This window comes from Trifolium pratense, linkage group LG2 (assembly GCF_020283565.1).
Source record: "Trifolium pratense cultivar HEN17-A07 linkage group LG2, ARS_RC_1.1, whole genome shotgun sequence".
NCBI lineage: Eukaryota > Viridiplantae > Streptophyta > Magnoliopsida > Fabales > Fabaceae > Trifolium > Trifolium pratense.
Genome location: NC_060060.1, coordinates 1,162,127 through 1,219,210, shown reverse-complemented (window position 1 = coordinate 1,219,210; position 57,084 = coordinate 1,162,127). Strand labels below are relative to the sequence as shown.

The window sequence follows — 57,084 nt, the reverse complement described above, 5'->3', positions numbered from 1 at the left end:
CATAATGTTCATTTAAAGTTTTTTTTTTTTTGTTTTTTTTTTACAGTATTTAAAAGTTTTTTTGAACAAGAGTATTTAAAAGTTATTTGTTGATGCATGTTATATCATAGTACCAGATTTTCACATGTTATGTTCCAACTAGGCATGACAATGGGGCGGGGTGGGGACGAGTTTTGCCCTCCCTAAACTCAAACCCATAAAGTTCGGGTTTCCCCAAACCCATCCCAAATTCGAGCGGGGATAAAAATGATAACCCCAAACCCATACCTAATGGAGATCGGGTATCCCCATCGGGTTTCAGGTATCCCCATTACGGGATTGGTTATTATACATAAGCTATCCTTATGCACCATGCATAAGTTACTTAGTGCACCCCCCAAATTACTTGTGCACCCCCCAAATTACTAGCACACCCCCAAATTTCTCATGCACCCCCCAAATTACTTGTGCACCCCCAAATTTCTCATGCACCCCCAAATTTCTCATGCACCCCCAAATTTCTCATGCACCCCCAAAATTTCTCGCACACCCCCAATATGACTTTTGCCCCCCAATTTTATTTTTTTGGTCCCCTCCACATTTCTAGCCTAAACCATTTTGTTGTGGGAATGGTTTCAGAGATATGCACTCCAAAACCATTAAGTGTATAAGATGGTTTTAGAGTACAACCCTATAATTAGAATACAAACAATAATTGTGATTTGAAACCATTTAACCAACATAATTGTTTCCAGAATTTTTAAAACCATATAAACACACATAAAACCATTTTACAATACAAATGGTTTCAGTGTATAACTATCTGAAACCATTTAACCAACATAATGGTTTCCAGAATTTTTAAAACCATAAAAACACACATAAAACCATTTTACAATACAAATGGTTTCAGTGTATAACTATCTGAAACCATTTAACCAGCATAATGGTTTCCAGAATTTTTGAAACCATAAAAACACACATAAAACCATTTTACAATACAAATGGTTTTAGTGTATAACTATCTGAAACCATTTAACTGGTTTTAAATAATGATTATAATTGTACCAAAAAAAAACAATTATGATTCTAATTATAGGTTGTACTTCAAAACCATCTTATGCACTTAATGGTTTTGGAGTGTATATTTTTGAAACCATTCCCACAGCAAAATGGTTTAGGCTTGAAATATGGGGGGTTAAAAAAAATTTGGGCGCACAAGTCATCTGGGGGTGCGTGAAAAATTTTGGGGGGTGCGCTAGAAATTTGGGGGTGCGCGAGAAATTGGGGGTGCATGAGAAATTTGGGGGGGTGCACGAGAAATTTGGGGGTGCGCGAGTAATTTGGGGGGTACGTGAGAAATTTGGGGGGTGTGAGATTAGGTGTGAGTGTGTGAGTTGAGATTGGCTAGGATTATTACATGTGGATGCTCAATCTAATGGATGTTATTGACTTATGTACCATGCATAAGGATTACACTTATGTATAATAACTTCTCCCCCCCATTACGCCTCTTTTCACATGAATTTAGATTATATTATAGTATTTTTTTATTAAAAAAAAGTTAAATGTCCAAAATTATTTTCTCTCAACAATATTTTTTTAAATAAAGAAAAAATAAATAGAGAAAATGGTTTGTTTAATACTCAAATTAAAATAAAAAATAAATATATGAACCTAATTTAAGAGATTGTTTAAACGTTTCTAATTTAAAAGAGGTGAAATCTAATTTTATTTTTTTTGATAATAGGGAGGGCCTAAGCCCCAAAAAGAAAAGATTACATAGAAATTATTCTAGGGGTGGTTATCCCCAACTCATCAGCTAACAATAACTCCTTAATCGGAATAGGACAAGAATCATAAAATATGGTTTCACGATCTAAATGACAACCAATATTCGCCATAGCGTCTAAACACTTGTTTGATTCTCTGTAAGCATGCTCAATTTTAATTTCCCAATCCAAATCCAACATTCGCCGAATGTGTTTCACCAAAGGTAATCCAACCGAGCTACTAAATCTTCCGGTCTTGATCGCCTGAACCACAACAACAGAATCAACATTAAGCTCGACCGCCGTAAAACCCAACCGCCGCGCATACCTCAATCCTTCAGCCACTCCCCACAACTCTGCAATAATAGCACTACAATTTCCCAATCCTCTAGCAAAAAACCTCCCAACCATTCTCTTTGGCTTCCCCGAATAATACCTCCACAACCTCCTCTATTTTGATCTTTACAAGCTCCATCAGTGTTAAGTTTAACATAACTACCACATGGAGGCTTCCAATGTATACAAGCATATCATTTTTAATTCTCATTAGCCTGTTTGTTTTGTTTGCTTGATAGTAATCATTCACTCTTCTAATTTTTAGTATAAGCGAGGCGGGTTTGGAGACGAGTTCGGGGTGGGTATCAATGTACCCATTACCCGCCCCAAATCCATATTATGAAATTGGGGAAAACCCGAACCCAAACTCAGTCAACTCGGGTATTCCCCGTCAAAGCGGGTATAGTTTGGGTGGGTACCCGTGGGTATGAGTTTTATTGCCATACTTAGTTCCAACCACAATAGTAGTACATACCGACGACATTTTAAAATAGTAAAATCATACTAAGATTCAATTCAATTATCATAATATTAACTTTTAAGATAAAATGAGTATACCCCTTATAATTTTTATAGAATCGTTACCATATTAAAAGGATCTATTTTTTTAATAAAAGTTAGGCGTTAATATATAAATGAAAAATATTAAAATAGGCTACAATATTGTCACACAAGATTAATTTATAGCTAAGCTGGTTGCAACTACAAAATAACCTACTAAAGATACCCAAGCAGAGTTAGGATTTGGAGAAAAATATATAAAAATAAAGGTGTAATTAGTTAAGTAAATAGATATACTAAAGCTAATAAAAATGGCAACATAAAAACATTATACTTTATTTTATATATATAATTTAGTGTATAATTTCTATGATATTTGACCACGCCATTATTAAATGTCTAGATCCCCCCTGACTTCATATATGATCATATATTTTCTTCTTCTCAATGATTTCTTTTTATAATTAAGATTTTATTAATACAATCTACGGTACAAAAGAACCGTAAAAAACAAAATTCACCTTCACACCTAAAAACAAATGGCCAAAACTCTAAAGAGAGCATTTGAAAAATTATCTCCTTACAAAATAACCAAAAGACCCTAAAGGAAAATCCCAAAAAACGAAATCACCACAAGCAACACCTGAAAACTCCGAATATATAGCAGCAAAAATATATTATTATTTTCTATAGAAGAGCCAACATAAAAATGTGTTGACCAACCGGAATTAGTTACACAACTGAAAATGCTCTTAAACCCACTTGGTTGGTGCATTGGTATTGACTTGGGACCTGAGAGTGTGCTCCTTTTGAGATCTGAGGTTCGATTCTCTCTGGCGCTAATTTGGGTGGGCTAATTTAGCTTCTTCAAAAAAAAAACTGAAAATGCTCTTAAATAAATGAAAATCAGTTTAGACTTTTGCAAACAAATCACAATGGATTACAATGTGTATCTTTTAGGATATATGGTTGAGGATGTCTATCACCGTGCATTGATCGGCCATTTGGCATCTTTAAACTGCCATGTGATATGAATGATCATACATTTTCTTCTTCAAAATGAATTGCTATGGTATAAAGTGAACTCTTAATTATCATTTTTAGTAAAAAATAAATTTTATAATAATAAAAAATATGAACAGATATAATTATTTATCAAATTTTACTAAAAATAGTAAGGTTTATTTTAAAGCAAGTTCAGGTCCATACCACCACAAGTAGTAACACTTTTGTACACAGGAAAGCTTTTGGTACACGACTATATCATATTATAGTTACTCCCTTCTGTTTTATTTAATAACTACATCAAATATTTCAATGAATTAATAAAGTAAAAATTTGTTTATATATATGAAACAAGAGGGAGTATATGAGGCCGCAATGGTACTTCTAACAACATTAATAGAGTAAAAATTAACATGGTGGGTGACACATTCATCCAATTCCATTAGCCGTAAAATGGGAATGGGACACATTGTCGGATCCTCTTTTGTCATTGGATGGTCTTGTGCAAATTCCAGTCATTGATTTAAATCTATTGTAGCAGTCAATAACATAGATTAATAGATGAACGGCTCAGATCAGTGCAGGACAAGAAACAGGAGAGGAATAACGTGAGAGAACCCAGATCCAATGAAAATTATGAGAAATGTAATTTCGTGCTTGTAATGGAACTTAAAATTCTATCCGGAGCGAGAAAAACTTAAGAATATACTTATTTATTTTTTTTAAAAAAAAATACATATTATCTACTACAGACATATAAGTAAAACAACAGTAGACATAATTTTGCCAAAATAATAATAGGGTCCATTTCCATGTGGTAGGAACATAAGAAACAATTTTTTTATTTTTTTTATTTGTCAAGGAACAAATTCTATTATCAATCTAGGAGCAATGAAACCATGCGTCCCAATTGCCCATACATTAATCTCTTCTTTCAAAGGTTTGGTCAGATGCAATTTACAAAGATAGATGCAACCAATGTTTGATCCTCTCTCATATAATGTTTGATTTGATCCTCTCATATATCTCACACAAGATTTCGCTCATTAATTATTGATATATCTCCCTCGCATGATGCTTAAATAATTGCATATCCTACGTTGATTTTGTGGATTTTATTTATTCCAAATTAACAATTATGCTTCTTATCGTTTCTTCCTAATTGACAAAAGGCAAGTGGCATGTTTTTTGAATTATGCATATCGAACATGGATCTACCTTATGATTTTATTCTTATTCTAGTTCATCAATGTTCTTTTTTTAAATATATTCTTTTGATATGATTTTTAAAAGGAATTTTGCAATGAATGTCGCATATCATAGATTCAATAACATATCAATGAAAAATAAATAACTGAATATTAACCATCTAAAGGATTAGTTCGATTCAGTCATGATGAATCTCGTTTCAATAAAGTGCATCAGAACTCAATAACATAACCTTACACTCAAGCAATTCCTCTACTCGTCTCTTCTCATCCGCCAATTTACCGTAGAGAAGAATAAAGAGGGAAAATGGTTATAATAGAGTGAGGAAGAAGAAGAAGAAGATGAAAACGATGTCGTATCGAAGACAAATGGTTAAAGGACTGTAAAACCGCGTGGTTTATCTGTTGGACTGTAAAACACCGCGGTTTTATTGTTTATTTTCAATAGGTTCATAAACAATGGCGAGAGCTCTCGTAATTTTCCAATTTTTGCAATCACCAGAAGCATCAACACTCAGCAAAAAGATAACATCATTCATAATAGAGTGAGGAAGAAGAAGATGAAAACGATGTCGTATCGAAGACAAATGGGACAAAAATGAACATGAAATTTTCTGAAAATAAACAGTAAAACCGCCATTTTCATCTTCTTTCTCTTTTCTCACTCGTTTCTCTCCACACCGAACCATGAACATTGAACCCAAAATCAAACCCGGTTCACCACCGTGGTCCATTCCCACGAACCCTAACAGGTGTACCCCGTTGAAGAAAACCCTCGTGTTAAAGGACTGTAAAACCGCGTGGTTTATCTGTTGGACTGTAAAACACCGTGGTTTTACTGTTTATTTTCAATAGGTTCATAAACAATGGCGAGAGCTCTCGTAATTTTCCAATTTTTGCAATCACCAGAAGCATCAACACTCAGCAAAAAGATAACATCATTCATAATAGAGTGAGGAAGAAGAAGATGAAAACGATGTCGTATCGAAGACAAATGGGACAAAAATGAACATTTTTATATTATTATACAATTAAAGATATTAATCGTCAAAATTATGTATTGGCATGCGTAAAATAGTTAACTGGGTCACACATTGTAAATCAGAAGGAGTACATCTCAATAAAACTGTGGGCTCTCTCTGATCAATAAATGACAATATGATCATTAGAGTTCTAACCATCTAAAGGATTAGTTCGATTCAGTCATGATGAATCTCGTTTCAATAAAGTGCATCGGAACTCAATAACATAACCTTTTGCGCTTTTAGATATCCTGATCCAGCGCACCTGTAGTTGGGATTTTGCACAATATTTATGCAGTTGTGTCATTGGTATATCCATTTGATTGAGATCGAACGATTCTGATTTAACCTTATCATTTTGATATAAAATAACAATCATATTTTTGTACTGTTCGATCTTGGTCGAATAACTTCTTATGTCAAAAGATGCGTGAATTACGGTAATCTTGGGAATCCAAATTCTTAAATGGTAGTCTTCTTTCTCTTTTCTCACTCGTTTCTCTCCACACCGAACCATGAACATTGAACCCAAAATCAAACCCGGTTCACCACCGTGGTCCATTCCCACGAACCCTAACAGGTGTACCCCGTTACCCAAAATCAATTATTCTTTGATGCATTGTCTACCATTCTTTCTTTTGTTACTTTCTCTTTTTCCAGAAGAGGCAATATTTTTTCTTTACATCCATTTGTCACAAAATCTTTCAAGGCATCTTTACATATTTTCCACTTAATTAGAGTAAAGGCTAGTTATAATCCCTCACTTCTCTTGCTAATTCAGAATTGGAAGGAGAAAGAAAGAAACGTGAAAGTAAGAAGAGGAGAGAGTGAACCAAGATCATCTTCAAGCCTTGCATGAGCCAAGATCCAACCTTAAGCTCAGATTTTCGTCCCCAATCTCGTACCAGCTTCATCATCTTCATCATCTAGGTGAGTCCCTAGTTAGAGACTTGGGAAAATATGGGATTTTTGCATGTTGGGGTTTAGGGTTTGAGAACAAATACTTCTATAATCCTTAATGGCAGATTGGTTCTTCTGGAATTAGTAACGGGAATGCATGCAGGTCACATTGCTCAGTGAGAAGGAAGAAGAAGATGAAAACGATGTCGTATCGAAGACAAATGGGACAAAAATGAACATGAAATTTTCTGAAAATAAACAGTAAAACCGCCATTTTCATCTTCTTTCTCTTTTCTCACTCGTTTCTCTCCACACCGAACCATGAACATTGAACCCAAAATCAAACCCGGTTCACCACCGTGGTCCATTCCCACGAACCCTAACAGGTGTACCCCGTTGAAGGGTTCAATGTTCATGGTTCGGTGTGGAGATGTTGATGCTTCTGTTTATTTTCAATAGGTTCATAAACAATGGCGATATCCTTTTCTCCACACCTGGGCACACGACTTCCTGCAATAGCATCATTTTCAAGGCAATATCCAACATAAGTTATGAATATAATAGTTTCATACTTTTACAAGTATGTATTAGAGCATATTTATCTCAATAAGTATATATCAACGCAAGAATATATGTTATAGAAGGATATGGATCAGAGTGTAAAAAGTATAATGATGCACGGGTACTCCATTTGAAGGAAAGTACCGGTACCGGGTACGTACCCGTATCAGTACCGGGTACGTATTCGTACCTTAATTTATGCCCATATCCATATTTTTTTTTTTCAAAAAATGTCGTATCCCGTACCAGTACCTGTATCGGGTACCGGTACCGTACCCGCACCTATCAACATATTTGTTATAGAAAAAGGAAAATAAAGTAGAAAGTAAATATTAGTTTGATGACGTTTTCTTGAACTCCCAGTGTTAGTATCTATGTTAGCACAATTTATAGTTAGTGTGGAAAGATGCATTAGTTGCTCCATGTTCCAGCAGCCTGTGGTTACTGATAAATCAAGTGCAATTTTGGTGCATGACTGCAAAAGGACAATGCATATCATTGGAATTTACACAAACATTTCAAGTTGATGGTTAGAAATCTGTCGTGTCTAACTTGCCTATTAATATGTTTCAATTAAATAGCAGTGACCATTTTTTTTGTATAATATTGACGGTAGGGGTGGACATCGGGCCGGGTGGGTCGGATTCGGGCGCAAAAATACCACCCGGCCCAATCCACGGGTGGAGAAGTGTAGTCCATACCGAACCATTTTTGAGATTCGGGTAAAACGGGTCTCGGGTTAGGCGGGTACACTTAAACGGTTCCAGACGGACAAATAGATCTAGAAAAAATCCAGTGATATCATTAAATAGAGCAAAGAAATATGAATATATAAAAAATAAAAAAACCAGAGAATTAGATTGTGAAGCAGGAGACCGAGAAATCAAACAGTTCTTGTGCAATAGAGACATATATAAACCAATCTAAAGCATGATTCAAGGCATGTGAAGTGAAAATATATCAGAGAGAGAAGAGAAACAAACAAGTAGTATATGATAGTTTCAAGGAAGAGAAACAAAAATGAGTAACAAGCAAGTACAGTATAAGTAAAAACGGATGGTTTGAAAGAAAGAGAAAACAAGGTTAAAAAGAAAGAAAAAAATTGGCATAGAAAAGATTGATTTGCCTTCTCAATGTTAGTAATAAATAATAGTTTAAATTTCTAATATTTGGTAGGTGAAAGTAAATGTGTCTGGCTTCAGTTTAATAAATTTATAGACATGGTTGAGGAGTTAATCTAGATAAACTCGATTTAAGTCTTGCCACCCAATAGAAGAAGAAAATTGTTAAGTACTTTCTCTCAAACACTAGTTAAAGAATTAAGGCAAAATTACGCTACAAGTCCTTTATCTTATTTTTTTGTAACACTTTGGTCCTTTATTTTTTTTTTGTAATATTTTGGTCCTTTATCTTTTATTTGTAACACTTTAGTCCTTTATTTTTTTATTTGTAACACTTTAGTCCCTTTTTTTGTAACAGTTTGGTCCTTTATCTTTTTTTATTTGTAACACTTTGATCCTTTATTTTTTATAAATAAATAAGATAAGGACCAAAGTGTTACAAAAACAAAGATAAATGACCAAATTGTTACAAAAAAAAAGATAAAGGACCAAAATGTTACAAAAAAATAAGATAAAGGACTTGTAGTGTAATTTTGCCAATAATTAATTATAAAGTAAAATGATCTTTTTTTTTATTTTTTTGACAAAAATAAAAGGATGTTCATTCATTCAAATAGATAGAGTACAAGTACAAATTTAACACCGCTAAAAACAAAAAGGATGAATCTGTGAACAAGCTCTAGTAATTTTCCAATTTTTGCAATCACCAGAAGCATCAACACTCAGCAAAAAGATAACATCATTCATAATAGTGAGGAAGAAGAAGATGAAAACGATGTCGTATCGAAGACAAATGGGACAAAAATGAACATGAAATTTTCTGAAAATAAACAGTAAAACCGCCATTTTCATCTTCTTTCTCTTTTCTCACTCGTTTCTCTCCACACCGAACCATGAACATTGAACCCAAAATCAAACCCGGTTCACCACCGTGGTCCATTCCCACGAACCCTAATAGGTGTACCCCGTTGAAGGGTTCAATGTTCATGGTTCGGTGTGGAGATGTTGATGCTTCTGTTTATTTTCAATAGGTTCATAAACAATGGCGAGAGCTCTCGTAATTTTCCAATTTTTGCAATCACCAGAAGCATCAACACTCAGCAAAAAGATAACATCATTCTCCAATTTTCCAACTCTTTCATTCAGACGGCGAAACTTTGTGTTTGACGTGTTAAAGGACTGTAAAACACCGCAAGGTCACCCACCGCCGCGCCACCCAACAGCCGTCACCTCTCAACATCTCTGCCTCACTCACTCGAACAGGAACGAGTTTCAGGTTACAAATTTAATGTCTAATTTACTATTGCTAATTTTCTAGGTTTTGGTAGTGTTTGTGAATTTTGATAGTGTGTTTGAAGTTTGAACCCTCTATTTTGATAGTGTTTTTGAGTGTTTTTAATCCCTCTATTATTTGTTAATTTGTTGTTAGCATACTCCTTTGACCCTCACTCACTCATTTCCTTCGTTCCTTCGTTTCTTTCTATACTTCAACCGCCGCTAGTTTTCGGCGCAATCACCGTCATATTCTTCATCGGTGCAATCACCATTACCAACTCTATCAAACGACCGTCATATACTTCATAGTTTCCTTCTCCTCTAAAAAATGCATGTTGTAAGGATCTAACTTTTTTCCATTTTCTCTATGTCGAATGTTCTGCAATCTGCATGTATTTTTTCTCTATGTCGAATGTTCTGCAATCTACAACTATCCCCACAAACTCAAAACCTTGTACAACTCGGCAGCACGCCGGATGCTGTCGGATGCTGCGTCTCCGCCGCATTACGATTTTTGTTTTGGTTTCGTTTTTTCACTTCAATTTTAGGCCTTTGTTCTGTTTAGTGATATAATTAACAAATGAATTATGCTCACATGCACATTGAGCTGCAGATGGATCCATATGTAATTTTTTGCCGGTGCAATATGGGGATAATGTTACGGTTACGTTCAAATTCGTCTAAAAACAAAAATAGAATGTACTACTGCTGTACAAAATCAAAGGTAAACAAGAGTTGGCCATTATATAACTTCATTAACCCTTAGATAGTTTTATATGGACTATGTGAAATTGCATATGAAATTTGACTGTCTGAAGTCATATGTGAACTTACTGAATCAGAAATTGGAAAATGGGAGCTGGGATTGGGGTTGCAACTTCTTTTTGTGGGAGGATGAACTCAGGCGTTGTTCGTGCGGTGATGGTATGTGTGCTCTTGTACGATACAATAAGGAGGACGTGGAAGTGTGCTCCCTGCAGGTATGTAAAATGCTGTTTTATTGCCCTTTTTTTTTCCTAAGGAATATATTTTAAATTACTACTGCTTATCTGGTACCATAGGGTTGTTCACTAGCTGGTAAGAGTCCTCGTACGTTTGCAAGAGGGGAAGGTTCTTCTAGAGAGTGCCAAAGGTGCAAAGTTTTATCAATCAAAATCAAGATTTTGGAAGCCAAGTTGGAGGTTGCTCGATCTCCGGAGAAGCATGCCAACACATCATCTGCCATTTTATTCGATGCTTTGGAAGAGGTGTCTGACGCGGTGGAGGGACTATCGCTGGACCATTAACCAAATATTTCTTAACGTGTTTGTTTCAAGGTATGAAATTACATTCCCTCGAATGATATTCCCATAGAATACCATATACAATGTTCTTCTGTTTTATACTACCATATGTATATAGAATCCGAGTACTTCCAATCTTTAAAGCTTTCTCATACTTTTTGAAAGATTTAGTGGTAAATGATAATATTTTTTCAATCTTGTAGGCCATTAAAGAGATTGAAACTTGAGGCCGTATTGGTGTGAATAGAATGAGGGAACTTGACACTTGACCATTCCTTGAAGCTATGCAGAAAAGAGATAATGAGGAGGAAGCTGAAATGGATCTCGGTTTTTTGTTTTAGCCTAGTGTGTTTTTTTTTTTTTTCTCTGTAAAAAATCTTTGTTTCTTTTTGGTCTAACCTTGACATCATCGTACAATCTTTAGTGTCTTGGATGTCATATTGGATATAATATAATTTGAAACTTAGTAGTACAGACCTCAAATTTTACGATTGTTTGATTTTAACTTATTAAGTTAAATAAGTATTACTTAAAGTACTTCAAATCAACAACGGTCTGTAAGCTCTCAACCTTGTTGAATAAATCAACAACGGTCTTTAAAATATATAATTTTATAATTTTTAAAAATAATACAAAGATAATTAAATATAATACACTAATACTCCTCGTATTTTCGTAGCATGATGATTACTATTTTCATAGTGCTATTATATTAATACAAAGTGTGTTTGTTCAATTTGTCCAGAGATGATCGACGTTGAATTTATGATAATAGTAATCATATGATTATTGAAAGTATTGCTTAAACTCAATTTTAAGCACATTCATATAAATTAATCAGAATCACATCGAAGTATAGAACCCTAATTTAATTGATCACACAACAAAAAAACCTTCTTCCATACAATGAGAGAGATTACGAGATGAAGAGGGCGATGGCGGGGAGAGAGAGACAGAGCTTACATCAGATGGTGGCGCGGCGCAGCAGCGGTGGGTTTCGAGTGAGAGGAGAGCAGCGACGAGAGAGATTACGAGAGAGAGATAAGGCAGTGAAGAGCAGCGACGAGAGAGATTACGAGAGAGAGAAGGCAGTTACTTTTCTTCCCGTTGGTTCAATGAAGCGACGAGAGAGATTATGAGATAGTAATTTACGGGTATAACTTCAACAAAAAATTCAAACTTTTGAAAACCTATATTGTTATAAAAAAAAAATATATGGGTATAACTTATCAATATTATTAACCGTCAGGCCGCTCTTTTCATAGCGGCCAAACCGGCATGTTCTAAATTTATGCATTTTTTATTATGTTAATTTATGTTAAAAATTATTCTAAATTTTTCATTTTTTTTATATATAGTTGGTTTTTGAAAAATAACAAAAAATAGTCACTTGTGATTATTTTTTTATTTATTTTTTGACACAGTTAAAATAAATAAATAACATGTTAATATCATTTTATGAGAAAAATCAAACACAACATCAAATCAACACAACTAACAATATAGTTAAAAAATTCAACATAATTATAAATCCAACATTAAACAAATCTCAAAATAAATCCAACATTAAACAGGTTGCATGAAGTTACGGCATTACTGCCAGTTACAAATTATCCTCGGAACCATGCTAGCAAATTCTACATCTTCATCCTCATCCTCATCATCCTTGAAACCAGCTAAAAAATAGGCAGAAATGTTAGATGGCAACAATGGATAGAACTGCCAAAAATATGAGCCTAATATAATCTATTGCGATAACAAGTCGGCTATAGCAATGGCAAAGAATCCGGTTCATCATTGATGAAAATTTCTAGAAGCTACTTCATATACATTGTAAAGATAGATATTTCTAGACTATTGTAATATCTAGTAATGTACATCATCTAATAATTATTAAAATAAACAAACCACCATGAAATCAACCACATTTTCTCCTATAAGGCTCTTAGTCCCTATTCCAATATTACCTTCATCACACAATTATTCTAGTTTTCTTTTAAACAAGCTTCTAATACTATCCTATAGCAACAATTCAAACACTAACATGAATTGACGCAAAAACAAGCAATTTAACTTCAAAACTTTGCTCAATTTAACTTCAAAACTTTGCTCATGCCCTTAACAAAACAATGTTTCTTTTTTAATTGCATCTTTACAATTTCAAAATAAATTAATTGCTACTAAACTGCAACCCTCAATTGGAATATCAATGCTCATTTTTATATTTTCATGGTTCATATTATAGTCCATAACAGAAAGCAATAAAAATTACCTTAATGTGAAGTTGTATGGCTGGGCCTTAAAATTACCTTAATGTGGAGTTGCATAAATCTCTATATTCATCAACAAAAAGCAAAAAACACAAACAAAACAAATTAAAAAAATACCCTTAAAAAATCATATTTAGAATTATAAGGGATGGAAATCGACATACGTTCCAATTGTTGGGCAAAATACGTCTTGTGTTCAACAGGACAATCTATCAACTTTTTCATTTCTTCTGAAGTAATACGCTCCATAATGGAATGGATGATATCAAAGTTCATCTCTTGTGAAACCAATATCTTCGAACATTCATCACGAATTTTGTTACGAGGCTGACAGGCATGACAGGCATTCGATGTAGTCGCAGCACTGGAAGGAGTAGTATAGTTCACACCGGGATACGGTGAGTTCGCACGGGGATACGGTTTGTATCGCCCACTAGAACCAGACGGGGTTCTTTTAGGACTTTTGTAGCTGGGTCTTTCCATCTCATCACCATGATCTAGCATAATTTGAGGGATAGTCAGCTTATGCTTTTTAAACAATTGTTTCAATGAGTCCAAGAATTCTGGTCCATATCCCTCCGGCTTTATTTTAACCTGATAGAGAATAAAACTTATGATAAATATCTCTATTCCATACATATGAGTTTTTTGAAATAAATAAAACATATGGAGTTTTTGGAACTACAATTGATCTTTTTATTACATTAGCTAAAACTTTTATTTTCGTATTCATTTCTATCAAACCTTACCTTCTCAAACTGTTTTTTTAAAAACATAAGTCTGCAGCTCATATCTGTAGCTTTAAAGTGATGTTGTTGCATATCGGGAGGAAACATTTGAGCGTTGAATAGATCCGCAACCATTTCCCACCCTTTGACTGTCTTCAAAGGTGGCTTATTTGCACCCGATGGCTTATTTGCACCCCATGTTGAGAAGGCTCCTTGTTGACCAGCAGCAAGTGTGACCATTTATCCTTGGTAGGATCCCATTCCGGTTGTTGCACATGCTTCCAATAGAAATGAATAAAGGATGAAGCATCAGCAACTAAGACTAAAGATATATATATATATATATATATATATATATATATATATATATATATATATATATATATATATATATATATATATAGTATTTGTTGAATACTAGTGATATAAAAATAAATATAAATAAATCAATAAAAAATAAGTAGAAAAAAAATTAGGACATATATTAACTCAAAATCTCAATATGGTCTCAAATACCTGATTCATTGCATGAAATTTGCGCTTCCTCTGAATGAAAAAACAGAAAGAAATCAATTGTTTACTAAAATCAACAATTTCTGATAAAACAAAAAAAAACGAAAAACAAATCCAAGATTTCAAAAATCCTAAACTGAGTAAATATTTCATAGCAGCTTCATTAGACAGTAGATAGGATAGTAGATAGGAGCATAAACTCAAACATTCTAGATAGATAGGAGCATAATCAAGTTATTTGGAAGGAAAGGAAAACAATAACAAGGAAAACAATAACAAGTTAATCATCTTAACCGAGCATTTCATAACATCTATCAAGTATCAATTGAATCAATCACTGCAATCAAAAAATCCCTAATATGAACCCTACTTTTCAATCAAACTTGCTCAAGTTCAAATCAAATCCCTAAAATTAACCCTAAAGCACAGCAGCACATCAGCAGAATTTTCACACTCGAAGCAAAATGCATGCAAACTGAAAAGGTTTGGTTTCACACTCGAAGAAGAATTGAAGCTGAGGATGTAGAAACCAAACATTTTTGCTAAAAATAAATTAAAAATAAAATACAGAGCACGGGATAGACACCTGATTGAAACCTTCTTGACGATCTCGTTCCTGTTCTGTAGACACTACCTTCCTCACTGTAGAAAATGAAGATGAGGATGAGGAGGAGGCTACTGACACCACAGTCTTCCTCTTCATATTTATTAGGGGCGGGTGAGAGATTAAACAAAAAAGTTGACAAGACAGATTTTTATTTGGGGACAAGAGAATAAATCTATTTCCAATGAAAGAATTAAAGAATATAGCAGAAAGGAAGGGGGTAGTTTGGTTTTCTGCATTTATTATGAAATGGAAACGAAGAAGAGCGCGTAAGGGCTGGTTCTGATCAAACGAAAAGTAACTAGGACTTCTCATACTTTTTTTTTGTTATTTTCTTAAATATTAGTATGATTTATCTACCAATTTAATACTAAAATTAATTTTCTTAATATATGTGTTTTGTCAAATTAATCTTATAAAAAAAATGAAGAGAATATTTAATGCAGATTTTGTTTCTTTGTTAAGAAATTAGAGTTCGTGATGATGATTAAGAAATTAAGAAATTAAGGCTTGTTTAGGATATGAAATAATGTAGTTTTAAAATAAAAATATTTACAAAGAAAATAGTAAAGGAAAATAAACATCCTTTGTTGGGATGTGGCAGTTGATACATGTTATTCTATGACAGTGGGATTCATGTCGCTCTTGCTTGTACTGTTTTGTCCAGAACTAACTCTTTTGCGAATCAAACTCATTCTGTAATAAGTTATATAATTATTTTTAAAAATATTTACATAGAAAATAGTATAGGGTAGAACCTTCCTCTCTCTTTACCTTCATCTTTCTAATCACAACTTCTGATGTACATTAGATGGTTCTTGTCTCAACTTCTGATGTACATAATTGTTCACAACAAATTAATGTAGGCTGACGAACAATGTTGTGCCTGTCTATTTGCTAGTTCATAAGTAGCATTTGTACATATATTTGTCCGCATTAGTATTCATCACATTTACATTTTCATGCTTTGTTTACTAAAACTCAACTTCATAAATGCAATGTTATTTATACCTACTAAATGTGTTTATTTATATATATATATATATATATATATATATATATATATATATATATATATATATATATATATATATATATATATATATATATATATATATATATATATATATATATATATTTATTGAAATGTTTTCTGTTCTATAGTAGGGATTAGTTAGTGATCTTTGATTAAAAGAAAGATGAGTTCAATGTTCAATACAAAATTTCTTTTCGTTGATTATTTAACATATGTCTCAAAAACACAATTAACATTACCCATATATAGATCCTCCCCGCGTACAAATTATTCTTTTACCATTTTTAATACTATTTACATACATCCAAATAATTTTGTAAAATTTTGTAGACTCGATACTAGTGAAAAAAATCATTTAAATTTCAATTAATAAAATGTATTGGAATTAATTAGCTCACTTTATTACAAAATTGAATTGATAGTAGAAAAGTTATCGAAATTACGTACTCACAATATTTATAACCATTAAGATTACTAAAATTAAATAATTTAATATTTTACCATTTTTAATACTATTTACATACATCCAAATAATTTTGTAAAATTTTGTAGACTCGGTACTAGTGAAAAAAATCATTTAAATTTCAATTAATAAAATGTATTGGAATTAATTAGCTCACTTTATTACAAAATTGAATTGATAGTAGAAAAGTTATCGAAATCACGTACTCACAATATTTATAACCATTAAGATTACTAAATTAAATAATTTAAGATAAGATTACTAAAATTAAATAATTTAAGATAAACTACTCTGTATCACACTATTTCATAATTGATATGTTTTTTTGTCTTTTTCTATTAAACCCTTCACTATTCCTAATCACTCCATCTGTTTGGGAAGTTCTAGAAATTCGAGCCTTTTTCCGCTTACTTTCAACGCAAACAAACGACCGTCGATCCATCCATCTCACAAACAATCTAAACCGTTCATTCGAATCCAAAAGCACGGGAAAATCCAAAACGTTGTATTAAAAAAGAAAAAGCACAGAAACGAAATCAACACGCACGCATTGAGAGAGAGAGAGAGAGAGAGAAAGAAATCATCAAGAAAAAAAAAAACACAGAGAGAGCATTCCAAAGAAATGACACCAAAACGAATCGAACACCATCATTTCGTATCCTATGTGGGCCGAAAGGCAGAAACTGTTGGAGGAGATATCCAATGATCCATATATTCAAAGATTGATAACCGAAGTATGAAAAAGAAAAGAGAAAAGAGAAAGAAAAGAAGAATAGAGAAGAGAAAAGAGAAAAATTAAATCAAATATCTATAACGATATTTTTTATTTCTAACGGTGAGAGACACGTCCTATAGGATAAATAAACAATTTCTTGGTTTTTTCTCATATTTTAATTACTCTTGTTAACTACATCATCGTATGAGTGTACTTTTTCGCTCTTTTCAATTTTTATGTATAAAATATAAGCATGCAAATTTTGACGGGTTTATTCATTTCTTCATCTACACATGATATTCTCGTGTCGAAGAAAATCATACTCTCTTGATCTACCCCCGTTGTGGTAGGAAGAGGTGAGGTCATCTAAAGGACAGTAAAACCATACGGTTTTAATTTCCTTAGGAAGAGGTGAGGTCATCTAAAGGACAGTAAAACCATACGGTTTTAATTTCCTTATGTGCCAAGTCTAAAAGATGATAATTTCGCGTGGTTCTTCATTCTTATATTTCTCATATCAGGCTCGAGTCACAAGTTCATCAAAAAGTGTAGAGAAAAGAATTCATCAGCATTAACACCAACATTGAAAGCACGTGAAATAAAAAAAAAATATGAAGTGTTTTGCTAGTTTGTGCATTTATAACAAAAGTTAAACATATCCAAACATTCAGTATGTTTCCACAGTAGCAACAAACCTGTTGCAAGTCATGTAACAATTTTGTAGCAGTAGGCATGTCATAAACTGACTTCATTATCCCATCACCAAGTAAAGCTGCCGCCTCTTTAACATTTGGAGTAACAATATCAGCCATGGAAAGCAGCTCCTCACTGCATTCGGAAACAAAGAAATAAACACAATCAATACTCTACAGTAAGAAACAAAGAAATAAACACAATCAATACTCTTCTTACTGTCTTATCCAACATGGATAGACAGTAAGAAGCTATTGGATGAGGTAATGGCTGATGAAGACATTCAGAAATTAGTTCGGGAAGTACAGCAGAATCCTGAAGCTAAATCTGGATATTGTGTTAAGAATGGAGTTTTGTTTTACCATGAGAGGTTGGTTATTTCCCCTAAATCACCATCCATTCCTTTATTGTTAGAAGAGTTTCACTGCACTCCTGTAGGAGGCCATTCTGGATTTCTTAGGACTTATAGAAGGCTGGCTGCGAATTTGTATTGGGTGGGAATGCAAAGAAGTGTGCGGGATTTTGTTCGGGCTTGTGACACATGTCAAAGGCAGAAATATTCTGCTACTACACCAGGGGGCTTGTTACAGCCGCTTCCTATTCCAAATGCCATTTGGGAAGATATCTCTTTAGACTTTATCACGGGCTTACCCAAGTCAAAAGGGGTTGATGCTATACTAGTGGTGGTTGATCGTTTATCGAAATATAGTCATTTTATACTGCTGAAACATCCCTATTCTGCTAAGTCCATTGCTGAATTGTTTGTGAAGGAAATAGTTAGACTACATGGCATTCCTAAGTCTATCATTAGTGATAGAGACCCGCTGTTTGTTAGCAATTTTTGGATGGAATTGTTTAAGTTGCAGGGTACTAAATTACAAATGAGTTCGGCTTACCATCCCGAAACGGATGGCCAAACGGAGGTGATCAACAGATGTTTGGAAAGCTATTTGCGATGTTTTGCTTCCGACCATCCTAAGACGTGGTCTACATGGATTTCGTGGGACGAATATTGGTATAACACCACGTACCATATTTCCATTGGGAAGACACCATTTGAGGTGGTCTATGGTAGACAAGCTCCGACTGTTGTGCAGTTTTCCTCAAATGAAACTAAGGTACCTGCTGTTGCTATGGAGTTAAGTGAAAGAGATGAAGCACTGAGACAACTTAAGCTACATATGCAGAAAGCTCAAGAACAGATGGCTTCTTATGCTAACAAGAAGAGGAGAGACTTGAGTTTTCAAGTTGATGAATGGGTTTTCTTAAAACTCAGACCTCACAGACAGCAGTCAGTGGTGAGAAGAATCAACCAGAAACTTGCTCCCCGTTTCTATGGACCTTTCAAAATTCTTGCCAAGGTTGGTGAGGTGGCTTATAAACTGCAATTGCCCGAGACATCTAAAATTCACCCCGTGTTTCATGTATCTTTGTTGAAGAAGGCAGTTGGTGATTATCACAGTCAAGGTGACTTGCCTAAGGATTTGGAGATTGATGAGGTTAATGATGTGTATCCTGAACAAGTAGTCGGAACTAGAATAGCTGCTAAGGAGGGATCGATGGTGCATCAGAGTTTGATTAAATGGCAGGGAAAATCATTGGATGATGTGACTTGGGAAGATGATGATTTTCTGCGTAGTCAATTTCCAGAATTTAGCCTTGGGGACAAGGCTGCTGTTATGGAGGGGAGTGTTGATAGGATTATGGATCAAGCTATTGTGGGCCTTGGAAATCAGCCCAAGCCTCGTGTGTGGAAAGTTTATACTAGGAAGAAAGGAATGGGAAATGGGAATGATGACGTGGACAAATGATTCTTGAAGAGGTGCATGTGAGTGAGTGCCTTAAAAGGTGGTGTCAGTACAAGGAATAATTGATTCTGATTTTGGTTAATTAGTGGGAACCACTCTGTTGGTGGTTTAGGGAGCATCCTATGCTTTTGGCTGTTAGTACCAGTACTAGCAGATTGTTTACAGTTTCCAGTACTATTTTCTATCTGTAATTGTTATCCACATCAATACAGTTACAGTATTATCATCATATTATATCTATTTCACTCTTTTATACTTATTATTCATATCAATTCCCATCAGACTAGAACTTCTACACCTAGCCCTATCACTTCTCATCCTAATCAACCTTTCATTAACCCTCTAAATGTGCATCCTATGCAAACCAGGACCAAGAATGGTATTACTCTTCCTAAACGAAATCCCACACTTCTTTCGAATAGAGAATAATATTTGAATCATGCTCTAAAGTAATAGGAAAATAGAAGACACGATAAAATACATAAACAATAATGGAGTGCGAAAAAAATAAAACCATGCAAATAAAAAGAAAACTAAACATACCTTTCTCTTCGTTTGTCTTTTAAGTTTTGCGCGCATAGCTTTCATGTGATCAGTTGAGTGCGTAAATTTATCGGGTTTCTTCCTCTCTCTTCTGTCTCTTGTAAGAGGTGCTGGAGGAGTCGCTATGCCGCGCCGACGCACCCTTCTGAAACCATCCCTCCCCGCATTTTCATCCCCAATGTCGTTAACAATTTCCACATTGTCATTCAACTCAACCTCATTCTGCTCGCTACAAAATCAATCACCAACGTCACACATGATCACATTGTTAAAATTTGGCAAAACAAAAACAACATTTTCTTAATTAAAAACGTAATTATATATTCATAATATAACATGCACCGCTGATTACTTATCATTATTCATAACTAAAACCATAACATTATTAAATATTTTACCTCCACTAGTGCTATACTCAATATTGGGTGATTGGTGATCAACCTCATTCTGCTCGAGTTGAATATTTTATCATTATTCAGAATATAATTAAATAAAGTACCTTAAAATAACATAATTTTTATTTATTTTTATATCTTAAAGAATCTAATTTTATAAAATCTAAAAACATATTTAATCTAAATAATAATAAATAATAACTCATACCAAAAATAAATAATTCTTGTAAAAAAAATATATTAATACCTTTGTTTTAATCAAAGAAATTACAGTCGGAGATGGTTGGACATTACAAACAATAGAGCCAACCAAGCATAACAAAGGTGTTTTGTTGCCTCATTCATAGATCTGTTTGGAGACAAAACAACACCACAAAATTAGAAGAAATCAGTGACTTGAAGAAATGGATTGGGATTTTAAAATTTTTAAAATATTAATAATAATATGATAATGTAAGAAGAAAGCACACAAAAAATGTAGAAGATAAAATTACCTTTTGTTGTTCTTTTTCTTGGAAGCTGAAGGAACCGAACAGAATCAGAGAATGTTAAATCGTTTGGAATACTCAGCCGCAGGCAGAGAGAAACCGAGGTATAGAAGAACGAAGTACTTAGAGAGTGATAAAAATTAGGGTTCCAACATTTTTATTAGTGGTGAGAAAGATTATTTTACTATTCCGAAACTGTCCTGGGATTTCTTGTAGTTTTCCTGATGTACCCTCGCTTTTATTTATTTATTTCAACGTAATTTTTATTTATTTATACATAATTATTAAAGAAACATTATGGAAAATAATTTCAATTTTATGACAATTATTAAATGTGAAAGTCAAAATTCTCGTGAACATAACCTAATTGACAGAAATATTGCATTATAGGATTGAAGTTCAAACTCGTGATTCACCATTTATTTACGGGTGAATTTCTAACTACTGAACTACTTAAAAAATGTGAAATTCAAAATTTTATAGAAATAAATATCTTCATTTGTTGTTCATGTGAGTTTAACTCAATTGGTAGAAACGTCGTATTTTATATGCATGAGTTGACTTCAAACTCTAGCTAGACATCTCACTTATCTACTTTAAAGGTGAAATTTCAAATCATTAATTAGGCTACTATGCTACTTAAAGGTGACAAGAAAATATCTTTATTTTTATTTTTTGAGAAAAAAAATATCTTTATTTATATTTGGTAACATCATACTCTAACGTTCAATACTTAAGAGAAAACACGAATTGTATCAATCTCTTTTCCTACGTTTTCATCATCAAAAAACATTAATTGTGCGATACTTTTCCGATACGCGTATCGGAGTATCCGACACGTATCGGTTATATTTTTTTTTTAAAAAATAATATTAATTTCCGACACTTTTCCGATACGTGTATCGAAGAGTATCAGACGAGTATCAGTATCGAATACGTATCGGACACGATACTTCGCCATCTTTGGAGGATCGGGGCTTCAGATGTCTGTACATATGGTTATAAATTAGTGATGTTTGAGTTGTTGAGTGCAATAATGAAAACTCTGAAATGAATAGTATCACAATAATCTTTTACGGTGCTTTTTTTACTGTATTTTGCAATGCAACACAACCATTGCAGTTCTAGACATTAATAATCGATGAGTGTTTTGATCTGTTCCAAATGCATTAAATTGGTAGGAGAGAGGAAATAAAAAATAAATATTGAAAAAATAAAGAGAGACAATATTGAAGGTTTCTGAAAAATGAAAACTTGTGCTGGGTAGGGGTCTTTAATGAAAGTAATTGGAAAAAATAATTTTAAATTATGAATTTTGGAGAAGAGATTGTTTACGTCCTTTTAAAAGAAGATTGTTTCTTGACCAAAATACTATAGGTATTCTTGGTTAGGCACAAACCTTAATACATGTTTGAATACACATTAGTGCTTCCTATAAGCACATCTATTGCCTTTCTACCATGGCAAATAAAAAGCTAAAAAGTTTAGCTTCATGTTTTTTTGACACCAAAGTTTAGCTTCATGAAACATGAAAAATGTGTCGGAAGGAAGGTTTAATAGGTGGAGAAAGTGTTTAAGTATTTGAGAGAGGATATGAAACTTGTTGGAAGAGAATGTTACTTATATTATTAAATGTTTGTAATTTTTGGCTTGATTTACAAATGACTAGCTCTCCCCTATTTATAGCTTTCAAGGGAGAGTTCTACATATTTCAAGAGACTCTTCTACATAATTCTATACTTCTCTCTACTACTACATATTATGACTTCTACTAGTTATTTCTACATATCTCTAGAACATTCTTTAGACTTACTATTTATTACTAAGTTTGGGCTTAAAATTCCTAAGGCCCAAAACTAACAAACCCAAAATCAATTTACATATTCAACAAAATGCAGGTATCGACGTCGAAACAAACACTCATTTGGACGAGCAAGAGGCAGTGAATTGATGTTCTCCTCCCATGAATTACTCTGAATTGTCCTGTCCACCAAAAGATATCTTCTAGTAGTGAATTTTTACTCGAAGATATTTTTCGATATTGTAAAATCTTACTGGAAGATATCTTTCAATAGTATATTTTTCAGTGTGAGCAATATAGGAGAGAACAGTTACCAAAATATGGTACCATTGACTACAAAACGGATCATTTTCATAATCAACAATCTGATGGGTGGCCAAAATTTTGTTCACCCTGTCCAACGGTCCATCTTTGGCTTCGTCATGATCTACTCGAGGACATACAACAGCTCTTCAAACAGGGTCAATTGAATCATACACATTTTGTATATCCTGTAATGAGTAACAATGTACAATTGGAAGTGAGCGGTTCTTCGACGCATAGAATTCTAAACCCCGTCTGCTTGGCCAACGACTATGTTGTTCGATATCACATCATCAAGGATGTGAGAGTAAACAGTAGGGTTAACAAATCGGGATATGTCGGATGGCACAACATCAGTTTCTTCCCTACTAATCTAACTTACAAGCGATTATAGCTCATTTTTTTCCCTCTATTTATCCTGCATAAATTTTTGGAATTAAATCAATATTAAGGCAATTTAAAAAGCTATGCGCGGAAGAATAAAAAAGAAAAGATGTGAGGAAATTAAAATTATAGACATATATTAGAACATTAATATGCTAAGGGAAGAAGAAAACACATAGAGGAAGAATGAAGATCCAAAAATTATATTTGTTTAAGAAAAAAAATATTTTACTCATATGGAATACACCATTTAATATATCTATAATTATTCAACAGCTTATGAAACTTCAGTTCAGATAATAAGAATTAAGGAACATTATCAAAATGAGGGTGAGCACAAGAGAAGCACCGTTTAGACATATTTGTCAGCCACGATATCACTCATCACATAAGAATCACCGTTTAAGAAACAAAAAACAACTTACATGCGCAATGAGCATATTCAGTACCATGGTTCTGTTCTTAATATGAGTGTGTTGAGTTGAGCTCATAAGTCCAAATATCTGCACAAACATGCAATGTAATTTATTCGTCAAAAAAAATGCAATGTAATTTAGAAATATGATAGTAGAATTAAGGCTGCAAATAGGGGGAAAACACATGAACTTGAAATAATTGCCAAGTCACCCACCCCACCCACAAAGACAGACAGAAAATGAGAGGTAATGAAAGGAAAATGCAAATTCACATGGAATGTAAAGCTTAAGCCTCAAGTAAATCTAAGGACCAGTTGATTTATCTAGAGGTTATTTGAGTGGTTATTGGGAAGGAGAGATCAAACTCTTGAAATCTTGGAGGAAACCATGTTCTTTGCCTTATTCCTTTGTAACTATTGTATTGTGTATTTGTGTTGCATTATGGCTGTGAACCACAGAATTACTATCAATAAAGTATTTGTATTTATGTTGCATTACGAACCCTCTTCGGATTAGGCGTGTCCCTGTGTTGGACACGCGTCGGTGTACTACACCGACACATGATTACATTGAATTATGTATTTTTTTCTCAAATTATTGTCAGTATTAACATGTAAGTGTCAGTTTCCGTGCTTCATAGCATAATAAAACTCCCAAGACAATGTTAGTCATGTCTTGCTCATTGGTAGTTTTATGTCCTGCTTATTAATCGAAAAATCACTTATTGTTTTTATGTCGAAAAATCACCCAAACAAAGTGAGATAAGTAATTTCAAAATTATTGTTTGGAATCATGTTTTTAAAAGGTGACACACATAGCAATATCTTGATCATTTTGTGTGTATGGAGGAACTGATCAAGTTGAGAAGCATGGACCAAATCAAAAGCAATATCTTCCATTTTATGAAAAAAAAAAAAAAAAAAAGAAGAAGAAAATTCAAGATATAACATACAAAGTGGCTCAATAATTTTTTTAGTAAACATCAAGGTGATCCATGCTCTTTTGATTTTTCCTTCTTTTTTGCTTAAAAAAGGTGACCCTTTATAATATAATATCTTATATGATTAGTGCTGTCTACGACATGGTTGGATAATATTATATAAATTATATATTAAATATTGAACAAAACAAATAAACAAACAAAACTTATGAATCTTTTCACAACCAAGTGACAAATGAACCATACTTTGTGTCCATGGATGCAAACCATAATTGTCTCATGGTTCTAAGTAGTAACAACGCATAAAGCATGAATGATTCACAAGCACTTCTATTATGTGGTGCCATTTGTTCAATTGAGATTCATTTATAAATATAGGGGGGGGGGGGGGGGGAATCTTATGTGGACGTGTGTCTTTTTCCCTAAAACTTTTTTTTTTTTATTTAAAAAAGTGCATGCAGAAAAGCATAGCATAAAATTATTAAATGAAAAAGGAACAAATATGTGGCAAACAAAAATCAAAATCCATGCCAAACAAATTTATACTATTTCTGAATTTTGTACTACTCAACTTTAATATAAAGTTTTATCTTTTTGTTCAAATTATACATATGAGATTTAGGATTTTTTGTTACAGAATTTTTTTTTTTTTTTGTGTTCAATATATAACTTTTTCTTTTACTGAATTATATTCAATAGTTAAAGATTAATTTTTAAATTACTTCTATTTGAAAAAAACACTAGTTATCAAAAACATTGTTCAGGGAAGCTATTCAAAATAGTTTATTGTTTTAAATATATTTTGGATTTTTTTTCTAAAATCCGTAACAATGGGAGTTTTACATTCACGATATTTTGGTTAGATTGACATTGCATAGTGTTGAGAGTTTTACATTCAACAATGATATATAAATCGATTTTATTAAGTTGATTTAGTTCTAACCAAAATTGTGAGCATACCAACATGGCGTGACACAAACACAGATACTTGATTCTTTTAACTATTTTTAGTTAAGAGTTCAACTCTTAACTAATGTGTGTGAAAAAATATATGTTAAGAGAAATCAATCCCTTAACTAATCTACATTATTTAGATGAATTAATCTCCGCATTTTCATAAATATACACCCAAAAAAGAATTAGAGAAATGAGTGTTTTAGTGAATACACATACTTAATGCAATCTAGCTCACGTTCAAAGTGGTCCTTTTTTACTTTTGAAATCCAAAAAGTTGGCACTTCATTTGCTTTAAGCCCAAAATCAGCACCTAAGAAAGAAAAAAGAGATTAAAGATATGATAATACATGAGGATTTATTTGGCTAAGCATTATGTGACACTCCTTCATTCTTTTTCAAAAAATATATATAAACTATTCTTTTACCAAAAATATATATATGAACACAATCTTTGTGTTGTCTAACCTTTTAAAGAATTTCAAATAATTTATGACTCCGATAAATTAGGTGAAATGGAGATTAGGAGTGACCCTTTTGATGTTGTTCTTCTACATCTATGATTATTAGGTGAAATTTTAGTTTTTAGTATCAACTTAACAATTTAATGGAACCTCCTCAGGATTTTTGGTCATCATTATGGAGCTTGTTATGCTTTCTACCATATTTCATCTGCCTTTTTATTCTAGGCAATATTAAAGGTAATTTTAGGCTTAATTCTTCTTTATTATTTGGAATTCTATATTGTATGTTTGTATTCATTTTTTGGTGCGTTTTTTCATGCTTTATCTTCATCCAGCAATGGTAGAGTATGTTCTACATGAGGAGTATGTTCATGGCTATAAATTGAGGTTGTGGCTGCATTTATACACTTAGAACTTTTATATTGCGATAAAATGTGGGCAAATGGGGTTACAATGTTACTGCAGAGACCTCTAAACCAATAAAAGCTTGAGCACGATTGAGATGAGTAATTGTCTAAGTCTCCAAAATTATGATGTTATTCCATCAAACTTTGATTTCTATTTAAAACGAGTTTTCAAGAAACTTGATTATGAAGGAATTATTAATGATTTTGTGGTACAAAATATAAAAACGGTGAATAATTAATTATAAGGGTACTATATTTTTTTTGGTCAAGGTAGTCTAGTGGTTAGAAATTTCACCTTTAAGGTGGATCAGTGAGTTGTGTGGGGCTACTGCATATATAATGTGATGCCCCTACCAACTGAACTAAGCTCACGGAAATACTATTTTTTTTTTGTTCACCCAAGACACCTAAGTTCTAAGGACCGGCCCGTATAAAACCATTATAATTCGGCGTGATTACAGTTGTAGACTGCAATTTATAACTATGAGTATGATTGTAAGCTTACATTTCTCAAACTTTTTATTTTCAGGTATCATTTTCTGTCCATTAGTATGCTTAATAATGACAATTGGAAATTCAGCTATCATACTTGGTCTTTGGTGCATACATACTATTTGGACATATTACTGTGTTCTAAGGTACTTTTCTTAGCTTCAACAAATCTATCAATTTTTTTAGATTTTTTATTATTTTAATCCTATTGATTTCCCTAACTTACTACAGATGTAAACAATTAGGACCATTATTGAAGCTTGTGATATGCACAATTCTACTACCAGTGTTGTTGATTTTATGGCCAGTTATTGGAATTATTGGAAGTATTTTAGGTGGAATAGCTTATGGATTTCTTTCACCATTATTTGCTACTTTTCAAGCTATTGATGAAGGAAAAGATAACAAAATTCTCCACTGTTTTATTGTATGTTAGTTAATCGAATGCGTGGTTAGTTATATTCAGTTGACGGTTAATATATAGAACAAGGTGTCGCAACTTATTATATATCTATTGAACACAATTAACTATGACTTTGAATGTTATTTATCACGATTTTCATGTGTATATTTGAACACGAATTGTGCTTAATGCATATCATACATATTTGAGCACTTGAAAGTCATGTATATACGAACACCTGAAAGTTGTGATTAGTGAGTTCGAAATCGCGGTTAATTATGTCCAGTAGATGATTAATGAGTTTCAACACCTTGTGGCAACAATCCAAATCACTGTCGAAATTTGTTTTCGAATTTGTATGTCAAGGTATCTATATCTGATTTCATATTCCGTCCGCAGGATGGAACATGGAGCAGTATTTTGAAAAGCTTTGATATTGTGAAGGATGTAAGAGATGCATGCTTCCATACTTATTTCTCTGTTATGGATGACCTACGACAAGAAGGACCACCGATCGGAAAATATTATGAGATCAGGTTTGATGTCATTACATTTCGCTCAAGTGTCTGCTCACTTATCGGTGAATATGAGTCATACTCGACAGTTTTTTTTAATTTTTTTTATGCAGGCCACATTATCTTCCTGGTGCTATTGTAGCTGCAATTCTCGGAATCATAGTTGATGTACCGGTTATATCATTGGTTGCTATATGTAAAGTTCCATACATGCTTTTCAAAGGGTGGAACCGTTTGTTTCGTGACCTCATCGGTCGTGAAGGTCCTTTCTTGGAGACAATATGTATGCCTTTTGCAGGTCTAGCTATCCTTCTATGGCCATTGGCTGTTATTGTCGCGTTTCTGGCATCTGTGATAGCAAGTATCTTTCTCGGTGCTCGCGCTGGACTTATTGCCTATCAGGTTAATCCTCAATAAGATTTTCAATCTCTATTGATATTTTTGCTGTTATAGCCTTTTGTATTGTGCTATATGAAGTACCGACACAAACACATACAAATATTGACACATAGAGAGATAACAATGCAGGAGTCGTCTTTCTTGTTTGGTCTTCGGTACATTTTTGCAACTTTGTCTCTTTACGACGAATATAGTAATGATGTTCTTGACATGCCAGAAGGATCATGCTTCCCAAGGTTTTATTCTTCTTTCCTTCCTAAAACTTGTTGTTTTGAGATTTGAAGTTAATGATTCTCTTGGCTTGTGTTGGATAGGCCTAAATATCGACGAAAAAAGATTGAAATATCACAAACAACTTCAAATTCAAATTCCATCTCAAGAACTACGACCTTAACAAAGACTATTTCGCGTACAATTTCTCTAACTAATAACATAGCCGAGTTAAAACCATTTGAGGTAATCATGTTTTCCCACATTTTCTACAATCGCATGTCACAGATTGTTTGATCAAAATCGGATAGCTGACATTTCAATTACGTGATTTGAGTCAAAATTCACAGTTAAAATGCGAGTTGTCATATTTTGACAGAACAGCTAGTAATTTGCAACTACTAAATAAATGTTGCTCATGAGTTATGTAGCTATTGGATGGATTATGCAAGGAATGTCTTCAAGTAGGAGAAACATTGGTTACTCAAGGATTAATAACACATGATGACATTCAAGAAGCCATGTTTGGTAAAGAAAGTAAAGTTATTAGTATTGGTTTGCCAGCTTATTGTCTACTTCAGGCCCTTTTGCGCTCTATTAAAGCCGATTCCCCCGGTATATTGATAAGTAAGTTAAGTACTTGTTACTGTTTAGTTGTCTTTAGGCCCTGTTTGGATAAACAACTTAATTAAGCGCTTGTCATATAAGAGCTTATGTATAAACTATTTATATAACAAAAGATAAAATGAAGTCAAATTGTTGTATATAATCTATAAGTTGTTTTCATGTGTTATGCTCGAGAGCTTATAGAAATAAGTTGAAAATGTCATATGCTGTTCTGTCAAGCTAGTCAATCCAAACAGGTCATTAAATTTAGTTATATTTTTTCTTCCTATTTTTTTTCTAATGGTGAAGTTCATTTGCATTATAAGTGACTTTTTATAACTTCCTCAATGTAGCTGATGATACTGAACTAACTACAACAAACAGACCAAAGGAGAAGTTTTTTGAATGGTTTCTTAATCCACTTTTGATCATTAAGGATCAAATCAAAGCTGAAAATCTTTCTGTACCAGAAGAGGACTACCTCTGCAAATTAGTTCTCTTCAATTGTGATTCTGATAGGGTAAAAAATTTAACTTTTGGTCCTCCTCCGGAATCCGACCGCAAGCTCGCTGAACTCGATGCATTGGCTAGAAGGTAAATATCACAATAAATCAAGTAACTAAATTATTTACGAGAAAATGGAATATACTCTGCCAGCATAAATTAGTTTTACACTGACATCCAATAAGAATTCAGTATTTTGTTGTTAATTTTTAATATGCGGTTGCAAAGTAGGGTTATATTGCAATATGATGAATTCTTATCGAATGTCAATATAAAACTAATTTACACGATCAGTGCATCTCCGTTAAATTGATTAGTTGTTTTCAATAACTTTTGTACTTATTATTGCAAAGGCTTCAAGGTATCACGAAATTTATCACAAGGTTTCCGACATACAAAAGGCGATTTGATGTTCTTGTGAACACATTATCTGAAGAGCTTGCTGATAAACATGGAACTTCAACAATAATCAGATCAAAGAGTGCTTTTCCTCGTATTTTTAGTTTGAAATCCTTCAAAGTTAACAAAAGTAGTGGTTCTTTTGATGAAGAATCTGAATATGGAAGAGATTCAGAAACTTCATTATAGTAATAGTAAATAGTAATATCATTATGAAAGATAATGTATCATATATATGCCTTGTTAATAGTCTATATATAACACCACATAGTGTGGCGGCTGACAATAAGAAAAAAGAACAGAAAATCAATTACACTGATAAATGGTGTGGAGTTGATCTTGGCAAATTTTTTGGTGATGCATTCACAATACCAATCACAAGTGGAAAGCTTAACATGACAAATAGATTAAGAAACTGAATGTAAGGTATGGTATACTCATTTTCATCATTTGTTCTGTTTCGATGCATGGCAACTTGTTGTGAATTCGAACCGAAAACCACACCAATAACCAATAGTAGAACCAACTATCTTTAGTGTGTGGGACAAATGAATTGAAGCAACCAAATAAAAAAAAATGAATGAGCAATTAAACACAAAGCTAAAACTATGAAAGCAATAAAGAACACGATGAAATTGTTTACCCAGTTCGGTTAACACCAACCTACTCTGTGGGAGAGGGAGCTCTCCGTTCTACTATCAATAGAAAACTTGATTACAATGAGATTCACCACAACAGTTACAAGATTTAGAGTTTTCCTAAATCTACCATTTTCCCGAATCTCTTCCCGTGACAAAGAGATTCAATCAATAAGTGTTTCTAAGGTGTTACAATCACTTCCCCAACCCTAGAGATTACCCAAGAGAAACTCTCTAACACTCTAGCCTTCATGTTGGAGAAAGAACCCTAAAAATCACATTTTTCCTCCCTCTTTCGGCTGCAAAACGCAGCAGAAAACATATATATCAGATGAACTGCGCATGGCGCAGCACCACCTGCGCATAGCGCAGCCAACAGATCAAGAAACCAATTCTTGAAACAACAATCGCGGCATGGCGCAGCCCCTACTGCGCATGGGGCATGGCACAGGGGCATGACTCTGTTTTCTGCATCATCATTTTGAAGACAAACTCCAACACAAATGATTTAAGAAACTAAATGTTGAAATCATGCTTTATATCATTCAGTTCCTATATACATTGACTAATTGAATAGGTAATTATTTCATAGAGCTTATTGCTAATTAATATAAACTCATGGTTTTCTTTATCAAGTGATTGTAACTGCTCTTATAGTTCATATATATGTGCTCTATGACTTATGAATGATGAATGTATGATTGGAAGCTTTACTTTTTGGTTAAGCGGTGTTTTAACTTGTAGAAACAAAATCACTTTGATCTTTTCACAACATATTCTCGTGAGTACATTTCCGTTAACAATTAATTAGAGTAAATTGAATTAGTTTTTGTTCCTATAATTGTTTTTTGAGAATACTGAAAATTATTCAGTGTCAAGTGTTACTAATATTTATATTAGTATTATATTGTTCTAGGGGTGATCAAAGTATCACTAGTTCCTTCAAATAAAGAATGACATTAGTACCATTATCTCGTTCATTTGAGAATGATCTTAGTACCATATTGAATGACCTCAATGCCATTATATTGATTGATATTGTAGTATCATCAATACATGTGGTATTGTAATACCACATGTGGTATCGTAGTACCGGTGATTCATAGATTGATGTTGTAATATCAATTTGAGTGATATTGTAGTACCACTGAATCACTGATGAATCATAGATTGATGTCTTAACATCAATTTGAGTGGTATTGTAGTACCATTCAAGAAGATGTATTCTTTAACCTATTTCTACCGTACAGTAGCATATCGGTATACAGTTGTAACTGAGCTGTTTTATCCTGGGACTGCGTGGTTAATAGTCTGCTTGCACAATTTTGGGCAATACCACAAAACGTCTTAAAGAGAGTGACCTAGTCCGCGACTCAACCCAATAATGTCTTCGATGGCTAAAAATTATTTTTTAAACAGTTTTTTAAATCCGAAAACAACAGTATCTTGTAAGTTTATGTATCTATTATTTTTCCCTCTAATTTTCCAACTTCGTTTATGTAATTAATTAATTAATTACCAAATATAATTGTTCAAAGATAACATATATGACTTGTACATGTAACCACCCACTACTTCCATTTCACATTCAACTCTACTAAAACCAACTTCACCACTCTCTCTATAACCACATCTATAAATTAACTTACCAATTATTTCCTCTAAACTTTCACCACAAAACAAAACTCTTGCATAACTCACATTACTATTCGCACTCCCCCCATATAAAAACACACTTGAAAACAATGGCTTCTTCTTTCTCCTTAAATTCCACCATCCAACTAGTGATTCTCTTTGCTCTTTTCTCTTGTCTACACTTTTCTATTGTAACTTCTTCTCATGAATTTCAAGTTGGTGGCTTAAAAGGTTGGGTTGTTCCACCTTCTAATGACACTGATATGTACAATGTTTGGGCTTCCAATAATAGGTTCCAAATTGGTGATTCCATCCGTATGCACTTTATCACTCTTTAATTTCTTTTCATTTCATGCATAAAATAATAATTTAGGTTTTAAATTTTCTCTACTATAAAAGTTGAAATAGCAAAGAATATTTAGAGATATAAAAAAGTAAAATTTGTTCCTAATTTATGGTGTTTTTTTTTGGTACATGTTCCTAATTTATAGTTAAGTGTTAAAGACTATAAATTTATAGTTAAGTGTTAAAGATTACGGTCAAAAAAAAAAGTTAAGTGTTAAAGATGACATATTTGGTGAGATCTTTTTTTAATAAATTTTTTAAAAAATTAAATATAGTAGACATTTTTTAATGAAAAAAAAAATAGGCTATTAAAAGTTTCCATTTTTTTATGTGTGTAGATTTCAAGTACAAGAAGGATTCAGTGATGGAAGTTGGCAAGGAAAATTACAACGATTGCAATGCAACACAACCAACATTTTTCTCAAACAATGGAAACACAGAATTCAAGTTAGATCATTCAGGAACATTCTACTTCATTAGTGGTGCATCAGGACATTGTGAGAAAGGACAAAAAATGATTGTGAGGGTCATGATTCAAGATGTTCATCCCAAGTCTTCTGCCTACCATGTTTCTGTTTTTCCAATTGGTGTCTTTGAAATTATCTTTGCTTTAGGATTTGTTGTTTCCTATTTAATTTGAGTTTACTTAGGATTTGAATTTGTTTGCTGTTCGCAATAGTGCAATTAGTTTTCATTTTTCCATGTCTTTTAATTTTGTTTGCCTTAAATTTGATTCTAGGTTTGGTATATGATGACATTAAGGTCATGGGATTTGTTTGTTTAATTTGGAATATTATTTCATGCATGTTACATTATATTATTATTATTATTATTATTAATGGTATTTGAAACGTTTCTTAGTTTTCCTGACTTGAAAATAAATGTTCTGCAAGAACGATGATACTCCATCTGTTCCATTTTAAGTATCGTTTGAGAATCGTGTGCACTATTTATATAATATAATTTTACAATATTTTTTATAGATATATAAAAAATGTTAACATTTAAAATATTGTTTAATTTGTGTCATGATAAGTATTTTCAAAATATAATTCTTTTTATAATATTTTATAATATATAATTAAAAATATTAGCGATTAAAATTATATATTGCCATGTGAGCCATTATCTAAAACAACACTTAAAAAGTAACCGGACAGGATATATGATTTCATTAACACTTATATCGTTACATTTATTTACACTAGCATGTTTAGCGCAAATAATTGGAACATATGTGAAAAATATAATTGATGGTTTTATACTTCCTTTGATGCTTTTTATAAGAAATTTTTTACTTTATTTCAGATTTATTCAATAATTAATGTATTTTGTTTATATTATAGACCGAATATATTAGTTATTCAATAAACTTAAAAAATTGACCGTTTCTTATAAAAATGACATGAGAAAGTATCAATAAAAACTCTTAGATCAAAGAAAAACATGAATGGGTTAATATACTCCCTCCGTTCATTTTTATAAGGAACATTTTGGGAAAATTTTTTAGTCCTTTTTATAAGAAATTTTGATCAATTTTTAAATGTTTTAAATGTTCAATTTCACTTATGCTCTTATTTATTATGACAGAGAATTTAAAATAAGTAAGTTAGTTGAATAAAGAGTAATTAAATAAGGGTATACATGGAATAAATTTAAATTTATAAGAGTATTAAATGAAAATAATAATGTTAAATGTGCTTCATTGATCTGTGTGATTTTTTTTCAAAGTGTTCCTTATAAAAAGGACCGGAGGTAGTATTAATTTTAGCACATGATTAATTAAAGACAGATAATATAATTTGGGCTGCAAATTAGTTTTTCAAGAGCGATTAGGAAAGAGAAAAAAAAATTTGGCTTCCTACCTATTTTCTCGCACTCCCTTTCTAAATTGCATTTTTATCGACGTTATAAAAATGATAAATTTGACACATCATGTAGTTCTCTACTTAAATAGATGATGTGCAAAATCTTGAAATTTTTAGTATTTTATAATATTCTATACTTAAAATTTCAAGATTTTGCACGTTCCCTACTTAAGTAGAGAACCGAATCCATTACTTAAGTAGACAACTATACGAATGTCAAATTTCTCATTTTATAATATGGCAGTGTGCCAAAAAAATTCTCTAAAAAGTAAAGAGAGGAACAAAGAAAAAGAATGTAGAATTTAGATTTACTTTGAAGAGAGGGGACCATCAAATAGTTATATCAGGGTATATCTTAGTTGGTAGGACATTATATAAAAATTAGAATTAGACTTTAGATTTCACACTCATTTATTTTAATCGCTAAAATTGATAGTAAGTTGTGTCACTTATCTACAAGTCCATAGTGTCCACCATGTCTCATCATCAGTGATTTATTTTTTCTGTTTCTTTATTTTTCTATGACAAAATTATTCAAGTCATATCATATATAAAAATAAAATAATAAAAAAATGGGAAAGGAGGTTGCATTCCGATTCCATATGACGGTTCCCAAGTTTATTATCCTTTGCAATTCGGTGCAGTTATCCTTATATTTATAATTTTGGGTCAATTCTAAGATGCACAAATGCATCATGTTTTTAATAGTGCACAAATTAATGATATCATTATAACGAATATGAGTTTTACAAAATTCATTGTTAGATTGATAGTTTATATCATATAGATCATTCATGTCAAATTTTAAAAAAATTAAAAATAATATGATATATTATTGAGACTCATCAAGATTAACGGTATATTTTCGTGAGGTGAATCTGAAACCAATTTATCAGCTTATAAATGTATAATTGTAATTGATCACTTAAATGTACTAATTTATCAGCTTAGATCAAGTATCATAGATCATTTTGATCTTGTTCTCCACTTAAAAAAAATTTCATGTCAGCTTTTAACAAATTGTTCTCCACTTAAATAGAATCTTGATGTGTCAATTTTTAAGTGAAAAACATAACCAAAAGAGTGTATGACAAACATGCCTATAATTATTTTTGGTATTTCCAATTTGGCTTGTCTTGTACTAGTATATAAATATATAAACCTAAAAGTTAGAGGATATATTCATAAGATGGAGATACCATGGAACTCAGATACCCTTAAAGTAGTATACACCGTGTTTGGATGGGTTGCTTTTGTAGTTTGGTCTAGTAGTTTCTATCCTCAATTTTTCTTGAACTTCTCAAGGAAAAGGTACTGAATATTTTCTTATATCTCACTATATATTGGTTTTTCTATTGAAATCAAGTTTTTTTAATTGATAAGTTGAAAATTGTAGTGTGGTTGGATTGAACTTCAACTATTTGCTATTGAACAACACCAAACACACCTTATACCTCATCTACAACGCATCTTTGTACTTCAGCCCTACTATTCAATTTCAATATCACCAAAAATATGGCTTTGATCAGGTAGTTGTTTATTTATTTAATCAGGTTTTTTTTCCTCTTCCTTTTTCATTTTATCTTCATGTGTATTTTCATGTTTCCAATTGATAAATGTGTATGCATGTTTGGATCTAAAAGTTGAGGCCTAAACTCATTTTAAAACAAATTGAATATTGTAGCCTCTCAAAGATTAGGTTTTTTTTTTATATATCCAATTTAAAGACCGACTAATTTGAGAGGTGTAATCCCACTGTTGACTTGCGGTGCTAATTTAAAGTCAGAGTTTTGTTCTATATAAATGAACTAACCCACTAAAATTGACATCAGAAAAATTGAACACAAAATCTTAAGAGAAACACAATTCAAAATTTCAAACTAATACCGCTAAATAAATCCAAGAGACAAATGTTTATATTTAATTATAGTTTATGAGAACTCATTAACCCAAAAATAAAATAAAATATATTAACATGCAGGAGTTGGGACGGTGGTGTAAGTTTAACCTTTTCTCTATATTTTATATTAAATTTTTCTGATGTCAATTTGTGTGATAGTTTTGTTCAAAAAATTTGTGTGATACTATTTTTTTTTCTTTTAAATAGTTTATTGAATACTGTTAAAGCTTAATCAATTTCAATAACATATCAAATGATTTTAGATTTTTATAGAATTGAACATGATTGATCTATATGATATAAACTTTCAATCCAACGGTAGATTTTGTAAAATTTATATTCGTTGAAGCGTTATTGAGCGGTGTAACATTACTCAAATGTTACACCGTTTGTAATTTGATCCCTCCTCTATATACCTATATATATATAGTACGACGTCCTCTGTCAACTGAGTAAAGATCACGAGAGCGTATAATGGTGATGGGTGAATTCTAATAGCTTCAATTAGGCACGCTAGAAAATATTTTCCTTTTATGTATAAAAAAAATCAATTCAACTAATAGAGTACTTACTAAATATATAGCCGAGTTAGATAACTCCAAGTCCAACTTGTAACCCATGTGGGGCATCAAAGAGGTGACACATGGATTAGGAATTGCCAGGTTGAGCTAGTGGCTGCACTTTGTCGGATATTTTAAAATTTAGATAGATATGAATCATATTTTACTTATACAGATATTTTAAGATGGGGCTTGCATTGCACTTATCCATATTTCTAATTAGCAATGTCAAAAAATATTTTGAAAAGTATATACTCCCTCGGATCATATTTCTTTACTATTGCAGATGATACCTGTAGCTGCAAATGACGTTGCCTTCTCAACACATGCTGTTTTGCTAACAATAGTGTTATTATTCCAAGTTGTAATATATGAGGTATTGTTCAACAATCAATGTGTTGGATATATTAATATTAATGAAAAAAATGATAAATATTACATTTGCTTATAATTAAAAAAAATGATAAATATTACATTGATATTCTTTTTTGTCCATTATCCTAGTGACTAAAAATTTCACTTTAGAGGTGAATAAATGGAGTATACAGGGTTCGAACCCGGCTCCTGCACATTCTGTAATATGTCTCTACCAACTGAGCTAAGCTACTATAACATTACTATTTTAAAGTGGTAATTATTTTTATTTTTATGATCAATGAATAGAGTAATTTAAATTCAATTTAATCTATAACATTACATGTAGAGCTAATGATTTTACATTTTGTCTTTTTTTGTTTTTTTTCAGCGTGGAAATCAATCAATTTCAAAAATTACAATGGGAATTATCATTGTGGTTTGGATTACTGTTGGAGTTTGTTCCTTCATAGCATTCCCTTCCAAATCTTGGCTTTGGCTAATTTCCATCTTTAAGTAAAATATTTTTACTTGCATCATCATCTCCTACGAAATAAATTAAATGTTCTCTTGGTCAATTGATAAAATTTAAACTAAGACATCAAATTTAGAAAGCATGATGAAAAATGTTTGTCAATTTCCATGTAGTACCTTAAATCAATATTTGGTTATATTTCAATTCATAACTAACTTAAAAATTGATATATTGTGCAGCACAATGCAAGTAGTTCTGGCAACTATCAAATATATTCCACAGGTTAGAATTTTTTTTCATCTCACTTTCTAAAGAATATGAAAACCTTAAAGGCATATTTATTTAATTGAAATATATATAAGACATACCTTTTTGTTACATGATTCAAAAACCTTAGAATGTTGAATAATTTAGTTATAGATGTCTCTGAGATTGAGTTTCAATGTGGTCGAGATTCGATGCAGTCATGCTCATGTATTTGGTAAGGTTGAAGTCGTCCGATCAAAGATTAGATTCTCTAAATTTCAACTTAGATTTTATATTAAACCGTTGTTTTCCGATTTGAAAATAAGGTTAAGAAAATAATGGCACAAAAGAAATTACTGGATGGAGTCCCGAACTAGATCGCTCTTTATACCGTATTAATGATGCACTATAGAATTTGGGCAGAATTACACTTGAATAACCACTCGAATATTGATATGCAGACCAATCAGAACAGAAAAGAAAAATTGAAAACTGAAGTGAGCAGAGAGAGAAGAAAGAGATTTTGAATTGTTTTGGAGTAAGTTGAAGACCGAGAGGAAGCCTCTATTTATAGAGGAGCTACGAAAAATGAAATGGAGAGAAAAACGGGAAGCTTATCAGTTACCAAACAGATCTAATCCGTAAGAATTTGATCGAATTAATCGTAGGGAACAAACGAAAATGTGCGCCTAACAGATATATATGAGCGATATCTGTTCAGATATAGTGGAACAAAAATGGATTGGATTAAGCGTGGACAAATCTGTTTCGTAACTAATAATCACTAAGTCAGTCGAGCCGGCCGAATTTGATCAAGTGTGGACGAGAGTCTATTTCGTAATTGATAACCACTTAGTCAACTTAGTTGACCGGACGGCAGCGGCGCACGCGTTATATATTAAACGGTTGTACATGCGTGAGCCTCTGTTTACAAAACATGGTACTCCTTAGGGTACATTTCTAGTAGTCACGTCACTTCAATATATAAACACTACTAAAGTGAGTAATTCCTCCAATTTAAAACTATTAAACTTTTTTCAATTAACACTATACTCTTAGTTCAAAGTGAGTAATTCCTCCAATTTACAACTTATTAAACTTTTTTCAATTCACCCTTACACTCTTACTTCAAAACTTGTGTTTATATCTTACCAAATTCCTTCCAAAGTCCAACTTGTTCCAATTTAAACAAATAACAAAAAATTGTCTTGATATCTGAATTGTCCAATGATCAGACGGTTTCAAGGTGCTGATAATATTGCATGTTGATGTGACTACATTAATCCTATTCCATGTTTGTGCTAATAATTGACATCTTGTTCTTGTTATAAAAATAAAATTTGGACACCTAGCTAGTTTTGCTACACACATATTAGACTAATAATTGTCATGTAAAATATAGGCATTTATGAATTTCATGATCAAGAGCACTGATGGATTTAGCATTGGGAATGTGTTCTTAGATTTCTTGGGAGGATTGGCAAATTATGCTCAAATGGTTACACAGTCAATTGATCAAAGTATGTTTCTATTTTCAAATTCACATTATATCATTCCAAATTATTTGATGCATCAATTCATATAATGACATTTCTTAATTTTTTATTTATTTCATTTTATAGATTCTTGGGTTAATTTTTCTGGAAACCTTGGCAAAGTATTGTTATCTTTGGTAAGCATTAATCCTTTTGTAGTAGTATGTCTATGGCTTTTTAAGGCTGAATTTTTAGCTTATAGCTTATATGACCAAAAAAGACATGTTTGGTAAATATTTTTAAAAAAGAGCTTATAGTCTATTTTATTAGCTTATAGCTTATTTTTCAAACGCTATTTCATGTAGCTTATGAGCTTATATATAGCTTATCAATTTTTTGTCTAATTTTACCTTTGCAATCTTACTTGAAAAAAATTAAATATTATTTAAACACATCTTTTTTATGTGATTTCATAATTATAAGTTAGTTCAACTGCTAATTTTACCAAACACTATAAATTCAATCAGCTAGCTTATTCGCTATAAAACTTATTCGCTACAAATTCAATCAATTAGCTTATTCACTATAAACTATCCATCATTTTTTACCGAACAGAGCCTATGCATAACCTAATTATACAAGTGTATGAATAGTTATTAATCTCTTCATAATTAAACAAAGAAAACATTTTCTTAAACTAAAAGCATAAATTTTCTAGACATGAAATAGTTACTCATGTATATAATATTGTAACACATTTTTCAGGTGTGCATGTTCTTTGATCTTCTTTTCATGTTTCAACATTATGTGTTGTATCCTTCAAAGAAAACATCATCCGATCCTCCTTCTATACTTGATGACAAAATCACAGAGCCCCTCATTAAGTCTCAAAATCAGCCAGAAGCAACAAATTTTCCAGTGGTTGAAAATGTTTGAAATTGTAATTAAGTTTTGTCACACTACATATTAATGTAGATAATTAGTTACCTGTATGGTTTTACTATGTATAGGTAATGTTTATTTGTAGCGGCTTTGCCTAATATGAACAAGTTGATCAAATGGTGCATGGTGCACCACTTGTCAATAACTCTATGACGAATACAAATTTTATAAAATACACCATTTGATCGAAAGTTTATATCATATAGATCATCCATACAAAATTTTAAAAAAATTGAAAATCATTTGATGTGTTATTGAGATCCATCAAGATTAACGGTTTATGAATTTTTATTGAATACCGTTAATCTTGATTAGTCTTAATAACACATCAAATGATTTTTAATTTTTTAAAAAAATTATATGAATAATCTATATGATATAAATTTTCAATCCAACAGTGAATTTTGTAAAATTCGTATTCGTCATAAGATTATTGATAAGTGGTGCACCATGTACCACTTGATCAACTTGTTCACGATAGAATTCGTCGTTTGTAGCTTACATATTCACTTTTAATGTTTCTAATGAAAAAGTTGTGAAGGACAAATTGAACAGAATGGAATCCAGTGTAATTGAAATATAATTACTCTCTTCATCCCACATACTTATTTGTGATTTTTTTTAAGCAGCAAGATATATTAATAAGTCACCCTTTGAAAGTGTAACTTACTTTCGCATAGGTTTATGAATGGATCCGGATTCCGTGCAGTCGGTTTGTTGATGCAGTCATGAATTCACGCAATTTATAATCGTTCGATCAAGATCGGATGGTCATGATTTAAAGTTTGTATTAGTTGACTGCATTTGTTTAAACCGTTCGATCACGATCAGACGGCTATAAAGTGATTGCATAGAAAAATCAACTGCACAAAATCCATTTCCGTTTCTGAATGTGTGAAAATGGTAAATACATCCCCAATAATTTATTTATTTACTTGAAGAGATATATATATATATATATATATATATATATATATATATATATATATATATATATATATATATATATATATTTGTGTAACATTTGAAAGTTAATATTATATAGATCATTTATGTTCAATTTTAAAGAAATTTAAAATCATTTGGTATGCTATTGCAACCCACCAATAATTATTATATAGAGTGATCAAATTACACTGGTGTACAATTTGAGTAATGTTACATTGCGTTTTAACGAATATAACTTTTACAAAATTCACCGTTAAATTGAAAGTTTATTTCATATAAATTATGTTAAAATTTACAAAAATTTAAAATCGTTTAACATGTTATTGAGACAGATAAAAAATTAATGGTATTCTATCACAAAAAAAAAATTAATGGTATTCAATAAAAACACTATAAACCGTTAATTTTGAAATCCAAACAAAGACAAAGTTCCACACAAGAAAAATAGGAGCTAAGCAAATACAATAATGACTAATCTTCGTCGAGGAACCTGAAGTACACATGGTGGATTCTCCCCTCCCAATTAAATTTTTTCCATAGGAATGTATGAAACGATAAGAACCTTAACAAACTAAAAACCAAACCCAATCTGCCAAAAGCCTGACAAACAAAGGCCAAAACCCCTTCCCTACGATTCAAAAAAGCACCGCCCAAATGAACCAATCTCCTAAGGTTATCGACTTGCATTCAGAGCTATGAAGAGCTAACTACAAATGCATGAAAATAGGCAAAATAAAATACAAAAAATGCCAGCTATAAACTACGGTAAAAAGTAGCAAAGAAAACAAAATCAGCAACACGAAAACGCGTATAAAAAAGATGCTCAATACATAAAAAATAAATAAATCTCATTATAAATTAAATATAGCTATTTTTTCTCTAACAACCAATAAGTCTCCACACACACTACAAATAAATAAAAAATGTGACAATTCATTCCTAAGTTTGTGTTACTTTTAACCATAATTAATTTCACACTCCTTATAACATATATATAGCTCACATATATAAGAGAGTTACTTCAAAGTATACACATCAAAATTTTGGGTTTTGGTGAATTTTTTTTGTTCACCAATTCCCACATTGTTTAGAGTTTTGGGTTTTGGTGATTTTTTTTTGTTTCCTTTCCAATGGCTTCTTGGCATTCGGTTCCAATTCACGTGGCTTATGAAGTTTTGGGTTGGTCTGCATTCTTTTCTTGGTCTATTAGTTTCTACCCACAAGTTATCTTGAACTATCGTAGGAAAAGGTATGTACCCTAATAATTCATTTCCTCATACTAATGTTAATTTTTTTTCCTCTCCATAGAGTTTCACTCAATGGACTCAAAGATGGTATATTTGAAGCTACTTCATTTTCTAATGATGTTAATTAGTTTATTATAGCTTGGTTATAGCTCCATATAACTTGTTTTTTTTTTTTGAGAAATTTTGAGAATTTTCAAACACATGACCCTTTTGGCTTAAATACAATATTTAGAATAATTTAGTTTGTAAGTGTAATTTAGTTTGAAGGGGTGTTCACAATATGACTCAAATACTACTTAGAATAATTTAGTTTGCAAGTGTATCCCTTGTTTGTTCTCATTAGTGCCACACGTTTATCATAATAACAAGTACTAGTTCATTAGTAAATTAATGAGAAGTTTAAGGAAAGTATAGTGCACGTTTAACTAAAAAAATAGAAGGAATTTATTTTTATAAAATAAATTCAAATAATAATGATGTATAGGTGCAACGTTCCAAAAAAGAAATTGTGGTGTTTTCCTATTTAATAGACAACAAGTTTAATTTGCTAAAAAAAAAAAAAAAAGACAACAAGTTTGGTGAAAAAAACTATGTTTTTCAAAAAAAAGTGTTAAAAAGTACTCAATTCTAATATTCATGTACTATAAAGTCCTTTTGATTTTTTTTATTATTAATTACTTATTAATTGATTTGAGTTTTGTTATTTTCTAATGGTTAATTAGTGTTGTGGGGTTGAACATTGATTATGCGGTGCTAGACATGGTGAAGGAAATTTTATACATGATATACAGTGCCTCTCTATACTACAGCCCCGCTGTTCAAAAGCAATATGGAAATAAATATGGTCAAACACAGGTAATTTAGTTTTTTTTTTTTTTTTTTTTGTGATTATATGTTATGTGATATTAACTTTTTATATATTTAAATAAAAAAATGTTATTTTAACCAAGACATAGGCTCAAGTGTTTAGTGAACCTCTTATGAAGAATAGTTCGAAAAGAATCCAAGTTCAATATTTTATGGATTTTTTTTAATATATTTTACTTATCTTGCAATCAAACCCTAAATTACTAAAGTTCCTTACTTCTTTCCTACCTTTTTCCTAGAAACTAGAAGGTTAACAAACAAAAAAAATGTGTTTTTTTTCCATTCATATATGTATGAGGGTATATGAGTTCTAGAACTTGAACATGTATAATCCTAAAATTTCAATTTGAATTCTAGAAGTTGAATTTGTAAAATTCATTTAGGTGTTCGCAGAACTAAAATGTATAAATTACATGCCCAAGCTCTGGAACTTGAGTGTGTAAAATTCTAAAATTTTCAAATTTGTATTGAAAGTTCTAGAACTCGACTTCTAGAACTCGAGCAAAGTATTTTTGAAAATTCAAAAGAGATGTGAGAGACGTAGAAATGGCAAAAGAAATTCTAATATTTTTTTCCGACATTCTAATATACTCCTTTTTTATTTTATTTTTGATATAATGTCTAGAGAACTAAACTTTTTTATTTCATTTTTCAGATGAATCCTGTGGCATTAAATGATATTGCATTCGCAGCCCATGCTGTACTGCTTTCTTCATTTCTTGTGTACCAGATTTCAATTTATGATGTAATATATATTTCTTTTTCTATACACCCTCATTAATTATTAATTCTTTGTTTATAATTAATGATTATTGTGCTAAATGTTGCAAGTTTCACATGTAGCGTGGAAATCAAAAACTCTCTAAGATGGCTATAGGACTCACAACTATTGTGTTCTTAACATCAACAGTTTGTGTCTGCATATCTTTGTCTCATCATCACTGGCTTTGGTTAATCTCCATCTTCAAGTATGTATATTATATGTTTCTCTAGTTGTTTGATAAATTAGCTATTCTAATTTATAGATTTTTAATCTATTTTTATATAAGAAAGTGCTAACAATTACTGTTTGTTTGACACTTAGAGTTTTATCTAATATGCACAAGTGAAACGAGTCTTTCATCATGCACAAATTTGTTTTAATAATTAGATCAATAGTTTTACCACTGAAATATGTTACATCATATCTCTTTTGGTCCAATGATAACACATATCGATCCAATGGTTAAAATAAATTTATACATACTAAAAGACTTGTTTCATCTATATACACGATAATCTTGACCTATTAAAGAATCAAATATGACAATAATATCCTGAAGATTGTGTACTTTAAAAAGTAAAAAAAAAAAATTAATATAAAATTTCCTCTTAAATAAAAGGATACATTTAAATATTGCTGAGTTCTGAATTCAAACATGTGTTAAACAGTTAAAATGTATAATAAAGAATAAATAGAAATTACAAAAAACTCAAGAATAAATAAAAATTATTTGTATACGAATCGATAATCACCGTCCAAAGCTTACACACAATTGCGAGTTCTAAATTCAAACATGTGTTAAAATGTTCAGTCTAACAATATCGTCCATTGCCGGTTGGAGTAGGTCCGGCGAACACTCTATTTTCTATTTTTCTTTAAATATTTTGAATTAATAATTTTATATTTTTAAACTAAAAAATCCTGAATTTTGAAAAATCCATTTCTTCTCTTAATTTTAGGGATTATTATGAATACAATGTAGGCAGTATTGAAGCTTACACGCACTTTTGGTCCTTTTGGTTCTCTAGAAAGAAAATAGGATAAAAGAAAATTATGCAAAGTATCTATGCATGGGAGGAAATAAAATTACGCAAATCAATACATGAATTTAGACTAACTTTAGTCCAAGTTCATGCATAGGTACTTGCGTAATTTTTTTTTCTCTCACTTTCTTTCCAAACAACACCCAAATTTGGCCCATAATTCTTAATAAGTAGATACAGTATTAATCAATGCAATCTTTCATAAATTGTTACTTTTGTTCTAATTTATGTTTAAATTTATCATGTTACAGTGTCATCCAAGTTGCTTTGACAATTATAAAGTACATTCCCCAGGTGAGGGATTTATCCTAATTTGCATTATTTTCAATCAAACTATTGGATTTTTTATTTTAAAAAGCTTTAAATTAATTTATAAATATGTTTATTACATTAAAATATTTGGTTATAAATATAGGCAGCAATGAACTTCATGAGAAAAAGTACTGAAGGATGGAGTATTGGATTGGTTTTGCTGGATTTTTTTGGAGGAGTAACAAACTTTTTGCAAATGATTATGCAATCGGTTGATCAAGGTGTGTTATCTCTAATTAATTTACCAACCCTTTTTCCTCTCATTTTGTACTCTAAAATATGAATTGACATTTATTACATTTTTGTTCTCTAGGCTCTTGGAAGAACTTCTATGGGAATATAGGAAAACTTTTGGTAGCAGTGGTATGAAATGAAATATTAATCTCTTATCTTCATATAATTTTTTTGTTCATATCTCCTTCCATTAAATATTTTGCAATAAAATTCCTTGCATTCATTTTATTTTTTGTCCTCATGAGCATAACTCTCGGTTAATAGAGAAATCATATTATATATGCAGTCATCGTAGTTTGAATATGTTGTTTCAGATATGTCATTTAGGTTTGTAATTATTTGCACCATTATCCTTTCATTACAAAAATGATGATGTGGCAACATCTTTAATATGTTATTTTGATCCAAAAAATTTCATGATCTGTTTTAAAATATGTTTTGGTTACAACCAATTTTAGAATATGTTTGATATTTTTAATTCTTATTTAAAATTTTAATGACAAGACTATCACATAATTTTAATTTATTTAATTTCATGTTTTCAAATATTTATACATAAATATTTAATCCTTAAAAATTATGTTTAAATAGTATTGCTAATTTTGATGGAAAATTTATTCATTGCAGGTGTCTATATTATTTGACATAATTTTCATATGCCAACATTATTGCTTATATCCTCCCAAAGATAACATGTCAAAAGATCAACAATTATCAGAGAATGCTATGAATGAAGTTTAACCATAATGTTCACTATGATTTGTTAGCTTCACTATAATGTTCGCCACTTGTAAATATAATTAGTTTTTGTAGCTGCATTAGTATTTTTTCAATTCAAAAGGATTGATTTAGGAACATATGGTTTTTTGTTTGTAACTTCTTTTTCTTTTATTTTTATTTTATTAATTAGTATTTTTTTTTCTTCAGTTTCTAACTTATGTTCGATGTGCTTTTGGATGATTAGATTATTTTGTGACATCTTTAATAACCTAAGCTTTATTCTTCCTTTTAATTAACAATTTTAGTCAACTAAAACCTTGTGGAATGTTTTAATGATAATTTGTATAACACCAATAAAACTTATTGACAAGAAAGATATATATTTAACTTAATAATTAGTTGTTTCCTCTTATATGAGATTACTTGGATTATTAACTGAACTACTTGCATAGAGTCTGAAATCCAACACTAGTGACAAAACTCGAACTTCACTCATTCAGAGTCTTCACCTAGTTAAGAGTCAAAGTCTCGCTTCGTTTAGCGTCCTTTATGTGAGGCATTCCATCATCTTCAGATACAACTTTTTTTAATTTTCGGCACACTTAACAAACACGTTAGTGCATAAAATTGTTCTCTCATATTTTGTTGTCATCAAAACTCTCAAGTTAGATAGTTGCAGAACCAACCTTATTCCAACAGTTTCCTAGGAGAATTTCAACACCTTCTATCTAAGATTGAGGAATTAGGCATGCTACATTGGAATTTCAACAACTTGAAACTTTCTTAAAGGTGAAACGCAACTCTGGCAAACAATTACAACAAACGTTTCCTATAGTCTCCTAGGAAAATGAGATAGTTAATCAATGGGTTCAAATCTTTGGTGGTCGCTTTGATTCAATTATTTCGGGACAACTTCACCAAATCACCCTTCTTTTGCGGATAATATATGGGAGTTCCTTAGTAAGCTTATGTCATATCCCAATTGAATATTGTTTTAAGAAAGATTTAAATCGAAAAAGGGCGCAACTTGGACAACTTAAGTTCTCAGGAGAACTCTGACGATGATCTTTAAGAAGTAAGAAAAACTTGGGAGTTGGATAAGCAGTTTGGCCTTTACGTAAAATTGGAGGATAAAACTCTTTAAAATCTATCTAAACCACGACGAGACACACAAAAAAGAATTACCCCAAAATTTTAGGATAAAGTTCTTTGAACTTTTATTTATTCTGTGTTTTCAAGTGTTACTCTCCTTCTAAGGTGTTATGGTGATTTTTTTTTTTTTTTTTTATATTTTCCTTTAGGGTCTCCATTTTGTTAGAAGTTAATTTTGAGGTGCTCCCTTTGAAATTTTGACATTTTATTCGTAGGTGTAAGGGTGATTTTTTTTTTTTTTTTGCACTTACCTTTTCTCTTTCTAACCTTTTAGTTAGATGGTATTGGTAAATTCATAATTATTGAACGAAAAAAAAGTCATAAAGAAGAAGAAAATATATGATCATTCATATAATAGTTTAAAGATGCAAAAGGGTGTCATAGGAAAAGGGTCACTCCTCTTAGTATATATATGGTTAAGTTTTCCACTTTTCCAATGATCGTGCATTGACCGACCTTTTTGCATCTTTAAACTGCCATATGAATGATTATACATTTTCTTCTTCTCTATGACATTTTTTTTCGTCCGATAATTATGAATTTACTAATACCATCTAACTAAAAGGTTATATGGTATTGTCCAAAAAAAAAGGTTAGAAAGAGAAAACGTTAAGTGGAACAAAAAAAAATCACCATCACTCCAACAAATAAAACATCAGAGCACTTCAAAATTAACTCCTAACAAAATGAACACACTAAAGGAAAATCTAAAATAATCAAAATCACCACAACACCTTAAAAGGAAAGTAACACCTAAAAACATCGAATAAATAAAAGTTCAAAGAACTTTATCCTAAAGCTTTGAGGTAGTTCTTTTTCTTGTGTCTCATCGGGGTTTAGATAGATTTTAAAGAACTTTATCCTCCGATTCTACGTAAAGGCCCAATTGCTTAACCATCTCACAAGTTTTGCTTGCTTCTTGAAAGTCATCATCGGAGTTCTCCCGAAAACTTAAGTTGTCCAAGTTGCTCCCTTTTTTCCGATTTAAATCATTCTCAAAACTATCTTCAATTGAGCTATCACATAAACTTTCTAAAGAACTCCCTTTATCCGCATAAGAAGTCTGATTTAGTGAAGTTGTGCCTAAATAATTGAATCAAAGCGACCACCAATAAAGATTTGAACCCATTGATCAACTATCTCATTTTCCTGACAGACTATAGGAAACATTTGTTGTTGTTTGGGATACTTGCAGCTTTAAGAAAATCCTAAATTATTGAAATTCCATCGTAGCATGTCTAAATGCTCAATCTTAGATGGAAGGTGTAAAATTCTCCTTGAAAACTGCTTGGTTTTCAAATCCGCGCGGGTAGGAAATCATTGCATTCATGACAGATTCAACAACAACGTCTCACATGTTGTTTCCTTGAAAATCACCAGCTCAATTACATGTGAGTGATTAATCTCTCCACTATTCCAATCAAAGTATCATCATTAACTACCTCGTTCTATTTTATTGAGTCTAAAATATGTGTCTTTTTTATTGGCTTTCATCACAGTTTAATCTAGTTCGGGGATTAGTTCTAGCATTAAATAATTCTAGTCTCTTCTCGATTGCAATTGCGGGAGATCGAACTGTGTTCCTTCCTATAAAGTTAAGCGTCAATCACCATTAAACCAATTAACAATTAGTTAAATGTTATAATTTTTGTATGGGTACAAACGATAAAATACCATTAATTATATAAATAAAAGAACCAAAATTTTGGGACAAAAATAAAAAAATTAAAAGACCAAGATTTGAGGCCGAGGGAGTATAAAATAAAGCATAATGTTTTTATGTTACCATTTTTATTAGTACGAAAAATTAGTATATCTATTTACTTAACAGTTAAAAGTTACTATCATGTTCTCTATCCTTTATCTATAAATTTTTATTTATTAATTGAGTCAGCATTATTATATTGGGAGAAATAGATCTCACGAACATATTTTGCCACTCAAAAAAAAAAAAAGTTACAAACTTCACGATAAAATCAGCATAACAAAATTGGTTCTTTATTGTTTGCATCATCGATCTAACAAGAATCTCTCTCTCACACACACACACACACACACATATATATATATATATATATATATATATATATATATATATATATATATATATATAGAGTTAGGAACTTTATTTTGACACAAAATCTAATCCGTTCATTTATTTTAATCTAATGGTTGTGATCAATTCACTTAAAATATCATGTAATTGTGTTTCTAGTGAATTAATTTCTAATTATCTATTTTCTCTCAACTAAATCCCTAATTCACTGTGTTTGGTTTTAGATCAATTTGATACATCTTTTTCTCTGAACCCTTCTCTTTAATGTCGTCCATCTCACACATAGAATTTCTTCCTTCTTTCTATTTTTCTTCTTTCTTGATGCAAGCTTTATAGTCTTATATTTCTTGGTTTGTCTCATCAAATTTACTGCCACATAGAGAACATTAGCTACGGCCACGTCTAAACATTTCACCAATTCCCTCGGTGCAATACCACTAGTATACATGATAAATTAAAATTCATGGTTGTATTGAAGCGATTAATTATTAACCTTTAAGCCTATATTGTGATTAAAATTCATGGTTCGTTCTTTTACAATCTCTACTCTCCATACATGTATATACTGTGATTGTAGAATGTTTTTCACGATCTAATCCCTATTCCCTATCCATGTTCTTCACCGATGGGAAACAAGATAGAAGAGCGTTTTGAGGTTTTTTTTGTTACAGAGTTTTTTTTTTTTTTTAAGATTTGGTCGAGAGAAAACAGATAATTAGGAATTACAATAATTCACTAGAAACACAATTACATACTATTTTAAGTGAATTGATCACAATCATTAGATTAAAATAAATAAACAGATTAGATTTGGTGTCAAAATAAAGTTGGACACCTGGTGTCAACGGATCCTAACTCATATATATATATATATATATATATATATATGGGTAAATAGGGTTTTACCCCCCTGCAAAATATGAGAGTTTTGTCTTACCCCCTGCAAAAAAAATAATTGTGATCACCCCCCTGTAATATCAAGATTCCATCGTTTACCCCCCTAAGTGCCGACTGGACATGGAATCTTATTTTTTTTATGACATGGCATGCATGTGTGGATTTTAATTCATTTTTTATTAATTTAATTATTGACATATAGATAAATATATTACCTATTAATTTTTTTTTTAAAAAAAACTAATTTTTTTTTTTGCTTCAAAAAAAAAAACAAACTAATTTTTATAAAACAAAAAATATTTAACCCTTAAATCTTCATCTCATTATTCAAAGTTCATCAAACCCTCTTTCATCTTCATCTTCTTCAAACATAGTGACCCATGATCTTCATCTTCAACAACAACCCATCTCTTTCTCTCTAATCCTGAATCAAATAAAAAACAAGAAAAAATCAAAATTATCAAAAAAATCAACAAATCAAAATCACTATAAATTCGAGCATAAATAACAAGAACAACAACAATCAATCTCTTTGTTCATAACAAAACCCAGAAATTCATAACAAAACCCAAAAATTAAATCAGCAACAAACCCATGTCATGCATTTTTCAAATCGGAAGCTGAATGGCAGCAGAAAAAAGAAACATGGTGCTTCTCAAAACAGAAACGCATAAACCCAATGAATCCAGAACCCATAAATATGAAGCTATGTGTTTGAGTTCTGATTTCGAATCTACAAAACCCAATGAACTCGGATTTCACAAACATGAAACATGAATTTTCAAAATTAGGGATTGAAATTGGGAATTTTTGGAGGAGAAGAAGTGGGTTTGTAGAAATTGAAAGTTTGTAGAAAGAGAGAGATTGAATTACCTAGAAGATGGATTAAAGCTGTATAGTGTAGAGAAGAAGAGGGATTGAGGCTTGTGGGATTGTTCATCGATCTTCTTCTACCTTCTCCAAAACAAAACTCAATGAAAGAGCTTTTTTTTTTAAAATAAAAAATATAATTTTTTTTATAAGAATAAAAAATATAATTTTATTCTGTATATGTTTTCTTTTTAATTTTAATTTTAAACATAAGTGACTCACTTATGTTATTTTATATTTTTTTTAAGGATGTAACCAAATATATATATATAAATATATATATATATATATACATATTTAAGGTAAATAGTTCTTTTTTAAATAAGAATTTTTAAAAAATCCACACATGCATGCCATGTCACCAGAAAAATTAAGATTCCATGTCCAGTTAGCATCCAGGGGGGTAAACGATGGAATCTTGATATTACAGGGGGGTGATCACAATTTTTTTTTTGGCAGGGGGGTAAGACAAAACTCCCATATTTTGCAGGGGGGTAAAACTCTATTTACCCTATATATATATATATATAGAGGAGGGTTATATTGACTCCAAGAGTAAGTTTTATAACTTACTCCAAATCTTGACCTTTGATTTTAATTCCAATTAATGGCTAAGATTGATTGATAATAATTATTAAGGTGAGACTTATTTCTTTGTTGCACTGGAAAATAAGGATGATCAAAACATACCTCAAATAGAATGAATTAATGAATTCTTCTACCATAAAAAAAGAAGAAATTAAACCATTAATTATCAAAAATCAAAATTATCAAAATAATGATTCTTCGCCTTTGTTAATTTTTTATACGCATAATAAATTGCATAGTAGAAAGGATAAAAATACTCTACCAAAAAAAAAGTATAAAAATACAAATGATAACATTTGTACCAACAAAAAAAAGAAAACAAATTTTAAACCAAAAAAAAAAGGTAAACAAATGATTGCATAAAAATAACAATAATTGGTACATTTTCTTATAAAAAATATACAATAAAATAATCAACTCCATTTAAAATAGTTCAACATAACAACGGCAAAGGAACACATGAATAAAACACATAACACAAATAAATAACCAATATTATGTACCAAAAAAATAAATTAAATAACCAACATTAACTCTTGCCATAAGCATAATTAGAGCTAAAAGTTCAAAAGCAAAAGATATAAAAATCCAAAAAAATCATCACTATGGTCCAACCATCATCATAAACGCGGATTGAACAAACATAAAATTAGGTGTATAGGCAAAGAGAAGAAAAGAGCACACATGAAATAAATGGTGTATTGTCAACAAAAAAAAAAGAAAAAGAAATGTTGTACTTAAAGTGTCCAAAAAAAAAAATGGTTTATTCGTAAAAAAAATAATTGTGTACTTACAATTAATTGCTAGAGTTAATATATTCTATTTAAAGTATGTTTTGATAATCTTGATTTTCAAGTGCAACAAAGGAATAAGTCTCACCTTAACAATTATTATCAATCCATCTTAGCCATTAATTGGAATTAAAATCAAAGGTCAAGATTTGGAGTAAGTTATAAAACTTACTCTTGGAGTCAATATAACCCTCCTCATATATATATATATATATATATATATATATATATATGGGGTTTTCTAACTTAGACCCTAGTTAGGTCTAAGTTAGCAAGGTGCACCTTTTGAGTTGGACAAAAATACCCATTTTTTTTTTTTTTGAAACAATAGAGCAACTGGGGCATATATGTAATTTGCATCATCAGAACGCGCGCCCCCATGACTTCTCGCGCCTCCCATCCAACAACAACAACCATAACATTTTTTAAATTTCTTCCAAATTTCGACCTCATTTTACGTGCGAATCGAACGCCGATTTCAAAAACTAATACCGGAAACCTTTGTAAAATTGAAAAACGATCAAAATCCATATAAGGAACGTCGAGTTTCGTTGAGTATTGAGGGAGATCGAACCGGGTCAAAATACCGGGTCGCACGACCCGTTTCTGCATAAAACGGGTGGGAGGGACGATGAACAGTGCGCGTCGCCCACGCCCACTCTCACCGGAGGCGCGTGGGGGCGCGTGCGGCCTCAGGGAGGCTCTATTGTTTTTTTCTTTTTTCATAATAAAATAGTAGATAATATTCTGAAAATTTTGGTATATTGTATGAAATTTTTGGAGACACGAAACTATTTTTAGTTAATTAAATGAGTAAAAAGGTAATTAAAAATATTATAATTCCATAAAAAATTTCCAAAAATTTATGTAAAGTACTATGAATTATTTAGAACCCTCTTGTGTACCTCACTCTCCCTAGTTCAAGTCATGAAATTATTTTCACAAATTCCGCTGATTATTTAAAACCATTTAACAAATAATAATAATAATTTCATAGATTTGTACTCTGAAACCAATTGTTTTTTTATTTGTTTCTAATAAAATATTAGATAATATTCTGGAACTTTTGGTATATTTTATGAAATTTTTTGAGACGTGAAACTATTTTTCGTTAATTAAATGAGATAAAACGGTAATTAAAAACTATTGTTTGCTTCTGAAACCATTTAGCTGGAAGAATGGTTTCAGAGAGTTATACTGTGAAACCATTCTAGCAGTAAAATGGTTTCAGAAGCAAACAATTAAAAATTAACTCCCCTGAAACCATTCTATCAGTGAAATGGTTTCAAAGTACAACGCTCTGAAACCATTGTACCAGCTAAATGGTTTCAGAATGATTTCAGAAGCAAACAATTAAGAAATTACTCACTGAAACCATTCTACCAGTAAAATGGTTTCAGAGAGTTATACTGTGAAACCATTCTACCAGCTAAATGGTTTCACAGTATTATATAAAGATAATTAAAGGTAGTGAAAAATTGAGTTTTTTTTTTTGTGTCCAAATCAAACGAACCAAGTCTCTATTTGTAGACAAAAAAAAATTATGAATTTTGGTATAAAAATAAAAAAATAAAAAATTAATTTACAACGAAATAATTGAGTTTAAAGTATTAAATGAAAAAAAAAACACGCCAACCACCCAGCAGTTGACACGTGTCCTGCTTTTTTAAAATGAAATTTTCTCTCTCCAGGCGCAGATCTAGTGTGGTGCATGCGCTGGCTTATCATGGAGATGGATGATCTGGACTGGCTGATTGATCCGACAGCCATGATGAGATCATCTCTTGGCCGTCTGATGGAAATCAACGGTCTGTAACGGTGGTCCTGCGGTAGGCACGCGACACTGGATCAGCGCCAATATGTTTTTTTTTTTTTTTTTTTAAAAAAAGAAAGGGTATTTTTGTCCAACTCAAAAGGTGCACCTTGCTAATTTAGACCCAACTGGGTCTAAATTAGCAGCCCCCTATATATATATATATATATATATATATATATATATATATATATATATATATATATATATATATATATATATATATATATATATAATTTTTACATAATTTACTTTATTATTGCGAAACTTTTGAAGAGTTTAATTAATTTCTCTGTAAGAAAATACAAATAAAAATCTAAATAAAAGGGATCTTAAAGTCAAATGTTTTTTATCTAAATTTTCAAACAAATAAATTTGAATTTTTAAATACTAATTGTTTATATTTTGTTATAAAATGAATCATCAGTTTCAAAATGCCTTATAAGTGACTAAACCCTGATCCCTCTAAAATCCTCTTCTTTAGACATGAACACGTGGCCCCACTCATTGTTAACCCTAATACAAACTCATCGAAGAGTATAAGGTCTATGAATTGATGAAACAAAAATGAATGATGGAGAAAGAAATTAACTAGAAGATCAAGCAATCAAGTACCAAATACAAAAATAATAAAACCACTTTAATATGTCTAAGTCTCAAAATTTTAAAATGAAATAGGTTAATAGGGCATGATCGACACAAACAAATCTAAAAATATGTGCATTAATCAGGCAAAACAAATGATGAAGCTTCCAGAAAAATACATAAATGAGATTGCCATCTACACAATTCACATTTCAATCGAAGAGATCCTAACACCCCAATAGGGGAAGTGGTAATTATCAACCGCGTAATGAAATCTCAATCATGACATACATTTCTAAAAAGGAGCAGACATACCATCAATTTCGGAACTAGATCTTCGCTTTATATTTCTCATTTGTAGATTTTTTGGATTCCTTTGAAGTTTGAATAGTGGCCACTAAAAAGTGAATGATCTATAAATCAATGCAATACTACATACACACAGTTGGAATATTTTTCCGAAAATATACAGTAAATAATTTAATGATATCAAATCTTGGAGTAATTGATATTGAATCTACAAACAAGAATCTACTAACAAGATTAAGTCACCAGACAACACCTTTCTTGTAAGTAGATACGATATCAATTATTTCATTAAATTGTAAAATGTATATTTTCGAAAACATTTTCCAACTGTGTGTATGTAGTATTTCAAAGATTTATAGATCATTCGCTTTTTTAGTGTTTACTACTCAAACTTCAAAGGAGTGCAAAATCTACAAATGAGAAACATAAAGAGAAAATATGGTTATGAAATTGATGGTATATTTTTTCCTTTTCAGAAAGATATGCAATGGTTGAGATTTCATTATGCACTTGATAATTACCCTTTCTCCCATTGGAAAATAGTGTTCGGATCTAATCGATTGAAATATGAATCGTGTAGATCACAATCTGTATTTGGAAGCTTCATTATTTGTTTTGCATGATTAATGAACATATTTTAAGATTTGTTTTAGTGTCGATTGTGCCCTCATTAACCTACTTGATTTTAAAAATTTGAGACTTAGCTTAGATTTCATTAAAGTGGATTCTTTATGTGTGTATTTGGTACTTAAATAATTGCTTGAATTTCATTTCTTCCGAAATCATTTATTTCACCATTAATCATTTTCATTTCATCAATTCATAGTTTGTTTGCGCTTCAATTATTTTGTATTAAGGTCAACCATATGTCGGGACACAAATTGGTGTCTAAAGATTTTGGAGGGATTAGGGTTTAGAGTCACTATAGAGCATTTTAAAGTAAAAGATTTATTTGTAACAAATTATAAAAAATTAGTATCTAAAAATTAAATGTATTTGGTCAAAAATTTAGTCAAAAATTTAGAAAAAAAACAT

The 57,084-nt window shown here is 31.3% G+C and overlaps 6 protein-coding genes and 1 long non-coding RNA gene across 10 annotated transcripts; 5 read left to right on the top strand and 2 right to left on the bottom strand.

Annotated features, from left to right (window-relative positions):
* Positions 1 to 10,260: 10,260 nt before the first annotated feature.
* Positions 10,261 to 10,966, top strand: LOC123909123. Its single transcript, XM_045959894.1, has 3 exons — positions 10,261 to 10,404; positions 10,523 to 10,660; positions 10,742 to 10,966. Exons 1-3 carry the CDS (start codon positions 10,261 to 10,263, stop codon positions 10,964 to 10,966), a joined length of 507 nt encoding a protein of 168 aa, XP_045815850.1.
* Positions 10,967 to 12,458: 1,492 nt separating this feature from the next.
* LOC123910876 lies at positions 12,459 to 21,344 on the bottom strand. 4 transcript variants are annotated; one of them, XM_045962158.1, is made up of 8 exons: positions 21,226 to 21,344; positions 20,979 to 21,080; positions 17,988 to 18,120; positions 14,478 to 14,507; positions 13,983 to 14,239; positions 13,398 to 13,827; positions 13,236 to 13,296; positions 12,459 to 12,639 (listed from the first exon to the last, which is right to left on the bottom strand). In XM_045962158.1, the coding sequence occupies exons 5-7, from the start codon at positions 14,199 to 14,201 to the stop codon at positions 13,274 to 13,276; spliced, it is 672 nt and encodes a 223-aa protein (XP_045818114.1). In that variant the 5' UTR covers positions 14,202 to 14,239; positions 14,478 to 14,507; positions 17,988 to 18,120; positions 20,979 to 21,080; positions 21,226 to 21,344; the 3' UTR covers positions 12,459 to 12,639; positions 13,236 to 13,273. The 4 variants fall into 4 exon arrangements, with proteins under 4 accessions (XP_045818114.1, XP_045818113.1, XP_045818115.1 ...); XM_045962157.1 differs by lacking the exons at positions 20,979 to 21,080; positions 21,226 to 21,344 and adding an exon at positions 20,337 to 20,558; XM_045962159.1 differs by lacking the exons at positions 20,979 to 21,080; positions 21,226 to 21,344 and adding an exon at positions 18,348 to 18,416.
* Positions 21,345 to 26,339: 4,995 nt separating this feature from the next.
* LOC123910875 (uncharacterized membrane protein At3g27390-like) lies at positions 26,340 to 30,791 on the top strand. Its single transcript, XM_045962156.1, has 10 exons — positions 26,340 to 26,718; positions 27,418 to 27,526; positions 27,612 to 27,807; positions 28,183 to 28,319; positions 28,412 to 28,700; positions 28,827 to 28,933; positions 29,012 to 29,153; positions 29,339 to 29,534; positions 29,867 to 30,107; positions 30,371 to 30,791. The coding sequence occupies exons 1-10, from the start codon at positions 26,625 to 26,627 to the stop codon at positions 30,603 to 30,605; spliced, it is 1,746 nt and encodes a 581-aa protein (XP_045818112.1). The 5' UTR covers positions 26,340 to 26,624; the 3' UTR covers positions 30,606 to 30,791.
* A 2,008-nt stretch (positions 30,792 to 32,799) lies between these two features.
* LOC123909095 (early nodulin-like protein 1) lies at positions 32,800 to 33,674 on the top strand. Its single transcript, XM_045959870.1, has 2 exons — positions 32,800 to 33,004; positions 33,373 to 33,674. Exons 1-2 carry the CDS (start codon positions 32,800 to 32,802, stop codon positions 33,672 to 33,674), a joined length of 507 nt encoding a protein of 168 aa, XP_045815826.1.
* Positions 33,675 to 36,008: 2,334 nt separating this feature from the next.
* On the top strand, positions 36,009 to 41,061 carry LOC123910874 (cystinosin homolog). The gene is made up of 8 exons (XM_045962155.1): positions 36,009 to 36,213; positions 36,299 to 36,431; positions 37,649 to 37,738; positions 38,108 to 38,232; positions 38,431 to 38,473; positions 39,840 to 39,957; positions 40,060 to 40,109; positions 40,678 to 41,061. The coding sequence occupies exons 1-8, from the start codon at positions 36,092 to 36,094 to the stop codon at positions 40,846 to 40,848; spliced, it is 852 nt and encodes a 283-aa protein (XP_045818111.1). The 5' UTR covers positions 36,009 to 36,091; the 3' UTR covers positions 40,849 to 41,061.
* Positions 41,062 to 42,805: 1,744 nt separating this feature from the next.
* On the top strand, positions 42,806 to 47,115 carry LOC123910873 (cystinosin homolog). The gene is made up of 8 exons (XM_045962154.1): positions 42,806 to 43,051; positions 43,772 to 43,904; positions 44,572 to 44,661; positions 44,760 to 44,884; positions 45,974 to 46,016; positions 46,138 to 46,255; positions 46,348 to 46,397; positions 46,896 to 47,115. The coding sequence occupies exons 1-8, from the start codon at positions 42,933 to 42,935 to the stop codon at positions 47,007 to 47,009; spliced, it is 792 nt and encodes a 263-aa protein (XP_045818110.1). The 5' UTR covers positions 42,806 to 42,932; the 3' UTR covers positions 47,010 to 47,115.
* A 4,246-nt stretch (positions 47,116 to 51,361) lies between these two features.
* LOC123910872 lies at positions 51,362 to 52,086 on the bottom strand. The gene is made up of 2 exons (XR_006810327.1): positions 51,967 to 52,086; positions 51,362 to 51,517 (listed from the first exon to the last, which is right to left on the bottom strand). It is a non-coding gene; the product is annotated as an uncharacterized LOC123910872 (long non-coding RNA).
* Positions 52,087 to 57,084: the final 4,998 nt, after the last annotated feature.

Bases quoted from the DNA above. Each gene is read 5' to 3' on its own strand.
- LOC123909123 (XM_045959894.1), top strand. From the start codon at position 10,261: ATGAATTATGCTCACATGCACATTGAGCTGCAGATGGATCCATATGTA. The intron at 10,405-10,522 runs GTAAACAAGAGT...TTACTGAATCAG, and splicing joins ACTGCTGTACAAAATCAAAG to AAATTGGAAAATGGGAGCTG. The intron at 10,661-10,741 runs GTATGTAAAATG...CTGGTACCATAG, and splicing joins TGGAAGTGTGCTCCCTGCAG to GGTTGTTCACTAGCTGGTAA.
- LOC123910876 (XM_045962158.1), bottom strand. From the start codon at position 14,201: ATGGTCACACTTGCTGCTGGTCAACAAGGAGCCTTCTCAACATGGGGT. The intron at 13,828-13,982 runs GTAAGGTTTGAT...ATTCTCTATCAG, and splicing joins TAAAAAAACAGTTTGAGAAG to GTTAAAATAAAGCCGGAGGG. The intron at 13,297-13,397 runs GTATGTCGATTT...TGATGAATATAG, and splicing joins TTTTGCCCAACAATTGGAAC to AGATTTATGCAACTCCACAT.
- LOC123910875 (XM_045962156.1), top strand. From the start codon at position 26,625: ATGGAACCTCCTCAGGATTTTTGGTCATCATTATGGAGCTTGTTATGC. The intron at 28,701-28,826 runs GTTAATCCTCAA...ATAACAATGCAG, and splicing joins CTGGACTTATTGCCTATCAG to GAGTCGTCTTTCTTGTTTGG. The intron at 28,934-29,011 runs GTTTTATTCTTC...TGTGTTGGATAG, and splicing joins GAAGGATCATGCTTCCCAAG to GCCTAAATATCGACGAAAAA.
- LOC123909095 (XM_045959870.1), top strand. From the start codon at position 32,800: ATGGCTTCTTCTTTCTCCTTAAATTCCACCATCCAACTAGTGATTCTC. The intron at 33,005-33,372 runs GTATGCACTTTA...TTATGTGTGTAG, and splicing joins CCAAATTGGTGATTCCATCC to ATTTCAAGTACAAGAAGGAT.
- LOC123910874 (XM_045962155.1), top strand. From the start codon at position 36,092: ATGGAGATACCATGGAACTCAGATACCCTTAAAGTAGTATACACCGTG. The intron at 39,958-40,059 runs GTATGTTTCTAT...TTCATTTTATAG, and splicing joins TACACAGTCAATTGATCAAA to ATTCTTGGGTTAATTTTTCT. The intron at 40,110-40,677 runs GTAAGCATTAAT...CACATTTTTCAG, and splicing joins GCAAAGTATTGTTATCTTTG to GTGTGCATGTTCTTTGATCT.
- LOC123910873 (XM_045962154.1), top strand. From the start codon at position 42,933: ATGGCTTCTTGGCATTCGGTTCCAATTCACGTGGCTTATGAAGTTTTG. The intron at 44,662-44,759 runs GTAATATATATT...TTTCACATGTAG, and splicing joins ACCAGATTTCAATTTATGAT to CGTGGAAATCAAAAACTCTC. The intron at 46,256-46,347 runs GTGTGTTATCTC...TTTGTTCTCTAG, and splicing joins TATGCAATCGGTTGATCAAG to GCTCTTGGAAGAACTTCTAT.